At 41.9% G+C, this 54,065-nt stretch overlaps 3 protein-coding genes across 3 annotated transcripts; 2 read left to right on the top strand and 1 right to left on the bottom strand.

Moving 5' to 3' along the window:
- Positions 1-855: 855 nt before the first annotated feature.
- LOC128742315 (cyclin-dependent kinase 1) lies at positions 856-2,416 on the top strand. The gene is made up of 3 exons (XM_053838645.1): positions 856-1,029; positions 1,154-1,321; positions 1,382-2,416. Exons 2-3 carry the CDS (start codon positions 1,173-1,175, stop codon positions 2,127-2,129), a joined length of 897 nt encoding a protein of 298 aa, XP_053694620.1. The 5' UTR covers positions 856-1,029; positions 1,154-1,172; the 3' UTR covers positions 2,130-2,416.
- Positions 2,417-5,525: 3,109 nt separating this feature from the next.
- LOC128740971 (uncharacterized) lies at positions 5,526-11,777 on the bottom strand. Its single transcript, XM_053836547.1, has one exon. The coding sequence runs from the start codon at positions 11,775-11,777 to the stop codon at positions 5,526-5,528; it is 6,252 nt and encodes a 2,083-aa protein (XP_053692522.1).
- A 5,424-nt stretch (positions 11,778-17,201) lies between these two features.
- On the top strand, positions 17,202-53,654 carry LOC128743645 (ETV5-related protein Ets96B-like). Its single transcript, XM_053840263.1, has 5 exons — positions 17,202-17,255; positions 34,280-34,874; positions 34,952-35,149; positions 43,904-44,041; positions 52,717-53,654. The coding sequence occupies exons 1-5, from the start codon at positions 17,202-17,204 to the stop codon at positions 53,652-53,654; spliced, it is 1,923 nt and encodes a 640-aa protein (XP_053696238.1).
- The last annotated feature ends 411 nt before the right edge of the window (positions 53,655-54,065 follow it).

Genomic DNA, 54,065 nt, shown 5'->3' with positions numbered 1-54,065 from the left:
CGTGCGATGTATTAGGAAAATGTCAAAAATGCTGTTCAAATATTACGAACATTTCCGCCATTATGGCTCGTAAAAAGCTGGATATCCAGCTTTTTACGAAGCCATAATGGCGGACGTGTTCGTAATATTTGAACAGCATTTTTGACATTTCCCCAATACATCGCACGTTTTCTTTCCGCGCGTTCACGGTAAAACTAAAGGAATGTACGGAAAGAAAACGTGCGATGTATTAGGAAAATGTCAAAAATGCTGTTCAAATATTACGAACATTTCCGCCATTATGGCTCGTAAAAAGCTGGATACAGTGATACCTCGATATAATACAGCCTCGTTATAAAACAACCTCGATATAAGACAATTCGATATTATACAATTTTTGTCTTATATCGAATCAATCCCTTTTGTCGAATTTGTTTATTCAATCCGGATTGGAACTGGATGAACTTTTTGTGTTCATTTGCTCCTATCTGACAGATAAAATTCATCCAGTTTCAACCCGGATTGAATAAACAAATTCGACATTTGACATAGCTGGTAACGATACCAAGGCTAATTTTCCATTCCAATATCGCCGCCATGAAGATGTTCATTATTTCGAAATAACCCTAAAAATTGTAAAAAGTGAATAGTTCAAACAATAATAAATGGTTCAAAAAACGTAATCACACAACACAGAGCAAAATTGGCGACCGCTAATGCAATTTTTTTGAAAAAATCGTGTTTCGAAATGCGAAATGCGACTGTACTATTCTTCGCCGCTTTTCAGTGACGGCTGACGGGCGTGACGGTACATGTAACTACCGTTCGCGCTGTTATGTCATTATTTCAATCAGCATAAAACATCGCACAACATCGGAGGCGGCCTTGGTTCAAATTTCCGATTGTCCGCCTTCTTTCAAACGACTAGCAGAAGCATAACGAACTTCAAACCCCGCTCGAATTTGTTTACCCGTGCGTGAGCCAGAGGAAGACTGATTGTATTAAGTTTAATTTAGGCACCTTACGAAAGGCATTTTTCCGGCACAGTTGGTAAGTTTCATTATGTGAGATTATTGAAGTTAAATCTACGAAAAAAGTGGTATTTTGGTTTCGATAAGAGTGCATTTTGGCATCGAAAGCTAACAACGATCTAACCTACTTTTTTTTATTGCAGGACGAGAACTCACAAAACGATGGACAACTTCCAAAAAATAGAGAAAATCGGTGAAGGTACGTACGGTGTCGTGTACAAGGGCCGAAATAAACTTACCGGTGAAATAGTCGCTATGAAAAAGATTCGTTTGGAGTCGGAGGATGAAGGAATACCGTCAACTGCCATTCGGTAAGTGCCTGAGTTAGTTTATGTCAGTGTATTAGTTACTAACGACTTTCGTGTTTGCAGTGAAATTTCCCTGCTGAAGGAATTGCAGCATCCGAACATAGTCTCGCTGCAGGATGTCCTCATGGAAGAAAATAGGTTATATTTGATATTCGAGTTTTTGTCGATGGATTTGAAAAAGTACATGGACACCCTGCCAGCGGAGAAAATGATGGACGCAGATTTGGTAAAAAGTTACATGTACCAAATCACGGCCGCAATTCTGTTCTGTCATAAACGACGGGTGTTACATCGGGATTTGAAGCCGCAGAATCTCCTGATCAACAAAGAAGGTCTGATTAAGGTAGCTGACTTCGGTTTAGGTAGATCGTTTAACATTCCAGTTCGCAACTATACGCATGAAATTGTTACCCTCTGGTATCGAGCACCGGAGGTTCTGCTCGGTTCACAACGGTATGCCTGTCCGGTGGACGTTTGGTCAATAGGTTGCATTTTTGCTGAAATGGCTACCCGAAAACCACTGTTTCAAGGTGATTCTGAGATTGATCAGCTGTTCCGAATGTTTCGCATACTGAAAACACCGACCGAGGAGATCTGGCCAGGGGTCACTTCTCTCCCCGACTACAAACCGACATTCCCCTGCTGGGCGCAAAATAATCTAAATGCTCAAGTTAAAAATCTCGATTCGGCTGGGCTGGATCTACTGCAGAAGTGCCTGATTTACGATCCCGTTCATCGGATTTCGGCCAAAAAGATTCTGGAACATAAGTATTTCGATGGCTTCGATCGGCGTGTGGTGCCTACGGATTAATTTTCGGTTTTGTCAGAGATCGTTCTAACTTCTTATTCTTCTTCCTGGGATTTCGATGGGGTCTTTTGTTGTGTAAATAGCCCTCCCGATGCAGAATGGAAACACGTTTAGGATTTCTCCTCGAAATAGTAGCTCTTAAGATTGATCCGATAGGTTGTCATTCTCGTTTTAGGTTCGAATTTTTCGCTACGTGGCAGACCAAGAGAGCAGATTTTCTCAGCGCCTTATCTGAGGTCTTTGCAACGTAATTTTTAACGTGGTAAATACAAATCGATAATAAATGACGTAAGGACAATAGGTAATAATTTGTTCGGCTGTTTGACCAATAATGTGAGATATCACTTTCTGCAAAAATGTCACAGTCCGCCGTGGTGTTACAGCGTTTCTTTACACAGTATTTGTATTTTAGCATGGAAAATCGTTGAGGAGCCTCCAAATATTATTACATATTTGAAAATAGCATACAATTTTCTATTAAAAGTGAGTAGTTACCCAAATTGTTTTGGAAAGCAAATGTGTAGCGTGACGTTACAACGCGTCAGAAATACGCCTTTTGGTTTTTCTGTTAAAATATATGAAAATTTTATCTGAAGACTTTCTTCTATGATTTGATAAGAGATAAATACTGAACAGCTTGGCATGTTAAGAATTCCGATAATTGGTGAAGTTAATTTTAAAACAGTTTCTACTTTCCGTGACGTTACAATGTTATCGCTGAAATTCATTTACGCATTGCACGTGTCCAATGACGGGAGGAGAAAACTGGGTTCTCCGATTGGAGAATCCTTCCCGTTGCTCTATACTGCACTCAAAGTACTCTGTAAGGTAATTGTCAACCGGATCCAAGCGAAGATCGACGCTGTTTTGCAGCGGTAGCGAGCTCCGTGCTGGTCGATCATATCAAGTGTAGATCATATCACAACGCTTCGCATTACATTGGAGCAGATCAACGAATTCCAGGACTCTCTTCCGCCGGTGTTCGTTGACTTCGAAAAAGCGTTTGACCGACTCAATCACGAAAACAAGTGTGGCGCACTTAGGCGCTGAGAAGTTCCAGAGTCCATCTCATTGAAGCTCAGTACGAGGGTTCTCGTGAACGGGTTTGCACAACGCTGTCTTGTCCAAACCCTTATGGGTTACTGCTGGCGTGAAGGCTGCATCTTATCACTGCTTCTGTTTTTCATCGTTATGGATAAGATAGTTGAAACAGTTGACAGTAGACCAGATCGAGGATTGCCTTAGAATCCTCTAACCATTGAGTATCTAAATGACCTTTATCTAGCCGTCAACATTGCATTGCTCGCACAACGAACACCAAAACGATATGCAGAGCAAATTAGATTGTACCTCCAAGAGCTCCCAGGCAGTAGTTCTCAGTCAATGTAGCAAAAACTATGTCTATGGTAGTGAACACTGACAATCCCGTTGTGAGACAAAAAGCTGAGCAGGTGGACACCTCTCAATATCTTGGTAGCCAGACAACACTGGTGGTATGAACACTGGTATAACCACACATATCATTCGTGCCTGGTGGCCTGAAAACTGGATAGTCAATGAAAAACTCCATCGTCGATGTCATCAATGGCCGATAGCAACAGAAATTCGCGAAAGTAGGTGGAAGGGGATCGGATGCACCTCGAGAAACGAAGCGAACGAGATCTGTATGCGAGAACCTGTCCTGACCACACGTAAAAGCCTTGGCGGGCAACCGAGAACCATTTTGAAAGTAAGTGGTAATGCTTCCGTTCTGTGGCGCTCACATCACTGATAGTCAATGCTGATCAAAGCATCCGTCACATTTTTAGCAAAGCATTTAACAGTTGCTATAGCAACTAACATATTATTTACCCTATCTATCATGTCTAAAATAAAAGTAAACAACATTTATCACTATTGTTGATTGCTGAATGGTTGGATAATTATTTTTTAACACTGTCGAGAAAAAGTTTTCTGCATTTTCATAGTAGCGTAGTTGGTAGAGGCAGCAGAATTGCTTGCAGGCGATTCTCACCAATCTATCGAAATTTACTATCGAAAACATTTACTAGAAACCTTAGGACAGCGGAGGCGAGCTACGCTAGGCTAACCGGACGTCACGGATTATGCGGGACTGTCCCGGATTTGGATGGCTTGTCACGGATTACTAAGCAACCCGAAAAGTGTCCTGTATTGATTAATTTTTTAATTGAAACATAGGAAATTATATTACATTGCATGAAAAACCTACTACTGACACCGCTCGTCAACCGGTGCACACCCTCCCCAGTCACAGCCCCGGCCATCCGGCACCTCGAACTCCTCATCTGACCAATGTGGTCGCTGGTGACTGTTCTCTTCATCTTCTGATTTCGCTTCATTATCCCTCAGTATTTCAATACTGGACGAACCTGGGGACAATTTGGTGCGCTCAGCTCTTTTGAGATGAACTGAAGTCCATTATCCATTGTAGCATGCATGCTGAAACTGCGGCAGGCTATTATGGGACTTAATAAAGGGCCGCCGGTTGGGAACCTACCGCTGTGTATCTCCGAATTCTAATCCATCACAAAACACTGGCTTTCACACGGATGCCAATGAAACAGATCCTTTGCCAAGTCATGTCACCTTTTATCACGAATCCATCCCCAAAACCAATCTCGAATCTGCTACAAACCCTACCGCAAGGCAGAGCATGAAGAATTTGACCCCTGGGTTTGTCTGAAATTGGCCTTTTCTGAAGCTTATTCATCATCGAGTCAGACACATGCATCGCGTTTCGTCACTGTTGGGAGAGAAGCTGCGAAGTTCGCCAGAATTTACGAATCTATGAACTATATTTCATCAATATGAGTTACAAATTCCTGTTGGGAATAGTAAAATTAGTTTGCGAATATAACAATATAATTGTAACCATACTTTTAGCAATTCACTTCTCTTCTAACCCTACTTTTGATGACACGTTCCGTACACTTTACGTTCTCGCGTACCTGCACAGAACGACCAAAATTAAATATACTAATAGTAATTGATTTGCATTTAGTTTTACCGTTTTGATAGATAATTTTAAATAATTAGATTAATTGTGTTGCTTCGTAGTTCCTTGCATGTAATTTTACGAGAGAGCATGTGACTTATAGAGCTGGTAAGAATAAACTATGAAATTCACTTGAAATCATCAATTTGTGTCATTTAACTTACATACACTATAGCACTAGATTAAGTAAAGGTTTTAAGCAATAATTTTAAGCACTTTTGGCTGTGGGTAATATTAAATTTTAGGAAATAAGCTCAATGAATAACTTTTAGCTGCACGTAACGTGGTTTCGCTTATCATTCACGATGACAGTTTAAGACTTGCTACAGATGACAATGATGATGCGATCTAAATCAGCGATGACAGTGGGCGTTGTTCACTTGCTACGTCGTAGCGGTGAAACGAGGGGTTGACTGATCGACGGGCGAGCTTACACTCCCCCCCGAATGCGCAGAAGGTCTTCTGAAGGCGTGTTGATCTCTAACGCCTACGTCGAGCACGGCGAGTTTCACCGCAGGTCGTTCGTAGATGCCTTTGTTGGTTTGCACGGTAGCGCTTCTCACTTGTCCATCTCGTCCTGGTCTAGTTGCGATGACTCGTCCTAAGGGCCAGCTATTACGAGGAGCCTTAGGATCTGCGATTAGCACAATATCGTCTACCTCGATCGGTTTCACGTTCATGAACCATTTCGTGCGTCTGGTGATGACGGGCAGATAATCTCTCAGCCACCATCGCCAGAATTCGTTGGCCACAACTTGTGGCTGTTCCCAGCTGTTTCGAAGCGTCGTGGGAGTAGCATTGTAAGGTACCAGCGGTTTCAGTCCATTTGATGAACCCAGCAGAAAATGGTTAGGCGTGAGTACTGGTGATTCATCATTGTCCATGGGAATGGTGGTTAGTGGTCGTGAATTTATTATGTTCTCGATCTCCAAAAGCGTACTGTGTAGGACTTCGTCAGTTGGAAGCCTTCCCCATTTCAGTTTATCCAGGTTTAACTTCACGCTCTGGATCATGCGTTCCCATGCACCGCCCATGTGCGGGGAAGCCGGTGGGATGAAAGTCCATTCCGTGTCGGGTGTCGTGAACTCTTTGATGAGCTGTTCTTGGTTGATGCTCTTCAAAGCCTCCCGAAGCTCTTTGCTGCTCCCTTGGAAGTTGGTGCCTCGATCGCTGAAGATGACGGATGGCACGCCTCTCCTGGCCATGAATTTACGGATTGCTAGAATGCACGAATCGGTCGTCAGTGTGTGAGCTACTTCTATGTGGATAGCGCGTATTGTGAGGCATGTTGCTAAGACTCCCCACCGTTTTTCAGACCGTCTTCCTACGGTTACTGTCATAGGGCCGAAATAGTCCACCCCTACGTATGTGAACGGTCGTGTAAACGCAGCGAGTCTTTGTGATGGTAGATCACTCATTGCCGGAGGCTGGGGAACCGCGTGGTTGTTTTTGCATTCTTGACACTCTTTGCGGACATTGTTGTAAGTGGCTTTCAATTTGGGGATACGGAACCGCTGTCTTACTTCGTTCAGTATGGTTTGATGGTTCTGGTGTTTGAATCGTTTGTGAAAGTCGAGCAGAAGGAGCCGGGTGATTGTGTGTTCGCGAGGGAGCACTATTGGTTGAGCGGCGTCCCTGGTGACGAAAGGACAGGCACGTGTTCGGCCTCGTATTCTAAGCAGATTGCTGTTATCAAGGAAGACGCACTGGTGGTAAAGTGGACTGGTTTTGGGTATGTTCTTGTCAGGGTTCTCCGAATTTTGGTTTTTTGAGAGCATGGTGATTTCGTCAACGTAGACCGCCTGCGCTGTACGAAATAAATAGCACTCGGCATCGGCAAGTTCGTCTTTTCGTAGCGGGCCGTCCTTTCGCATCTTCTTTTGTGTGTAGAGCTTCAGATTACGCACGTAACGGAGGACGCGAGCAGTACAGCGTAGCAGCTTCCGCCAATCGGAAAAACGACTCAAATTTATTACCGTTTCTACAACTCTGGTGGTGTGGTACAAGAGATGAGGGCGAAGTTCTTCGGTTGTGTTTTCTATGTAAACCTTTGAGATGGGCCAAAGGTCTGGCGTTTTCCACAGGAACTCTGGTCCCCGAAACCAACGACTAGAAGGGGTCAAATCCGGGTGGCCTTTCCACTTGGTGCCTTCGTCCGCGACGTTCAGTTTGCTCGGAATCCAATTCCACTCCCGCATATCAGATCCTTCCAGAATCTCGCTAACTCTGAATGCGACGTACTGAGTGTATCGCCGATGGTCGGAGTTTAGCCAGCAGATTACGTCCTTCGAATCCGTCCAGAACATTCGTTGTTTCACCGGGAAGGACAGCGATTGGCAGATTGTGTCAGCGAGTCGGACACCGATAGTTGCAGCTTGAAGCTCGGAACGAGGGATGGAGAGGAACCTGAGTGGCGAAACTTTGGTCCTGGAACCTACTAGCGCACATTCGATGGTATTTCCTTCCTGGAATCGCAAATAAGCCACGGCAGCATAGCCAGTTTCGCTTGCGTCCACGAATATATGTAGCTGGATATCGTTATCGTCGCCTGTGGTGGTCAGCGTTCGATAGCAGCGAGGAATTTCGAGGGTAGTTATCGCTGGAAGTGCTGAGCACCATGTATTCCACTTTTCGAAGTGTGAATCTTCTATTGGATCATCCCAACCGATGGAGGTTCGCCAGATCGCCTGGAGTAGTGTTTTTAGAATCATCAGGAAATGTCCTATGAGCCCTAATGGATCGAAAACCATCATTAGAGTTCGAAGAACCTGCCGTTTGGTTGGTCGAAGTCGTCCGGACAGAAGAAGCTTGTCTATACGAGTGGAGATCTTGTAAGTGAAATGGTCTGAGGAGCTATCCCACCACATGCCGAGGATCTTCTCGACTGAATTCTCGCCGCTTAGATTCTTCTCCCCTGCCGTCGTCTCAAGCATCGCGTTCAGGACCGCCGGTGAATTCGATGTCCAATTGCGAATCTCGAAACCGGCTGATGCATGTATCATTCGCACTTCCTTAGATAGTTGGATTGCTTGTAATTCCCTTTCCACGCTCAATAACATGTCGTCGACGTAGTGTCGTTTGACTATCGTCTCAACGGCTGCGGGGTATTCCTGCTCGAATCTCTCCGCATGCGTGTTTTTCACATATTGTGCGGTACTCGGCGAACAGCAGGCTCCAAAGGTCATTACCTGTACTATATATGTGCTAGGGTTCACGTCGGACTCCTTGTCCTTCCAGAAAAAGCGCTGGCAGTGCTGATCTTCCTCTCGTATCTGAACTTGGTGATACATTTCCCGAATGTCACCGCAAACGGCAGTACGATATTCGCGAAACTGGATCAAGACGGACAGCAGAGACGTGAGTAGGTCTGGACCTTTTAGCAGTACAGAATTAAGTGAAACACCATGGACGGCTGCGGCTGCATCCCATACGAGCCTTGTCTTTCCAGGTTTGTTTGGGTTTACTACCGGGAATATGGGTAAATACCACACACGATGTTGTTCGGCCTGGATCTCCTCTTCAGTCAGCTTTCGAATGTATCCCTTTTGTACGTGATCTTCTATCTTTTCTCTCACTGCCTTTGCCAGCACCGTATCCTGTTTCATTCGTCGGTCTAGGCACTGCCATCTCTTCAGAGCCATTCCTTTACTGTCCGGAAGGCGGACATTGTCGTACTTCCACAGAAGTCCAGATTCATACCTCCCATCTTTCGCTTTCGTTAGCGTTTCAAGCAGCATCTCTGCACGGCGATCTTCTTGTGACTGGAGCAGTTTTTCTGGTTTACTGATTCCGAGACTGTCCAGCGAGAAAAAACCTTTTACGGCTTGGTGAAGGTCTTCATCGGAGTCTTTGTTGCACTGACAGACCTTAACGGAATGGTGGTTAACGGACTGTACCATTTCGCTTCCGGACCCACATCTTCCGAATACTGTCCATCCTATTCGCATCTTAACGGCAACTGGTTCGTCAGCTCGTCCTTCTCGAGCGTTCTGTATGTTTCCGACACTAAGGTTATCGACGCCTATCAGGATCTGAGGGCAGACGTTCTTGTACGACTCAACTGGTAGGCCAGCAAGGTATGGGTACCTAACTTGCATCTCGGAATACTGAAGTGACTGCGGACGTATTTTAAGACTTTCTACGGTATGTACGGATGTCAGTTTGTACAGCTTCCGATTTCTGCAGCTGGAGATTTGTAAATTCATACACTCTGATGAAGTCTCCATTCGGTGCGCACCTCCTGTCCAACCGAGACACAACGACTTCGATGAACCGGTTACTCCCAACTCTTCTGCCAGCTTCTGTTCCATCAACGAGATATCGGATCCATCGTCAATAAATGCGTATACTTTAACAGATTTCGACGGACCATAGAGAATGACCGGGAGTATCCGAAATAGGAGTTTTGAATTACCCTGATGGGTATTACAATTTTGATAAGAGGTCTTGCCGTTCGCTCTATCAGCAGTCGTGTCCGTTGCGAAGCCACGGGCTTGCTGTCGCTCATCGCTGTGAAGAAGGGGATGGTGCAGGAATGTGCAGCCGTTTGTACCACATGGTCTTTGTTGCCTACATGATCCGTTATGTTTCCTCAAACACTTTCGGCACAGTTTGCATTCTCTTACCGCTGCCCACCTCGCGTCGTAGCTTAATTCCGCGAAGCGCTTACATTTCGAAATGTTCGGGCAAGCACCTTTGCACACGGGACATTGTTTCTCGGATTCACTGACACTAGCAGACTTCGTTGTTGGCGGAACCGTGTACGACTTGGAGCTAGCTACCTCGATTTCTGAGTGAGCGTTCAGGAATCCATCCTTCTTACTGAAGCGTGACTTTGAATAATCGGTTGCCGAGGGCATTACCGCACTAGCATCTTCTGCCGTTGAGTACAACCACGAGCTGAAGTCGAGCAGATTAGGATTGGGTTTGTCCCTGGAGTACTTAGCCCAGTCTAATTTTAGTGTCGAAGGTAGTCGTTCTACTAATTCGTATCGTAACGAGGCGTTGTACACGAAGTCGTGTACTTCACAAGCTTGGATTGTTGCGACCAAGTTCTCTACTGTGAGCGCGAAATTGACGACAGTCTCTAGCCTATCGATGTTTGGTGACGGTAAAGCTCGAACCTTCTTGACGATTGCTTGCACGATTGCTTCCGGTCTCCCATACAGCATTCTTAATGTAGACATAACACCTCCGACGTTGGACGGGTGGAGCAGACGGCATTTGACAGCTTCCAGGGCCCTTCCCTTCAGGCACTTTCGGAGTCGCAGCATGTTTTCTTCATTCGAAAACCCGCACATATGAGTGGAGTTACTGAAAACAGAAAAGAAGAGCGGCCAATCTTCAGGATTACCGCTGAAGTCGGGAAGATCTTTAGACACTGCCTGTCTTGCAGCAAGCTGACTCCTGTTTAGGATGCATACCGTTTCATCAGCAACTGGTGGCGCAGGCGGAAGCATTGGGGCTCGTTGGCTCAAGCGCATTGGTGTTGACTTTTGTCCTGGGGCAAACATACGCGGATCACTCAACGTCGGATGATTACCCACGGCACGAGGAACAGTACAATTGCATTCGGTAACATCAGGATTCGCTCTGAGCTTTGGAGCGGGGGTAATCATACGCGGATCGCTCAACGTCGGATTATTATCCACGACACGAGAAACCGTACGATTGCATCCGATAACATCAGGATTCCCTCTGAGAACTGGAGCAGGGGCAGACATACGCGGATCACTTAACGTCGGATTATTATCCACGACACGAGGAACAGTACGATTGCACCCGGTAACATCGGGATTCCCTCTGAGATTTGGAGCAGTATGCTCTGCAGGTTCCAACAAGTTGCTTGGTACAAACCTTTCCCTCTCTTCAGGCTCTAAACCGGAATCCACTTCCCCACAACGTTCGGTATCCGCTACCCACTGTGCGATCTTCGACGCTTTACTCGCTCCGCAATCGCTTATGACGGAAGCAGTATCACTTCCGAACTCACGAAGCGCTTCAAACTTCTTATCCAAATACTTCTGCTCGAGCTTCTTTTCCTCCTCTATCTTCAACAACTCCAATTTCAATCTTCTCCTCGTCTCACTTTTCCCACTCCGTGCACTACCTTTACTTCGCTGGGATGGGGGTGGACCTGGCTGACATAAAGATCCTTTGCTTGGATTTTCTACAGGGGGAGCCACTTGCTTGTTACTTGCTGCAGCACACTTGAAACAATTCCAGTCAACGTATTGAACTTCCGCCGTCACATTCACGCATGCAAAATGGTACCACATATCACAGCTATCGCACTGAACCATATCTTCGTTATCTAGCTCATCACACAACTGACAGCTTGACACCCGATTCGCGCGACCGTTCCGCGGCGGATTACGTCTGACACTCGTAGCGCTACCCGGTTTATTTTTTACACCATCTCCAACAGCATGCCCTTTTGACATTGTTCCCGTTACGGGGCAATTCGTTTTATTGGTATTCTCTACAATTACCTGGGTGTTCGAAATAGCACCGGAAGTTTTCTCTCGACCGGGCGGGATTTGCATGACATCGTCATTGACTACCTGTTCACTTGAACCACCTTGCTCATCTGCAACCTTTCCGGATCCAGCCGTGGAATGCTTCGATGACGGCATCTCTTAGATCAAATAAAAGAATTTGTAAAATGTTGGGAGAGAAGCTGCGAAGTTCGCCAGAATTTACGAATCTATGAACTATATTTCATCAATATGAGTTACAAATTCCTGTTGGGAATAGTAAAATTAGTTTGCGAATATAACAATATAATTGTAACCATACTTTTAGCAATTCACTTCTCTTCTAACCCTACTTTTGATGACACGTTCCGTACACTTTACGTTCTCGCGTACCTGCACAGAACGACCAAAATTAAATATACTAATAGTAATTGATTTGCATTTAGTTTTACCGTTTTGATAGATAATTTTAAATAATTAGATTAATTGTGTTGCTTCGTAGTTCCTTGCATGTAATTTTACGAGAGAGCATGTGACTTATAGAGCTGGTAAGAATAAACTATGAAATTCACTTGAAATCATCAATTTGTGTCATTTAACTTACATACACTATAGCACTAGATTAAGTAAAGGTTTTAAGCAATAATTTTAAGCACTTTTGGCTGTGGGTAATATTAAATTTTAGGAAATAAGCTCAATGAATAATTTTTAGCTGCACGTAACGTGGTTTCGCTTATCATTCACGATGACAGTTTAAGACTTGCTACAGATGACAATGATGATGCGATCTAAATCAGCGATGACAGTGGGCGTTGTTCACTTGCTACGTCGTAGCGGTGAAACGAGGGGTTGACTGATCGACGGGCGAGCTTACAGTCACCACGCACCCGGCCGTACAACCCACGAGACCGGATTCTAGCCTTTGTTTATTATTTAAGGCTACTACTGGGCTCCTCACTTGTTCGGTAACACCTGTAGCCTGTGTTCGGTCAATATTCTTTTTTTTGCCAAAGCACAATCCGTGATGTTGAGATCAACCTTGACTTCCCGAATGACCCTCAACTGCAGTTGACGATCAAGAGTTCAGCTCCAACTTCTGGCCTGCGCCTTGCAGACAGCCCTGAGTTATTTTGCACCCCTCAATTACTCACACCACAGCTCTTTTAGGATAATCCGTAAGTCCCGCCAGCTCCCACGCCGATGCTAATGGATTCTGCTGGTGACCGCACACAATTACTTTAATTTCTCCTCCTGTATGATGAATATCTCGAAACCTCGTTACCTTTAAACTGCGAAAAAAATATACCGAGCCGAACTATTTACAAATAACCCAACGCTACCAAAAGCTAGCATCCACGGCCACTGGGAGCGCCGCTATCGCCAAAATGAAGTGCCCAATTTCTAAATGATCCCATCTTTAATACCGATCCGATTTAGTAAATAAACCATTCAAAAAATATGTCCCACATTCATGAAAAAAAAGTGGTCACTTTAATATTTTTTTTTTTTGAAACGATGGTTCTATAACGATGGTTGTAATCTCAGATTACAGCTTGGTTCGACTCATGCACCTTCCAGTATTGGACAAAAGGTAGGAGTCAAAATGACTACTTGTCAAGCATAGCTACCAATACCCCCCCCCCCTTCCTTTCCGCTCTTCCTCACCTTCACCAAAAAAAAATTTTCATTTCTTTCCCTACCGTCCCTTCATCAATTGTAGAACCATCGTTTCAAAAAAAAATATTAATATATATGTATGACCGCATTTCAAGGTCAAGACTAAAAACTTGAAATTAGTCTACTAGTCACTTTAACCTACGCCAAATTAAAAACGGAGGCGGGGGATTGGGTTACAAATCAATGCGTCGAAAACCAAACATATGGTATAGGAGAAGAATCCAGATAAATCAACGTTTGCCTCGCGCAAACTGTGACTATTGACGGCGATGAACTGGAAGTGGTTGATGAATTCGTATATTTGGAATCTCTGGTCACCGCCGACAATAATATGAGTAGGAGATCCAACGACAAGACGCTTCGATCAAGGAGCATACGTCGTCACACAACGCTGACGATGTACAAAACGCTGATCAAACCGGTAGTTCTCTACGGACTTGAGACAGTCACGCCTATTCTGTATTTCGAACGGATCTTCATTTCGTTCGACTAGTTACGAACACGTTGTTTTGCCCATTTAATTTTGCTGGTGGTGTGAAGAATACCAGCCACTTTCGTTCGAAAAACTAATCCGTTAGAAATGCAGAAAAGGGGTGAGTAACTTTGCTTGCGGAAGACATACGAGCATTTGTCGTGTTTGACCGAAAGATGTTGCCGACTGTTTTTGGCGGAGTACAAACGGATAGCGTAGAGTGGCACAGGCGTATGGACCACAAGTTACAGGCACTACTTATGTGTATATTTTTGTTCTGCTACATGTCTGCTCTACAAACGCTGTGAGCAAAGCACATTTTTTCGAACGCTTTTTCAAAGTCAACGAACACCAGCAGTAGAGAGTCCTGGAATGCTGAAATTCGTTGATCTGCAACGAGCAAAGAACAAGAAAATTCGGAGTGGAGCAATCGGAACAGGCTCACGCGATGGAAACGGACAATGGATTGGAGTCTCGGGACGTTAAATGGCCGATCTCTGTTGTAAGATTATTATCCAAGCGTTTACCAGTCACGATGACGATTTTTCGTTTGCCTAAATTTATACCGATTATTCCGTCGTGGTTAATTTCATAAATTGTTTGTAGTATGAATCTTTTAGGCGATGCCACTTTACTAGAGTAGGCGAGACACAGCGTTTCCCAGCGTTAAAGCAGCTGCCAGCTCCGGATCAGTCGCTGTTGTACACCGCTTCTAACCTGAGATCCATCCGCGTACGTGGTAAGGAAACCACGATCTGTGCAGTGAGAACATAAGCCGCCCCTAACCTGGAGACAACCGCTCACGGTTGGCAACGCTATTCCTTTTGCCAGCACACAGCGGAAGCCTGAGTGCCTCCTTCCTTGTCGGTGTACGACCTTAGTTTCTACCGGGGTTGGTTACCCGATTCGCAAAGGCTGCTCGCATTCCGGCTGATACTACGAGCAGGTAGGGATTGGAATTGTTGGATAAGAGGTTAAGGACCACCGTGGGGCCTATTTTATGCCTACCGTACCTACGGTACGCGTGGCACTTATGGTACGCGTTATGAAGCTATTTACCAGCTTATTGTAACCATTTTAGATCTAAAATACCTGGCAAAAGCTGTCCGACCGATGCAAATAATAAGTTGTTGACACCCTGCAGTAAGGAAATTGAGGAAACTGATTGATCTCTAGGCCTATTTTTAGAAATGAATTATTTTGTGTTGCAAAAACAAATACTTTTGTTGCCAAAATCGGGCCATGTCAGAATCGAAATCCCACGGTATTCCCTATTTTTAACAATAATTACTCCTAATTGACTACAACAAGAAAGACTTTAAGAAAACAAGACTGAAAAAAGTAGTTATTTTGTAAAAAGTAGTTATGTAAAAAAAGCCCATAGAGTCGACTAGGGTTTATGGTTTGGACCACGTGAATTTTTTTGGCTGAGTTCCCATTGATTAAAGTTTTTATGAACGTCAACATTAAAAGAAATTAACGTTTTTCCCGATTAAATTCCACTATTAATTACGTAAAGCTGGAACGTGTCTACAACTTGCAGGCTCCATCGGTGTCTCTTTTCGAACCTTTTGAAACAGAATTCAAACACATACACTGACGAAGCCTGCAAGTTGTAGGCAAAATGCGTATCTGTCATGAATAAAATTAATATACTGGAATTCTATAGCGTAAAAGTTTTCTTTCGTTTCCAGAAGTTAAAGAATATTCTGTAAGATTAAGAAATATTTTTTCCCAGATTATTTTCATATTCGTCTAAAAAATGTGTTATAGTAAAAACTAGCTGATAAACGAATAGGACAAACACTATAAATCCTCAATGACCAACCTATGATTCTTCATAACCAAGAACTTGGAGCATGATTTATTATTTTTCATTTCAAGTAGACTATTTCAATATGTTCTATAAAAAGATTATATTCGCGTTAATACTTCTAGATGAGAATTTTCAAAATAAATCCAAATGATGGTCTCTAATTGAATGGATTCTTGCTCGTACAGGCACAGTTAGAGATTAACTAATCCAAAACGCATTATCGGTTAGTAATAATGGCATCATGAATAACTAACAAGCCGCACTGGCAACCAAATTGAATTCCTGTGCGCTGAAAAACACCCCGCATTAAATTAGGTTTATAAATAATAGACAAACCTAATTTCATAAACCAGCGGAATCAAACCATTACAATACATGTCGCATAATTTAAATCCAGCCGGAACCACATTATTCTAACTCATCACTGTTTCAGGAAAACCATAGTACAGCTCCGCACATCGTCATAATCCGAAATTATTAAAATTTCATCACCACAGATGGGTAGTCGTTGATGCTGCTGCTGCTGCTAGGAAGCACTTCCACTCTGGTAATTCGTTGTTCCAGCACCATTTTCCAGCGTTTTGCATGCAGGTAAAAAAGAACAAATTACGGTTTATTAGTTAATTATTAAGCAGAGCAAATTGAAGCGAATTTCGCTGTTTTCAATCAATTATTAACCAATGAACAGCGAAAGTTAGCGCAACAACAAATTCGTAAACTCGTGAATTTACGACAGCTTCCGTGAAAATTTCGAAAGGATCTGCTTCATTTGAGCAAATTTATCGAGTGTTTAATTCGTTTGTAATGCAAACACAAGCACAAGAATTTGTTTAAATTTCTGGAAACCCTCGAATTGTTGAAAACAGTTTGACAGCCTGCGGCTGTTGAATTGTCACAGCCAGCTCATTGCTTTCTGGTAAGAACTTAAACTGGCGCTTCCACCTGCTTCACCACGGCAACAGCAATAACAACCTGCAGTGGCGCACCAGGTGAGAGTCGGCCGGCCAGCCAAGTGGGAAAACTCACAGCATAAAACCACTCACCAGCATAGCAGTGAGCACGATGGGGTGGTAACCGCCCGTTCGTTCGCCCGCTGCACAGTTGCGCAAAAACGGCCGCGGACCGAGCGAGAGTGCCGTTCGTTTGGCTCCGCCCCTTTATTTTAAGTCAACGATTACTGTGTGGGGTTTTTTATTCGCTTATCTTTTTTTTGCTCGTTTTGTTTACACTTTCACAGCCTCGCACACGGCACGGGCCAGGATCGTCGCGTCCTGCGAAGGAAAATGCTTTTCCTTCCTTCCCGAAATGTTTTCGCAAGGCAGCGCGCGCGGGGGGTGGGAAAATTTTTTCGGCATGCTTTTACATCACTCCGGAACAGACGGAACGGTGATTTATCTCGACCGTCAATCTCAGTTGACTGCGGGAATTTGAACGAATCGGACGGAAGGACGGACCAAACCGGATGAATTGTGACATTTTGGACTCTTTGCTGTGATTGTTGGGTGGATTTATTGGTGCAAACAAGTGACAAGCTATTGAGCGCTGGTGGTGGTTAATGATAGCAGTCGTTTACGGTTAAAAGGATTAATCACTGAGGATAAATATGATTTAACGCGAAATGAATTCGTTGGCACAGAATATAAGTCCGATTCATTCGAACCTAACGAGACTAGTAAGTTGGTTTTTAAACTATTTTACATTGCTTTAGGAAGTGAAATTCCAATCAAATGAAGTACTAAAAATACCCATGCAGAAATTTGCATGTGTTTGTATTCGTTTCGTGAATGCCATTTGTCCTCCAGAGTAGAAGCGTGCCGAACACATTGATTCCGATGGCAGCAATGGCGGAAATGCACAAATTGTTGCACTGCCGGCCTTACCCAGCAGGAGCAGATGCATTTCGATTTTCGATTTTCATTGCCATACTGCACCTCTCCGGATAATTCCTAGATGTGTTTTCCCGGTGACAGGATGTTACGATTGAATGAAATCAATTGGGGGTCACTTGAAAAGATTCGAAAGTGTTAATCGATTAGTGCGACTGTAAAATACTTAAAGTGGTTGGCCTCGAACTGTGCCACAAAGTGTATAGGAAAAATATGCTGGACAAAAACAAAGAGAGACTGTTCAAGACCGGCGGCCGTGCAAAATTATTACAGTGAAGAACTGTGTTATAAAATGTAAAAAAACATTATTATTGTGTTTTGTAATTTCTGATTAACCATAATTGAAATTATAGTGCAGCAACACAACGGTGCTTCCATTGTTCAACAAATATTACCTTGTAATCTATTGTAATTTTAACTAACATATCACAGAAATCATTTTTTCTTTGTGGAGTAGTAGAGGAATACCGCGTAAAATTAAAGCTCTTAAATTTATGTTTGTTATGATCAAGAACTGATAATAAACCTGCAGCTTGAACGTATTGCATAAGAAATGAGGAAACTAATTTTTAAACATTTAAGTATTGCATGCAGTAGCAGAATACCTGAGGATTTTGAACCAACTCTGATTTCCCTCAACTCCCACGTACTGTATTATAGATATTTTATTGACTGTAACGTGTCTCGATATCTGAGCACACTTCACAATGTGGTAGAATAAAACATTTATTTGCACTTTTTCATGATATTCAGCGGGTTTTTCTAAAATCGCATCGTTTTAAATTTTTACCTGATGTTCTATTATAGTCGATTTTTGAACATTTTCACTATTGCAATAATAATCGGTTGGTCAAAATCCAACCATGCTTCCAAAACTGTCACTTTCAGTTCACCAGCTCATATTACTTCTTATTCTTATTGTTGGAGAATTAGATTCGATTGGAATATGGGAGAATCCTACACAAAATGATTTCTCAAACGTTGTTTACTGAATATAGATCCAGACCGCAGACTGATCACCATTTATTTTCCAAGTTTTGTATCAGAATTTTGAACCGAAATGGTGTGATTTGACAGACACACGATTTTACTACGTCTTACTGCAAGGTTTGGCAAGATAGGGTGTTATTCCGAAAAATCGTTCTCGAAAAGTGGTCATGTTTTGAACGCTTAGCGGTTTCCCGATGGAGTTTTGATATTTTTGCACAAATCGATTACGCGTTGGCCCAAATGAAGACCGCTATTAATTCGTAAGGAAAGTTGCCATTGCCGTTGGAAAGTACGCTACGCCGGAGTGCAAAACCACCCCTTTCCTTCAACCGATTTTACCGTTTGAACATTTAACCTAGTTCAATTTGATATCCTGAAAGTAAACAATTTTGTTAAAGTATAAAACCACCCATTTTCTTCAACCGATTTTATCTTTAAACATTGAATCCAGTCCAATTTGATGTCCTAAAAGTGACACGTCATAGACAAGTAAGCGGTCATCCTTTCCGTTTGCCAGATTGTATCCACATTGGTACTGTTCGGAACTGCTGTCTTGCACGGAAACAGGGCTCAAGGGAATTCTCAAAGCGAGGAAAATCAGCGACACGCTTACTCGAGAATAGTTTTGAACGTTTCATTTGCTGCTTTGCGTCAGTTAGTTGCTTCCAATTCATTACATAGTTTCAATAGGCAAGCATTACATTTAGATTAACTTCGAAAATGATGAATAAAAGCAGAAGGGATCCGTGAACTCAGTATAAGGCAAAATTTTGCAAAAAATTTGATTTTGCAACCTGCAGCACAGCCAAACACTTTAAAACATAATAATTTTTTGATATCATCGAAATACATATCAGGGAGTTACGTAGCTTAGTGCGAATATTTAAGGAGATGATAAAGGATCACATTTGACATTTGACATCCTTCTACGCATAGGTCAAGTCTCAATCGTTACGGAGGTATTAAACATTTTCAATTTTCGGCTCTGTTTCCATTAAATTAGCTTTAGTACAAAAAGTATGCTAGCTAGCTCGATTCTGTTTCTTTAATTCGAAAGCTGAGAAAAGCCTAATATTAAAAATTCAGAAGCAAAAAGCTTTGAAATAAGTGTTTCCCAAGGCGCTTTCATCAAATTTCTTCTAAAAAAGTGTAATAAAGTTGATTGCTTTTATCTACCAATTTGAAGCTCTGGTACTTTGCTTCGACAATTCGTTCTTTGGCGTTAAACTCTTATCACTTTTTATTTCGTTGCAGTTCAATTTCAACCGTATCGTCTTGAGTGACGAATTAGTATCTGAAAATTGCACGAATTTATACATAGCACATTAGATCACCGCCTGCAACGGACACGGTCTGACACGTATGAAAAACAGCCATGTTTTCTATAAATTGAGGGTTCGCCTCCACTTTTGCTAGCATAATCCTGCAAAACTCAAGCCTCTTAAGTTTATCCACAGGCAGCAGCTCTTGAATCTGTAGTTTGGAAAGAAAGTATTTTTGCCCGGTTCAACCCGCTCCACACCTTCCAGTGTGACACGGAACTGTGCCGCATTTTACCTTGTGCGTGTCTTGGGATCATTTCCCACGATCCGCAAAATGTCATGTATCGGTGACGCCACTTACTGGTGCTGCTCTCCTCGAAGCCTCGTTGAAAACAAGGCTTCTTTTCTGAAGCGACGGTGCATTGTCATAAATGTCCTTGTACAGGACGTGTGTTTACTTGCATTAGGTAGCCGACAGTCGGAAAATCTAGAACCGTATTCCTTCTCGGCTTTCGGTGCTGCTACACAACAGGCGAAGTAATAGCAAAGGTGACTGTCCGCACATTCTTCTAGCAAATACATTTTCATGCTGCAATCGTTTTCTGAAACGTCCTAAAGAGACCCGAAAGTCTGTTTCGTCGTTGTTTTCCATGCGCTACAGACCGTGTCCGTCGCACGCGGTGATCTGGTGTACTATGCGTGATGTATGAGTTCGTGCAGTTTTTTAATATTAATTCATCACTTATTCATTACGTTGCGTTTAACATTAAATTGCGACGAAACTAAAAGAGATAGGCAATCTATGCGGCCGTGTCTTGTACACAACCCCTCTGATTGTTACCGATGGCACGATGAGAAAGATTCTTATTTTCGATGTACTCGTGTAGATTTTTTTCGCAAACGAGCTGTTCTTTCGATGCTATTTTTTAGATCGTTGCGCACTCGATGTAAAAACTCACTTGAACTGTACACTTTGAACTTTCTCCATGGACAATCGTAATTAATTTTACTCAACGGTTCAAAAGCTACAGCAATTTGAGTGTGTTGCAATTTTACCGTGCAAAAGCAGCGAATCAAAATGATGGACTTGTAGCTTGAAATATTTAGCTTTAAACGATAATTTTTAGCTTTTAACTAATTTTTTGTCCTGTCCAGGGAGCGGCAGTGGGTTCGAGTCTGGTTATAAAACCCCAATCACAGCTTGATTCGATCCATGCTTGGATAAACGATTTCGGTACACAACTTTTTAGGGATTGCTTCAAATGGCTCTTGCCTCCCTTACCCCGTCTTCTTCCACTTTTTCCCCTTCACGCCTGGTCTTAATCTATTAGATACTACCGACTCTTTGTTTCATTACTTTCTTCTACCGTTACCTCCGTAAATTGTGAAAACTACCGTCATAAAAACTTGATTTTTTTTGTATTGTTTTGAAACGGTGGTTCTACTAGTACTATTGATGAAGGGACGGTAGGGGAAAGTAATGAAAAGTTTTTGAAATGGAGGGGAAAGAGTGGAAAGGTAAGCGGGGGGGGGGGGGGAGGGGGTTATCGGTAGCTACTCTTAACAAGTTGTCGTTGTGACTCCTACCTTTTGTCCAATGCTAGAAGGTGCATGGGTCGAACCAAGCTATAATCTGAGATTATAACCGGATTTCAAGGTCAAGACGAAAAACACGAGGTGGGGTCAGTCCCGGCGTAGTGGTTAGCATTCACGCCTCTCACGCCGAGGACCTGGGTTCAAATCCCAACCCCGCAGAAGTCACGAATGACCCAAAGCTGGTTAAAGTGACTATAATCAAAACAAACAAACAAAAACACGAGGTTTGTTCTATTTATTTTTTGTGTCATTTCTGTATCAGTTATTTTGTTATTTTCGTGACTTATATTTTCATTTGTTTTGACGTAGGACTACGTCTTACGGCAAGTTTTGAGATAGGGTGTCATTCCAAAAAATCGAAAAATGCGAGCGTCACGAAAAATGAAAGGTTTTGAGCGCTAATAGCTCAGCCCGCCCTAGAAAAATTAAGCTGGACTTTTAAATTTAAGAAAAGACTATAGTTGGATAACTTTACATGGTATCAGGTATCAACATCTTTGGCTCGAGCAGCACGTTCCTCACAATCATGTGGAAGATTTGTGCCTTGCCCATCTTGCCCGTGTCATCATTTACCTGATGAGGACGGGAAGGAAAACAGGAGGAATAGGAAGGGGTGGATGAGGAATTTGGACAAACACAAACATATATATACCGAGAGATTTTTGTACCCCCGAAGGGATACTGCAATCCTTGGTAGTTAACTTATCAAAAGTACACCCCCTGGGGGGTATACTCATGATAAATAAGAGCTTATAGCTCAATACCGCTTTCGGTAAGGAACATCAAAATGTCTCGTAATTTTAGTTTCCTAAAATCCGATTCATTTAAGACGTAGGATCCAAAGATCCTATGACGCAATTGTGCTACTGCAGGACAGTTGCAAATTACGTGATATGGTGTACCGTATTCGGATTCACATAAATTACTATGAAACGATTCAGCTCGCTGAATCGTAGCCATATGATAATTTAGCCTGCAGTGACCAGTCAGTGATCTGACAAGAATACTGCAATTTACCTTTGAGTGTTGCAAAAGAAATTTCGCAACCTTCTCACAAGGCTTAACAATGAAACTTTTCGTTTGACGACAAGTTTCAAGATTTTCCCAATAACGTACATGTTCAGATGAAAACCAAGATCGAATCTTTTGTTTTATCCAACATGCCGCAATTGGTAAAGCAGGTTCCGGTCCGAAAACCGACTTTTCTGCTCCAGATCTTGCTAGTTCATCAGCCCATTCATTTCCGGTTATACCAGAATGGCCAGGAACCCAAACCAGATGAACGGCATTTAGAATGCTTAGTTCTTCTAATTGGGTGTGGCAGGCGATGACTGTTTTAGATTTAGAATTAGCCGCACAAAGGGCTTTTATAGCGGCTTGACTGTCAGAACAGAAGTAGATAATCTTGCCTATCAGTTCTTTCTGAAGTGCAAACTGAGCTCCGCACATAATTGCAAAGATTTCAGCTTGAAAAACGGTGCAGTAACTACCCAACGAATAGGATTCCTCCAATTCTAGCTCACGGCAGTAAACACCAGCACCCGCGCGACCTTCGTACAAGGAACCATCGGTATAACAGACCACATAGTCGGAAATTTTCCTTTCCATGTAGCCTGACATCCAATCCTCTCTAGGAGGAAAGTCACTTGAGAAAGTCCTATACGGGAAAGTACGCATGAGCGTTACATCGCTAGGAGCAAGGGCAAACTTGTCCTCAGCAACAATTTGCGACCACAATCGAGTATGACCAGTGGAACCGTCCACAGACTGCCAAAGGCCAATCGCGTGTAGTCGATAAGCACATATTAGTGCCTCTTGCTTCAGGTGGAAGTGTAGAGGTTTAATATTGAAAATAGCTTCTAGGGCGGCAGTAGGAGTTGTAGTAAATGCACCAGACATTGCCATTAAACACATCCTTTGAAGATGGTTTAGCTTTGTCTGGACAGTCACAACTTCCCCTCTCTGCCACCATACAAGACAACCATACGCCAGTATTGGTCTGACAACGACCGTGTATAACCAGTGTATGTATTTGGGTTTAAGCCCCCAAGAGTTGCCAATTGCTCGTCTACATTGCCCAAAGACCATGCACGCTTTTTTAATTCGGAAGTCAATATTTGTGGACCAGTCAAGCTTGGAGTTGAGAATCAACCCCACGTACTTCACTTCGTTCACAACATCAACATCCGAATCGTAAAAGCGCAGAGCGCGAGCTCCATTGGTATTTCTACGTCTTGAAAATAAGACGATAGATGTTTTGCTCGGATTTACCGAAAGTGCAGTTTCTCGGCACCACGTTTCCACGACGCGTAGTGCCTGCTGCATTAAGTCAAATAATGTGCTTATGCACTTTCCAACTACTAGGATGAGATAGTCATCCGCAAAACCATATGACGGATAGCCTAGACCATTGAGTTTCCTCAATAGGCCGTCCGCCACAAGGTTCCATAAAAGAGGCGAGAGAACGCCACCTTGTGGACATCCACAAACACTTTGCTTCCAAATGCTTGCTTGCCGTAAGGACGAAAAAAGCAATCGGTTACTAAGCATTTGTTCTATCCACTTTATGATTATTGAAGGCACATTATGATAACGAGCAGCCTCCAAAATGGAAGCGAAAGATACGTTATCAAACGCGCCTTCAATATCCAAAAAAGTTCCTAAGCAAGATTCCTTTTGTGAAAAAGCAACCTCAATTTTATCCACCACATCATGTAATAAAGTGGTTGTAGATTTGCCACTTTGATAAGCATGTTGTGCTGAATGAAGAGGAACTTCTACTAAGCTTGTTTCGCGGATGTGGTGATCAACAATCCGCTCAAGTGATTTAAGCAAGAATGACGTTAGACTGATTGGTCTAAAACTTTTTGCTTGCTCGTATGTCGCGCGTCCACCTTTAGGAATGAACTTAATGGTTATTTCACGCCACTGAGTTGGGATGTACCCAATAGCAATACTACACACAAACATCCTTCTCAGAATGTGTTTGAAGTACTTGAATCCTTTCTGCAGTAGAATAGGGTATATTCCATCTGTTCCAGGAGATTTGTATGGAGAGAAGCTGTTCACGGCCCACTCAATCGCTTCAGTTGTGACAAGTCTCCGAGCAAAAGCCCATGAGTCTAAGCCACCTAAAACGATTTCTGGATCGTTTCGAACTTCAGGTTCCACACAGCCCGGAAAGTGACTATAAAAGAGACATTCCAGGATTTCATTGTCATTCGAACAGTATTCACCGTTCGAACTTCGAATGTTATTAACCTGATAATCTTTCGATTTTGACAGTATTTTATTAAGTCGACTTGCCTCGCCGAAACTGGAAACGTTGCTACAGAACCTGTGCCAGCTCGTGCGTGCTGAAGATCGTAAAGCCTTTGCATAGGCTTTCCGGGCCTGCTTGAAAGGCTCCACGCCATCCCTCCGACGTCTATTCCAGGCTCTCCTGCATCGTTTCTTTAGTTCCGCGAGATGAGAGTTCCACCATGGTGTTCCTCTAGTCGTTTTAATAGTTTTTAGCGGGCAAGCTACTTCAAAAGCTTCCGCAATAAAAGATGTTGTGACATCTACAGCCACATCCAAGTCGATCGATGACTCAATCGTCGGTTCGAATCCTTGAAATTTCGTCGCCAGTTCCTCCTCAAAGAGTTCCCAGTCAGAAAATCTCGGATTGCGAAAGGTTGCAGCGTTCAAGGAGACACCCAAATGATCAAAATATATAAAGCAATGATCAGATATTGGTGTCTCATTTGAAACATGCCATTGTGCCAACTCATGACTGATCCTGTTAGAGCAGAGTGTTATATCTAACACTTCCTCTCTACCAGCTCGTATGAAAGTTGGACAATTGCCAATGTTGAGTATTCCAAGGTTGGTACTACTCAAATATTCCATCAAATCAGAGCCTCTCGGATTGATATCCGAGCTGCCCCAAATGATGTGATGGGCATTGGCATCACTGCCTACAATGAGCGGAAGCCCATTAGATTGGCAGTATCTCACCACATTTCTGAAATCGTCGCTGGGAGACGGTTCATCGTGTGGTAAGTATGCAGAACAGTAGACATAGCGCCTATGGACATCATCCACGACGAGTTCTACTGTGACTGCACAAATATCTCGAGTAGTCAACTCAGAGATAAGGCATGCACTTATTGACCTATGCAACAATATGCATGCCCTGGGCATCAAACGAGGATTTGTCATACCAGTTTTGCTGAAAGCAGCAAAGTTCTGGTTTCCAATATCCGTCGAATGAAAGTACCCCTTGCGAAAATATGGCTCCTGAACCAATGCGATGGTGACAGAGCCATTAAAAAGTTTTTCGCATAAATACAAATTTGCTGCCCGTTTGTGTTGAAGATTTATTTGTGCGACCCTAACTATTTGACTAGCGGAGTATATGCACAAACAATCTCCAACACAGATCAGACAGCAAATTGTAAGCGAAGCCAATTATATTGGCCAGAACGCACTTGGCGTAAAACCCATAAGGGAAATTGGGCAGGACTACTATGCTGTTCCCACGAAACGCAAGGGACAACAAAGATCGACCGTACCAGAGCCCCGCATGGCACAGTAGGGGCAAGATGCCCAAAGCACTCCGTTCGCGACTGGCATGTTTTCACCCCTCCAGCCATTCAGTCATCGGCACGGAGGTAGACCTTGACTTAGGGGCTCCTGATTTGCCGACTCCCGGCAGGATCAGGTCCCGTGGCTCAATTTTTGCCCAAACGTACAATTCGGCACCAACCGCCAAAGGGCCTAACTGCAGATTGTGTAACACAGACCGATTTAGAGTCTCTCTCTCTCTGTGCTAAGCCAGCTGAGAAAACAACTCTCTCCCGGTGTGCCCAGACCCCGCAGCCGCGCCCTCCGAAAAACCTGCGCCGAACTGCATGATTAGGTAGCCGGAAACCACACGGCGAGTGTTCCACCTTCTCTGTCTGCATACGACAACCAAGGTTGCGTACCACCAGGTGCGCAACTTTGGCTACCGTACCCCAGCCGGCACCTCGTGGAGGTAGAGATAGGAGTTAGAAAACAGAGGTGATATATTTGCACATGTTCACTCATTTGCCAGCCAAAAATGAAAGGTTTTGAGCGCTAATAGCTCAGCCCGCCCTAGAAAAATTAAGCTGGACTTTTAAATTTAAGAAAAGACTATAGTTGGATAACTTTACATGATAAAAACTTGAAAGTAATTTTTATATGCATCACAACTTAAAGTTCCTATGCATCAATGTACATTTAATTTTAATATGCCAAGGAAATAAAATGGTCGAAGCCTCCCCCTAGAAATGAGCGCTAGTTCCGCCAATGGCGTTAGTGCAAGTTTATTGCAAGCTGGAGTTATAATAATCAAACAATCGGTCCTTTCAAGGGACACACAACGATTGAAGAGTTTATTATATTTTCTTGCCCAGTTAATACCATAATAACACAGGCACCGAGGGTAAAGTTGAACAGGCACCGAGGGAAAAGCTATTGCGGACGAGACGACCAACAAATGACGGAAATAAGTTTTCTGGTCACGGGCGACATTTTCTGCGACTTCCAAAACGTCTGCAGGTTGTAAATTCTTTATCAGTGTTCTTTTGTAAGCCGCAGAAAAGTTGCGCAAAATTTTCAACTTCTTGAAAACTCACGCGTACCGTCTACCGATTATCAGAGGAAAAGCACTATTCAACGTAGAAACATATAAAAAATTATTTACTGTTTGGTTTAGTTACTGACTTGGTTTCGTTTTAATAAAATATATTCAATTAATTCATGGATGTAACTCCAAAATCGGTTGAGGATTGAATGTATACAATGTTTCTACTTTGATAAACGTTACGTATGTAGCTTGTATACATCAAGAATCGTATTATTACATACATGGATACATCCTACTATCGCTACAAAGAGACTTACGTGGTCCTACGTCACCTATGCGGTCGTGTCTTGTGCACAACCCCTCTGATTTTTTTGCTTCTTTATTGTGTTATTTATTGTTGTATTTCTTTGTTGAATTTTTAAATCATTTATCATTTTTGTATTGTTTTGTTCCAATATTGCATCATCTATATATCACTGCTACTTATGTGTAATTTTTGTGTCACCTCTTTGTTATTTTGGTTTCGCTAATGTATAGTATAATTTTAGAATTATTTTTATTTTGTCTAACGTTTTATTTATCTCTGACGCTTTTATTAGGAATCGTGAAATGAGAAAGATGAAACTTTTTTTCGAATCTGCTATTTACAGGGTAAGTAGGGATAACTGGCAGTGTTTTTAACGTGTTATTTTAATTAAAAATGGGTTAATCACATGTGTGTCTGGATATTTTTCGTTTAGAGTGCTTTTAAAGCACTCAGCATATGGATACAATCAACACAGCTTGCAAGTTTGGTTTGAATTTTCATTCGTTTGAGAATCGTGATAATTATGGACGCAAAAAGGGAACTTGTGCTAAGATATTTACGCGCTTTACACGAGCAGAGCTAAATTTCTTGACAAGAGATGTTTATCTCCTAGTAAAATTTGGCCTGCCAATCCCGGGAAGGTTATCGGTTTCATAAACCATATTACCATATTTTACGCGAATTTCGAAATTTACGCGGTTTTTACCCGATTTTCGAAATTTTTGAGAATGTGCTCAATTAGCTCAATTGGAATATACGCGGCTTTTCGAATTCACGCGGTTTTTTTACACGAATTTCGGAATTTACGGTTTTTTAAGCGATTTTGATTTACGCGGAACGTGTTTTTCGCGTATAAAGCGACTTACGTGTACGTTTATAAATCACGGCAAACTGTAAAATTATTTTCCTTTCTGTTTGATTCCTCACTGAGAAAGTCGCCGCATTTAAATTCATGTAACCTTGCATTCTGTTACTGGTGTCAGTTTCGAATATATTTTAACAGCATATGGATACAATTGATTGAAAGATGAAAGGAAAGATTTTTTTTCTAAAATGGAAACACACGCAAATCACATCAAAAAGTTGTTGTATAAATTTGTCTTCACATGCCTGGGAAGCAAAAGGTGCGCTTACATGTGACTAATTGATTTATTAGGTTTACCAATGCTTGATATTTATGTGTTTTTCAATAGTGCATTTCCAAAAGTTTAGATATTACCTTCATTATATTATGCATATCGTATGAAAATTTCTGATGAATTTACCAGGCTGATTCTAACTTCGGACACTTAAGCTATGCTGCAACTTTGTCCCAAGTAAAATGTTCAAAGGTATCATTATTTCATCGTATTATACAGTTCAGCAGCATGAAAATTTACTTATTTTTTCTGAATAATGTTGAGAATGACGATAAAATCCTGTTTTATATGAAAAAAATACTAATAAAGTACAGTTCGATTGTGATTCAAACTTCGGACACTTTTATAGTCTTCATTCAAACTACGAACATTTCTGTCTCAGACTTCAAACACGCGTATTTTGATAAAAATTAACGTTTATCGTGTAAATTAACTGAGTTTATATATATATTTTTACTGAGCATTTGCCTTTCCTATCCGCCTAGTAGTATGATTTGGCTTTTCACGCGTAAAACCATTTCAATGGAAACTTACATATAGCGAATTCATAAATTAACCTGGCTCAGGTCGATTAGCACTCAGTTTTAATCGAAGTGCTGTCAAAGCGTTCATAAATTAACCGAGATTGCATTTCGGTTAAACTGACAGCATTCAGTTTGAAGCGCAGGTTAAAACTGTCTAGCATTACGGTTTACGGGTCGATCTGTCAAACTGCCCGTATCGTTCATAAATTTCGGGTTTGAGTTAGCACGAACCCAGGTTAATTTATGAATTCGCTAATAGTTAGTTGGCAAGCATTTTGAGACTGCGCGAACGGCATTTAAAGCAGGTTCAATTTGCACAGCTTTATAAGCAGGATAACTCAAGGGTAAGTCGCTTAGAACATTGTTGCAGGCTCAATTTAGGAAACAGTTTACCTCATTGATTACAATTGCGGTACATTCATTTCACTAAAGAATCTGACTAAAGAAAAGACATTGGAGCTCAGTCACTCGCGGTCTCCTGTCATCATTAAACCTGATTTGCTCAACGATGATTGTTGTGCGTGACTCTGTTCAAAGTTGCTAGGAAAAGTTCGAACAATATTTTTTCGAGTTCAACATTTAGGCGATTTTATGAACTGTACGATACAAATTTGATTGCCTGGTGTTTTCGTTAGGCAGCACGGATCGATTTCGTGATGTTACGATGATATTTGTTGCCGTTTGCTTGCAGTCATTATTTTCAGTCGCGTTCATCGACTGATACTCCGCAAGTTTTCGAGCAAAAGATTCAGAAGGTTTCATCGAGATTCATGCGCACTTGGTTTCGACGAACTGAAAATGAGTTACCTGTCACTTCTTTAGTCAGATTCTTTACATTTCACAGTTCATGGCACACTGTGGCCCGCATTTTTGGCATTTAAATTTTGAAATGTTAGAAGTTAGCGGCCCTGCCGATTTTGTTATTGTCTATAAGGTCTAAACGATCAAAACAGTCTGGCTGGGCGCAGGTGAGTTTGACAGGTTTCACACGATCAGCACCTCAGCGGCACAGTAAAGCACAGACTGAACAAAATTTCTATGAATGAGGTGAACGAAATGTTCTCAGCGACTTACCCTTGGGATAACTTATTTTTGTAAGATAAGAACCTGAAAATCAGATATTATTCGTGACTGTCCGAAGTTTGAATCGCTCGTGTAAAATGTGATTCAAATTTCGGTCACTTAAATTTTCCTGATATCCTTAACATAAAGCATTTGTTACTGTATTTCAACTTTGGTTTATATGATACATCATACCTTTCACGTATCTAATAATCCTAACAAGCAAAGAAAATCGCTTTAAAATTAATAAAATAATGAAAATAAAAAAAACAGCGACTATTACGCAAAACGCTAAGAGTACCGTGAACGTACCATATTCTGCGCAGTTAAGACATTTTTGTGATTCTTCCGCTATTCTAAGTGTTCTAGATTTAAATTAACAACGTGGATAGCAGCAACATGTAGTGCTACGGTCTATAATATCTAGTAAAAAATGTGGGAATTATAAGTCGACCAACAATTGAGCATATTTTTCGTTTTGTAAACTTATCCACGGTGCCTAATTCTGCGCACTTTCTTGCCCATGTTCCTAATTCTGCGCATGTTTGCTCCTAATTCTGCGCACCCAAAAAGTGAAAATAAATACTCCTGCCATGCTGTTTATGTCTTTATACGCTGAAAGCACACCAAAAAATCCCGCTTTAGCCATTACCATAATTAGATCCATGATCCGGCCTTCTAGTGCTGTCCGAGTGGCAAAGGAATATTGTTTTCATTTGGATTGCATCATTTTAAATATTTTATTCTCGATAACGTGAAGGGCGATTTGGCTCGGGTTTTCTGCATACTGAACATTACACGTTAATACTAAAAATTGTGTTTTCATAAAGAAACCACTTCCCCACTCTCTGACAGTCCCGTGAGGTTGGACATTAAAAAAATAGAAAACATCCATATTTTAGTGCTTGTAGGTTCGGATCCAGAGGCGCAACACAGGATTTCAATCAATGCAAGTTAAAGGTTCTACTTGAATTTTCATGCCTCTACACCTCAGCCATTTAGGTGAGGTTGCGTATTCTTTCGCGATATGTTCGAAGAATGCATTACTGCGCAGAATTTGGAACATGAATAAAAAATTTGTGCCTAAATCTGCGCATTATTGCATCGCATTGTTCTAAGGAAAGCAGTGAATGCAATCACTCTTTTTGTCTAAAACATGACCAAAACTAATTATTCTTTCTAATTATGCTGGGTAATTTGATCATAGCAAAGAATTTCGATCATAAATTTGTTAATTTTCTAGAAGGACAATCTTAGTGTTGGTGCGAACGACAATGTTTTCTGCCATATAAAATACTTTCAGTTTTACGTTAAATTATTTCGCTCTCAAATATTATAGCCCGTTTGTGAATAATGGCGTAATATTCAACAGACATTTATAAAAAAAATAACGCAATGATAATAGTTATGCACAATTTTCAAAAATACTTATATAAAGAAAAATGCGCATAATTAGGAGCTGCGTAGAATAAGGAGCGGTCACGGTAAGCTAATCATGTAAAAATCTGAGTTTTCCCTTTTCTTCAGCGCCTACTGATTCCCAACAAGGAGTTTTACAGCTTGTCGTTATACCTCCCCGGATTGGGGACACGCTAATGAACACCATGGTGTATAATAAGCGCATGATTTTGTCTTATTAGCAATTTTAATGTGCATTTCATGCTAAAGTGTCCGAAGTGTTTGAAGTCGTCCGAAATTAGAATCGGAACGGTATCTTATCTATAGGTATCGAGGTTTCCATGAGCGACAATGACGGTCGATTTTCTGTATGAAATGTCAAACTCGAATAAATTCCATCTGCATAAAATGACAAAAACAACGATCGCTTTGTTGTTTTTTGCTTTGCTCTTTCCCATATTTTTTCGTAAGTCGTATATCAAAAATGGCCATTAAATTTTAACTTAACAAATTTTATGAAAAATCAAAACACACCTTATTTCTTACATGGAATTTATAGTTATTACAATATTTAAGGATAGTGTACAAGTGTACACACTTTTCTACCAACCATGCAGAACTCAAAAAAGCCCTTTCGTGAAATTTTTATCACTAAATGATTAGAATTTGATAAATAGGAAATAATTTTTGAATGATTTGCGAACATATGGATTATATACATGGTGCGAAACTAAATCCCGTCAGTTTTCTGCAACGAGTTATAATCATTATCTGTTGTGTTTGAGCCTTTAAATGTTGAGGCTGATGTCTCATTCTCGTTCAATAACAATAAATTTTAACCATTACTGTAGGACGCACGGATCAGACTGAACACTCCGTAATATACGTTAGCGCTGCTACTCGGACCCAAAATTGGTCTTTTTGCTCTCTTGCCTCTTGTTATGGATTAATGGATAAATCTTGAGCCTAATCTGGCTCGTTTGGAATATACGCAACAGATTCTATACCATAAAATTTGACTCATATTTTTGGACGATCTAATTTTATTCTTCAAATAACTTAAACTACCTATCTTAAATGTGCAGATGAATCACATTAAACACCTATAGCCCGCAGCTGAGAACCACGAGTCGTGCGCGTTGAAAAATCAATCTCACGACGGAAATCGCGAACTCACCTCCGGTGGCGGAAATTACGTTTAACCTTTGGTTACGCTACACTCCTCTCGATGTCGGAGGCTTTTCCGCGGTGACAAAAGTGTGATCGATAACGACACCTTCGGCTTCAATTGGGGGGGGACACCACCCGCATTAAAGAGAACGTAAATATAGATGTCATTCAGGAGCGACAGCCAGCCTGGAGGACATTTCGTCTTCAATGGTTCATCAAGGTGTTGCTGGAATCAGCAGGGCAATTACCTAATGAGTTTGCGTCAACAATGGCTGTATTGTTTTACACACATGTTTGTCGACTGGCATCCTGCCACCCGTAGTCGGTGGTTGAGCAAACATTCATCAAAGAATAGATGTGACATGAGCGATGACCCGGAACCGTAGCCAATTATGTTTACCGGAACAATTACATACTTTTCGCGGGGTAAGAGATGAATAGACGGACGAAGGGTGGGAAATGTCCTTTGAGAGAGACTGTGTCGCCCCCGCGTCATCGTCGTGGGGTGTGAACTCGATGTCTTCAATGTGTCCTGCCTGCCTTCACTTCACACTTGCCGATGGGGCCTCCCTGCTGATTTGCTCCTGATGGTATGTGCTAAATATTATGTCATTCACTTGATGACACTGACTGCGGATGAATGGTTTGGCTCAACCGAAAGTGTATGTTCCCTCCGGGGACTGACCAGACCGTCCATCCGTAGTGGGGTGTTCCTGCAGAAACTGTTGCTTTCTTCAAGAGTAATTCCATTAGACGAAAATGTTTTCGGTTAAGACGATTACACGATTAGCTTTGAGAAGCTAATTCGGAATCTTTCAACAAACAAGGTAATGGATTACATTTGAAGTGAGCAGAGCTTACATATTCGCAGGAAAAAAATGGAGAGCTCATTTAAAATTGTTGTAGGTATCGATTAAAATAGCTTGACTTTACTTTAATGTTTCTTTAGCACCTACCTTCTACCGATTCTACCGTCAATTGGGCGTATCTTCAACCAGAGAAAACTGCTGAATGCAATTGAACTCGAGCAAAATCAGTACAGTTTTCTTTATAATAGCTTCTCAAACTTACCTTATAATTAGCGCAACCTGTTTTGGTTCATAGCTATATTTGTTTTAAACAACACAAAGCTACACTTTGCTTTATCTCACATTGAACTCTTAAACAATATTCTTGGCGATAGTTTTCCAACGGTTTTTTTAACAAAGTTTCGCACTTCCGAAGATATTAGGCCATATGAATAAAAGAGCTAGAGCAAATGCTCCCATAAGATTTACACGGGAAAAGTAAAGCAAACTGTTTTATTCATACGGCCTATTATCATAAAATAAACAAAACCAATATCATGACTTCAATATTGGTTCACATATTGAGAATAAGTAATTATGTAAACTTTAGACACGAAGCATGTATCTCCACTCCAAAAAATGAAAGGAACTCCCTTACAATGTGTATCATGTAAAATTAAGCGTTTTACAATTTTTAAACACAGGTTGATCTTTTTGCAGACTCCCCTCTATATCAATTTATACGGCACATCAGAGCTTGTCAAACGTTAGAATGTCAGCGTAAAATTAATAGACTAGTCACTAATAGAAATATTAAATGCAATAACCCCTCGCTGTGATTCTACCTTGGACTGGATACAACCCACAGTGGAAACCATCTTTTGATAAATGATGAACTTGATTGAACTCAAAAGCAATTCCTTTCTTTCTGTCTCTTCTTTTTTGCTTCGGGGTTTTCCTTGAAAAATCTGTTCACAGCAGGAAAGCTCAACCGCATCTTCCCTGATGCTAGACGCATCGCCAACCTCTTCGAAGTCTTCCCCAACGACGGTAGTGCTCGCTGTCAGCGGGGGTGACAATCGAACAAACGTCAGCTCGCTACTAGTCAGAAGCAACCACAACAGCAGCAACAGCGGCGATGAAGCACAAGCAAATGATTTTCTCTCCACCTCACTGTCCTCGCCAGCATCGGCAGTCTATCTGCTTCAGCATCACCATAACCACCATCACCATCATCACCATCCGGTCGGTCAGCAACAGCAGCAGCAACAGCAGCAGCAACAGCAGCAACAATTGCAGCAGGACAATGGCCACAATCATCCACTAAGTGGTAGTGATCATCACTCCCAGCAACAACAGCAACATCAGCAGCAGCACCTCCCTCACCATAACAGTAGCATAGCCACCAATGGGAGCACCACCAGCAGCACTAGCAGTAGCAGCAGTAGTAGTAAACGAAGCATACCGTCGCCCCCACCACCCAGTTCCGGAGGAAATGGCACAGCAACGTCACTCACGACGCTGCCCCAGATGAACCCGTTCCATCACAATACACCGTCGGCTTTGCACAATGGTAAATCACACTTAGCTATGACCTTCCCAATTATCGCCGACGGGATAATCAAATTCCACGTTCATCCTTTCCCGTAGACTACTACTCGGAGTATCGTCTGGGCAGTGAATATCGGTTGAATTCCCACCCGCACCATCATCACCACCACCATCATCATCCGCACTCGCATCCTCATCCACGGGACCTGTGGACGGCGGCTGCAGCAGCGGCGGCTGTCACACACGAGGGTATCGGCCTGGACGAAAACTGCGACAGCTATGGCTTGAGGCATGCCGGTAAGTCAGTTCTTTTCCTGTTCTGTGAACATACGGCCTAGAGCTCAGAATCAGGAAACAAATTTAACAATATGAAACAATAGGAGCGCCGTCGGTAGCGAAATTGTAAAATATTTGGATCTTTTTCTACTGCTCCACTGTCAGTCAATGTTTACCATCCAAGCATGCACATTGTCGAAGCAGGCTGCGCGTTGTGATGTGAAAGATACCTCTGCCAGTGCATTGCTGCTGGGATAAAGTAAATATTGTTGTTAAACATTAACGTTTGCCAGCCCAGCTCGATGCCCGGCGGGCGTAATAATGTGAATTTAAGCGTGGAAGCAAGTTCCAGTAAAAATATCCAATGTTTGCCGAAGTGTTCGAGCCATGTTCTCTAGAATCATGATGATGATTGGGAACGCAATTTCATTTCCAATTTATGACCACTTTCTGAGCGATAGGTATAAAATATAATGATAAAGAATAAACATTGTGTATTATACATTCATTTATAATTTCAAAGATAAATATTTCATAGTTTATGGGTTTGATTTTTAACGTAGAACTACGTTTTTGTTTTCTATATATGGTGTGCACTTTAGAAGTACGAGAAATGAACATGTAACAAAAAGTGGTTACGTTTTGTTCAGCAATTTTTCAACGAATTTTGGAGACATTTGCATCAATCGGCTAGAAACATTTCTAACCCTAGCCATTGATATACATTGATACATTTCGATTGAACCTAGACTAAGTCGATGTCCTTAAAGTAAACACTTTTGAGTAAATGTAAAATTACCCCTTCTATTTAATCAATTTTATCACTTGTTTATTAAAGTTAGACCAAATTAATGTCTTGAACGTAGAGAGTTCGTAGAGCAGCCATCCTTCCTCTCAACCAATTACATCGATAATTGTAAGAATATACTTGAAACTGCAGTCTTGTATGAAGACTAGGCAGAAAACGAGGAATATTCATCCATACCAAGTAACATTTCTAAGTTTTATTACGTTTCTACAGTAGTTTTCATGACCAATTTCATAAAACCGCTAATAAAACTATGAGCTCCACAGGAACTTTCTGATGACCGCTATAAAACTGCCTTCTGACCAAGTGGTCTACTCCTCAGAATGTTTTTATAACCTCTATAAGAATCAGGTTATAAGCTCAAGTAGTTGCTTCATGCTTTGCTGAAAGCAGTAAGAAAACCACTGAAGCTTTCGCTGCATGACACCACCATAATTTAATGAAAAGTTTTATAAACTTTATAAACTATAAACTTTATAAACAACTTGGAAATACATCCGTGAGCAGAAAAGTTAAAGTTTTACTATCAGATCATTCTGATCGGCTTGGTTTATAGCGACCATAATAAAATGTCCCATAGAATAATTGATAAGTTTTGAACAATCTTAGTTCGTTTGCAGCATATGCGCATTAAAATTTATCGTCAGATGAATAAAATCAACGCGCCATTGATATTTTGCAATTTTCAAGAACTTGTTGTTTTAACAAAATAAATATATTCAGTTAGTCAATCTCAATTTCTAGCAAAATCATTTTAGTTGTTTCCGACGCAGTGCAGCCAACTAGTTTTATCGTGGGAATACAAGCAACCACAAAAAGTTTGCTCAATTAACAGTTTTATTATGGTTTTTTAGCTAGCTATAAGTGTGTTTTGACTGGTATCCTCTTGGTATTGCGTAATACCACAATAAAACCAGAGGTAATGATTAATACCGCATTGAAACCTTTATAAAATTCAAGTGCCCTTTAAGTAACCTTTATAAAATTCAAGTAAAACAACTGGCTTTAGATGGTCTTTTAACTGGCATAATTTTTGACTGGCATATGTTAGTTTATGAAAGGTGATTTTAGCCGTTTTCGAAGAAATTGACGAATGCGAATCAGTGTTGTAAATGAGAAGAAAACAAGGCAAAAACAGAAGACTGGACAAAAACAGAGGGAGTTCGGAAGAGAAACAAAATATCAGAGGGGTTGTGCACAAGAAACGACCGCGTAGGTGACGTAGGACCACGTAAGTCTCTTTGTAGCGATAGTAGGATCTATCCATGTATGTAATAATACGATTCTTCAAGTCTACAACCTACATACGTAACGTTTATCAAAGTAGTAACATTGTATACGTTCTATCCTCAACCGATTTTGGAGTTATATCCATGAATTGATTGAATCTATTTTATTAAAACGAAACCAATTCAGTAACTAAACCAAACAGTAAATAAATTTTTATAATCTGTTTCCATGTTGAATAATGCTTTTCCTCAGTTAATCGGTAGACGGTACACGACACTTTTCAAAAAGTTGAAAATTTTGCGCAACTTTTCCGCGGCTTACAAAAGATCACTGATAATAAAGCATTAACAAGCTGCAGACGTTTTGGAAGTCGCAGAAAATGTCGCCCGTGACCAGAAAACTTATTTCCGTCATTTTTTGGTCGTCCGTTTCGGCGAAAAATTCAACTTTTTCCTCGTTGCCTGTGTTATTCTAGTATTAAGTAGAAAATATAATAAACTCTTCAATCGTTGTGTGGCCCTTGAAAGGACCGATTGTTTGATTATCATAACTCCAGCTTGGAATAAACTTGCACTAACGCACTTAACGTAATTATCTGTTCGGTAAATTGAAGTACCGATAACCGCTCACCAGTCACGGCTTGTTGCAAAAGACCAGACTGAAAGCTTCAGCAGCTATGCGATTAACGAAGCCATTCGTGTATGGTCCTGAATCACGATGAAATACCACTTCAAGTGGCCAGCTGCAAGTGACGTGGGATGCTTCTGGTCGTTTTTTTGTCGCGTGCAGCTTATTTCCTGCCAATTCCAGAACTTCAGCAGCCAGATATTTCATCACGGCAGCCAAACGAGTGCTCCAGCTCCAGCTCCAACACACTGCACTGCACACACACTGCAAAAGTGCACGAGTCGAGCGTGACGTTCGTTTGCCCTGGCAAACGATGTTGGCAGTAGCTCAGCTAGCGTTTGAGTAATGCTGTTCGCCGGCTTACCACTTGTTATGTACCAGAGCAAGCGACAAGAATCAGTCACACCTATTTTTCATGGTCCTTCATTCTATCATGTACGTTAAATAAAATGGAGCATTTCAATTTCAGTCTGAACAAAAGAGCAAAGTTACCAAGGAGCCATTCGCCTTATGCTGCCAAAGAAAAATTACGCTGCGTATTATTACGGTAGCATTGGTGATGAATAAATTTGTGTTGCTAAAGAAAACAGAGTGAAAAGCCCTAAGTTCTAAGTTTCCTAGGTTTCATCAATTACCGAAAACCGTTCTTTCAAGAACGAACAAATTCTTATATGAAGATGCAAAAAATGTTACTAAAACTATTTCATTTTATTACCCATGGTTTTATGCATTTTGACGCTTGACCGAACTCATTTACTTGGAGCTGGTATATTTATTGGCTGCTTTGGTACCTTACGAGATGGGCAACTCAACCGGCAGCAACAAGCGAACAGAAGCGCGAGAGGTGATCGGTTAAAATTATTTGATAAGAAGCGAACAATTAGAATCAATCGAATTAAATAGAATTAAAATCAGTGAGCGAAAATTCCCCAAATCATCATGAACATTATGTTTCGTCCTTAAAAGAACATTTTGTCGGCGTGATATGTTGGAAATTTAAGCCTTCTTTTCCGTCTTCTTGGGCAACAACAAAACAGTTTGGATGTTCGGAAAAACACTTCTCTGATCAGTGGTGACACCGGACAGCAATTTGTTCAACTCTTCGTTGTTACGGATGCCAGCTGCAAGTGACGATAATTCTGGTAGTTTCGTTGTCGCGAGCAGCATATTTCCTGCCAATTTCAGAACTTCGGCAGCCAGATATTTCATTACGGCAGTGAAACGTGCGCTCCAGCTCCAACACACGCTCAGCATACTTTCCTTTCCTCAACAACCGATGAATACGACCGACCGGGAACTGCAGACGTGCACGACTGCGTCACCGCTCGTATTACCGTTGGTGATTCATCTCAATTTTCAAGCCAATTAGCAATCAACGAGAAAGGGTAGGATTCCATTTAATTCTCTTGTAAGTTTGTTATAGTAGAATTAAATGGAACTTACCAGCAACTTTCTCGGTGCATCCTGAATTGTACCAAGACTTGTTCGATAATAATTGGAAATTATTTCAACCAATCGCAAAGCGACAATTTCTAGTACGACCGAGTTAGTTATTTTCAATTTTTCAATGACGCGCATTGAAAATCAATAGTTTTCTATATTTTCAATATCTTCCAAATCGATTTTCCGATCTATTGGTGTAAATATCTTGGAAATCTATTGAAAATTGACTGAATTATAAGCCGACGCGTGAAAACGCGTTTTTACTTTGATGGCGTCATTTCCAACAGAATGAATTCTGGTAAAACATAAGTTTATTATTTTCAATTTTTCAATAGTTCAGCATCAAGAATCCATACTTTTCTTCATTTGGGCCAATTCTTAGAAGATTTTCCGGTCGATTGGTGTAAGAATATTGAATATCGATTGGAAAACCGCTGAGCTATTAGCACTCAAAACCTATCATTTTTCGTGACGCTCGCATTTTTCGATTTTTTGGAATAACACCCTATCTCAAAACTTGCCGTAAGACGTAGTCCTACGTCAAAAATGAGATAAAAGAAGGAAAAACGAGAGAGGACATAACGACAAACTTGACCGAAAAGTAGAAAAAACGGAACAAAAAAGGAAAAAATGAAATTTTTTTACCCCTGGAAGGAAAAAATACGGGAGCAGAAACGAGAATACAAGACAAACCGAATAAAACAACAAACAGATGGCGACAGAAAAGGAGGAAAAGCAGTACACAATGAGAGGAAGAACGGAAAAGATGAGAACAAAAAATAGAAAAAGACTTAACGGGACAGAAAACAAAAAATGAACTGAAAATTACGAAAAACACGACAGAAAATGAAGAGAAAGAGGACGACAACAACGGGTAGAAAAAAGGAAACCCGAGAGAATAAAGGAGGGAAACGAGTGAAGACTAGTCAGGGAAAAACGATACATAAAAAGAGGGAATACGGGAAAAAAGAGGGAAAACGAGACAAGAAAGGAAAAACGGAAAAATCAAAATGGAAAATAAGAGTAGCAAGAGATAAAAAACCGATAAAAGAAACGAGGGAAACGGGAAAAGAAAGGAAAAAAGTAAAAGGAAAATTATAAAAAATGAGTGAAAAACAAGAGGAAAAACAGAGGTGAAAATAAGAAAAAATGGGACAGGAAACGAAGAAAAACGAAACAAAGAATCAGGAAACAGGTAACAAAAAAAGGAAAGACGAGAGAAAAGTAGAAAAGACGGAAAGAAAAGAAGAAAGGTGCGAACAAAAACCATGAAAACAGTACAGAAAAGAAGATGAAATGCAACTAAAAGTCAGCAAACGGGACTAAAAAAAAAAGAAACAGAAAAGAGGTTAAACGAGTCAGATGGTAAGATGAATTATGTCAATCGTAATTTCAAATAAAGGTCGTGTCTACGTCCAAATTCAAGCCTCGTTTTATGCCCAATGTCCAGTTCAATTACATGTCCGATTTTAAGCCCAATTTCCAATCTAATTCAACTCCAATTTAAACTCTGATATCAAGCCCAAAACAGAAAGCCTGGATGCTAATTCCGTTATCGAAATTTGACCTTCTGTTTTTATACGACAGACTTCGCAACCGGCTGTTAGAATACAGGACAGTGCGGGGTCAGTGCTACGATCCTATTGACTCCCAGCCTTCCCAGCCGAGATTCGAACATACGACGACTGGCTTATTCGACCAGCATCTTACCTCGAGGCCAACTTCTAGCAAAATTTGAGCTCCAATTTCAAGTCTTTTTCAAATGTAATTCCAAGTCTAATCTCAAGTTCAATTTAAATCCAAATTACGTCCAATTTCAACTCCAATTTCAAGTCCCATTTCGAAATAATAACTTCAAATTTTCTTTTAAGCTCGAAATAAAACTTTCAGATTACTCAAAATTTAAGTCGAATTTCAAATCTAATTTAATGCCCTATTACAAATGTTAAGTTCAATTTCAACTGGTCTGGTCTAATACCAACTTTGATTTTAAATCCAATTGCAGCCGAAAGTCCGGAGTTTTCAATCTGGTCGTTCAGTATATTTGTGATCATAGATAATAATAGATTCGACATTCAACGATTAGTCGATTTGCCTGGCCAAAACATTCTACGGAAAGGTCGGATGCCTCAACTTTTGTGTATGTCTGGGCACGCTAGTGTAGACAGTTACTATATTAGACAAAGTCTCTATATTACTGTATCTCTATATCCAGCTTTTTACGAGCCATAATGGCGGACGTGTTCGTAATATTTGAACAGCATTTTTGACATTTCCCTAATACATCGCACGTTTTCTGTCCGCACGTTCCTTTAGTTTTATCGTGAACGCGCGGAAAGAAAACGTGCGATGTATTAAGAAAATGTCAAAAATGCTGTTCAAATATTACGAACACGTCCGCCATTATGGCTCGTAAAAAGCTGGATAGACTATATTAGAAACAGCCTCTGATTAGGATGCACAAACCGCTGCTTCATACGTTCCAGCTGATTTGGTCGACTTGAATGTGTTTGAGATTACTACTGACATGGTAATTACCGCTGCAAAAAAAACTGAAGCGTTCCTTCTCTGCGGGGCCTGATGGCATCACAGCTGTAGTTTTGAATCGCTGTATTGTACCGTTGGCCGTTCCTTTACGCAATATTTTTAACAAATCATTCGAACAGGTTAAATTCCCGAATATTTGAAATGAGTCGTTTATGTTCCCACCCAGTGTATAAAACAGGTGACCGCCGGAACGTTAGACACAATCGCGGAATTACTAATTTATCAGCCGCGTCAAAATTGTTCGAAATAATTGTTAGCAGTATGATGTTGTCTCGTACAAAAAACTACATATCTTCAGCTCAGCCCGGCTTCATACCTGGTCTTTCCGTTTGTACGAATTTAATGGAGTTTACCTCTATCTGCATTTCGCAAATAGAGAATAAGAAGCAAGTGGACGCAATCTACACGGACTTGAAGGCAGCTCTTGATCGGATTGACCATTCAATATTATTGCGTAAACTTTTTCGACTCGGTGCAACCCAACAACTAGTGCAATGGCTCAGCTCGTACTTGCTTGACAGGGTATTGCGCGTGAAGCTTGGCTCATGTATTTCTGCGCAATTTACCAACACGTCAGGCGTTCCGCAAGGTAGTAATATGGGACCACTGATTTTTCCACTGTTTTTCAACGACGTCACATTGCTATTGGACATCGGATGCAGACTTGTGTATGCTGATGACTTGAAACTGTTTCTACCTGTTGGAAAAACTGATGATTGTCGCCGCCTGCAAGAATTACTTGATACATTTGTTAATTGGTGTAAACGAAACTGACTCGCACTAAGTGTGGCAAAATGTGAGGTGATAAGTTTTTACCGCATTAAAAGTCCGATTCTATTCAACTGTTGGTGTGTTACTTGATACTAAGCTAACATTCGACCTACACCATGAATCGATTATTTCGAAGGCAATGCGTCAACTGGGATTCATTTCTAAAATTGGACGAAATTTCAATGATCCGCATTGCCTCAAATCCTTGTATTGTGCTCTGGTTCGACCACTGCTTGAAAACTGTAGTATTGTATGGTGTCCTCAGCAGTTAACATGGAACCTGCGCATCGAACGAGTACAAAGGAAATTCATTCTGCTTGGTCTGCGACATCTACCATGGCGTCATCCAGAGAGCCTTCCACCGTATTCTGATCGCTGCCGGCTACTTGATCTAGACTCGCTAGATTATCGACGAAAAACGCACCTGGCAGTATTCGTGGCCAAAGTCATCAACGGTGAAATCGATTCCCCCAGACTTTTATCTCTATTGGACTTTCGTACTTCACAGCATTGGACTTCTATACGTTCCACCGGCTTACTGCAAACTTCATTCCACCGTACCGTCTTTGGATGTAATGACCCCGTTACTGCATGTGTTAGAACATTTTCGAAAGTGGAAGAGTTGTTTAATTTCGATGAGCCATCGCATAAATTTGTACAAAGGTTAAGAAGCACCAATGTTTTATAGAAATCATTCATGTAGACTCTCAGAGTCAGATGAAGTAATAATAAATAAATAAATAAATAAATAAATGAACTAACAAAATATTTTGGGAGCCTTTAAAAAATAAAGGTTTATATCACTTTAGTAGGTGGATTCACTGTCACTCTAAAGGCCCAGACACAATGCATACGGATTTTATTACTAAACTTTTCGGCATTTTTCACATTTTCCGTTATAGAAAGGTCTACTTCTTACGCTTTCAGTGTTGTTTTGAAACAGCTCAATGTGCAGCTTCCAAAACTTATTCTGAAACTAAGTACAACATAATTACGGTTCACTACATGCTGCCTGTTACAAACTTTGGTGCTTGCTAGAAGACACACTATCTCCTCAAACTGCTACTGACTTAAAGACATTCTTCAGCAAACAGTTCAGTTTACACCAGTCAAAACAGTGCGGACATGATCTTCAAAGAACCATGCTTAACAAGTCTGCACAGCAGGAATTCTTCGGTTAACCTCCTTTTCTCATGCCAAGAACATATACAATATTTCTTTTATCTAAAAAATATGAAGCTTCTCGGTGAACTCGCCGCAGAACTTCTTAACGGATGTTTAATTTTTGCGTAGATTGCTGGCAATTTATTTCCTACCAAATCATACCAACTCCCGTCTTCTGTTCACAGGTAAACCCCTCCGCAACGAGCGTTCGGCATTCTTCGATTTCGCGACAACTCCTTCGACCCACCCAGCAGCGGCAGCCGCCGCCTACTGCTACCGCCTATCTACGCCACCCCAGCTAGTGAAGCGAGAACCAAGCGACGGTAAGTATGAGCAAACCAAAACGGCAAGTCACACTCGCTGGCAAAAAATCCAAATTTTCGCGATTTACCGGATGCTTCCCGTCGGAAAGCGCAAATTGACTTTCGCATTCAAACTACAAAATTCCCACACTCAGTCCGAGTCAGACCAAACCAGATGAATAATCTCGAATCAAAATTGCCGCATAATTTAATTTTACACCCCCTCTGGGAAAAAAAACACGACCGACGATGACATCCTGTGCCAATTTACAGCGCCCCTCGAGGAAGGGATCGCACGAAGGGCAAAATGCCGACGGTGACTTCCGTTGGTTTGCTTTCGGCACAAGGAACCTGCCGAATAGAAGAAATAATGCTCCACTCCACCCACCTGTTTGATTTTCCACTTGACACTCGTGTTCGAAGGGACTTTCTTTGTGTGGGGTTTTTGTGTCGAAATCCTATATTCATACACTCGTCTTGACTGTACCGCAGAAGTCGGCAAAGAATCACCGAAAGTGACAAATTCAATTTCGATTAATGAAAATAAAATTGTCACCCAGTCTTCAAGGGTCGGTAGCTGCTGTGTCACTTTCCCTCGCTCCTTGTCGGTGATGGAAACATGTTTTCCTTCTTTACATCGTAGCGAGGGGTGAGGGACATGATCTTTTTAGTGTGCAAGTCACCCGTAATAGCAAACATTTTGAGTTCTATATTCTTGCACCCCCACCCACGGTGAAAAAAATATGGAAATGCAGTTCCGTGGAAATGACAAACAATGAACAACGACGCTGCTGGCTTGGGCTGCCTGCTGCGGGAATTGGTATTCAAGCTTCGTTTGGAATCAATCGAAGGCTACAAACTGCACAAAAACGATGCTTTTTTCTGAGCTGCCCTAAAGTGAAAACCGCGATCCGTCACGCGCTATCAGCACACACTTTTATTAATCTGATTGGCGGTGGATTAGCGGGTATTGAAAGATAACAATCCACCGCGAAATTGACAATCTCCTATCAGGTGCCCATTGTGTTCCTAGCTTAGGACCGTGAACGGCAGATTTTTTTTTATCAAATTATAATCGCAAATTTTCCTCCGAATGACGTGAAAAGTGGCTGAAATATTTCTCAGTCATTGTGCAGTACAACTAATTGTTCTACCAAAAACGAATCGAGATATTGAAAGCCGTCTGACTTTCTAGACTTGCTAGTTCTAGTTTTCAAATGCAGTCTATGCCAGACCCGTTATCTATTCAAAATTTCAAAAATTATTCTGAAAGTAATTTGTTTATTTTCAGAAAAAACGCAGAATGGGCGGTTGTGAATTTAAATTGTTTATGAACGGACATAACCTGCTAAACCAAATTCCGTTAGGTTGAGCATCATTCCTCACCTAGCAAAATAAACGCAACCCTCCAAAATGGTACATGAACTTGAAGCTATTGTTTTCTCCTTCCATGCTGAAAGGCACCATCAATATCATCAACGATTAGGTATTAATGTTGCAAAGGGTCAGCAAATGTCTTCATTCAGTCATTCACAATCGGCTAGCAATGCTAATAGAATATTCATTAGCATTATCAACCCTCACCTTTTTCGGGGAAAATATCCACCGTCCTTCCCCCTATTAGGTCGTGTTTTTTGACTTCCACTGCTGGTACTTAGCAAAGGGAAAATTCTGCTCTGTTTACATATTTCAGGCTTTAATGCCGAATACTTCCATCATCCACCATTGAACAACAGCAAAATCATTTAAAAATGATGCTTTATTAAAATTTTAGACAACCGAAAATATTTATTTTGAAGCGTATAGCCGGGCCCGAACGGGGGTTTAACCCCTTTCATTAAACCTGAATGCCGCCGCACGTGATGATGACACAAGGATTAGAATTCTAGCGTTCCACTTGGATTACATTACAGTTCTCACCCCCGATTCACAATGGGAGATTACGTTTCTTTTTCAAGGCGAAAATTTTTTTGCGGCTGAACATTGGTGGTAAAGTTGGGAAGTGAATTCTACGGTTTTGGCCAGGGCGTCGCCCCATAGTGCGACTATTTTTTGCGGGACGGGTGAAGCGGGTAAAACAGGAAGAAAGGCAAGGGTGCGCATTCGGGAGTCGACCGTGAAATGAGTAACTAATTGTTCGTACTTAATAATTGATATAAATGAAATGATGCTTTTAATTAACATTTCGTGGTTGTCTGATTGTTTTCCCCCCTAGCTAATGTGGCTGGAAACCGTCAATGCTAATAACTGGCTGTGTAGTGGAGTTTTTATTCCATGCAATTTTGATTTTACATTTCCAGTTAGATACATTAGTATCTGGAGTAAATACAGTATTTATTATGGCATTCTGAATTCGAAAACTACTTCGAAACTTCGTCTTTCGAAAATTCCAAGCACTCGCAGGTCATACCCGTAACGAACAACCGGTCTAATGTGCGTCTAGTATAGTGTACACTGTGTATGGGGGCTTATTGTGCTCGACCGCAATTGCTTGTGAAGCCCATAGTAAGCCCGACTTCCGCTGACAATACGCGAATCTCACGGTGAGCCATTGTAGACAATTTCGTCGACTACCTCGTACTCATCACCGTCGATCATTTCACTACTACCCAAGCTGCGTCGGTCGGCATCGGTTCCGTCGGCCAGCGTATATTTTGTCTTAGATATATTTACCTTGAACCCAATCTTTTCTGTTTCGCGCTTTAATCTGGAGTACTGTTCAGCCACCTCCACAGATGTTCTGCCGATAATATTCATGTCATCAGCAAAGCAGACGAATTGACTAGATTTGTTGAAGATCGTGCCCCGTGTGTTGATATCCACTCGGTTCATAACACGATGTAGCGCTATGTTGAACAGCAGGCATGAGAGACCATCACATTGACGAAGCCCTCTGTGTGATTCGAATGAACTTTAAAATCCACCCGAAATCCGTCCACAACACTGTGTTTGATGAGCTTCCCGGGAAAGCTGTTCTCGTCCATGATTTTCCGTAGCTCTTTCCGATCGATGGTATCGTATGCGGCTTTGAAGTCAACGAACAAATGGTGCGTTGGAACTCTGTATTCACGGACCTTTTGGAGGAACTGCCGCAGTGTAAATATGTGATTCGTTGTAGACCGACCTTCGACGAAGCTGGCTTGATAAGTTCTCACAAATCTGTTCGCAATTGGTGATAGTCGGCGGAAAATGTTTTGGGACAGCACTTTATTGGTGGCATTGAGAACGGTGATCGCTCGATGTCTCTCGCAGTCCAACTCGTCGCCCTTTTTATAGATCGGGCAGATAATCCCATCTTTCCACTCCTCTGGTAGCTGTTCCGCATCTCAAATTCTAACAATTAGCCGGTGCATACAAACGGCCAGCATCGGTACCGAATATTGTTCTCAACGGAAAGTTTAGGGGGCTTCTTAATCATCACTAGGCAGTGGTCCGAGTCAACGGTAACGCTTTGATAGGAACTGACGTCGATAATGTCTGAGATGTGGTCGATCTGTGATTCTGTCTGATTTGGCTTGTGTAAGACCGTACTTGTGTAAGACCGTACTTGTGTAAGAGTCTGTGCTGGAAGAAGATACTACGTACGGCCAAGTTCACAGGAGGCGGCAAAGTCTTAGGCCCATTTCATTGGTCAGCTGATGTGAACTGAACCTTCCAATCACCGGTTTGCGTTTCTCCTCCTGGCCGGTCTGAGCATTAAAATCCCCGATGGCGATCTTGATATCATATATTGCGCAGCGGTCGTATTCACTCTCCAACTGCGCGTAGAATCCATCCTTGTCGTCATCGTTACTTCGGAGGTGAAGGCTGTGCACGTTGAGGATGCTTATGTTGAAGAACCGGCCGTTGATTCTCAACCTGCACATCCGAGGACTGATTAGCTACCACCCAATCAGTCGTTTCCGCATCTCGCCCATCACTATGAAGCTGTACCCAGCTCGTGTGTGTTGCCGCAGCGCTGGCAGATGATATATCCATCTCTCTCTGAACGTACGTACCATTAAGCCTTTCCAGCACACCTTCTGCAGCGCTTCGAAGTCGGACTTCCGGCTCTTCAATACGTCGGAGAGCACTTGAATGCTCCTTTGGCCGTTGAGAGATCGGCAGTCCCACATCCGGAGTTTCCAATTCATAGTCCTTATTCGTCGCATGAGTCTATATCGATTGTTCCAGTCCGAATTTCCTTGTTAGTTCGATTCCTCCAGTGCATTAGTGTTTCTCATAGTGGCTCTTAAAGCCTGCAACAGGCCCGTGGTGACGCCGGAAGACCATCGAAGCCTACAGGTGCGCAAGGCACCGACGGTACGCATTATTCAGCAATTTACCAGCCGAAAATGGCACGAAGTCGGACATAAAATTGCACTCGAAACTGGATCAATTGACTCCGATGATATCGACGCTGGCCGCAAAACCAAGGAGCTTGTGAGAGGAGAAACAATGATCTCTAGAGCCGCCTCAACGTTAAAATCCTCGAGTAAAGCCGGCCCAGATGGTATCGCGTCTATGTTTTTGAAGAAGCACATCGCTGACCTACTTATCCCCCTTCGGCTGGTGGTCAGCCTGTCCGTCTCAAGCGGGGTATTTCCGACCGTATGGAAAACTGCCCATATTATGTTTCCTGTTCATAAATAAAAAAGAGGATCGGAAAGAAATTAATAGCTACCGTGGAATCCCATCATTGTGTGCCGCTTCGAAGTTATTCGAGCTTGTAATCATGACTCCGCTGCTGTCCCACTGCAAACAAACATGCAGCCTAAGTGATAATCAACATGGATTCATCGCAGGTAGATCAACCACTACAAATCTCCTATGTTTCACATCATATATTGCGGAAAGCTTAGCGGATCGTGCTCAAACGGCCGTCATCTATACTGTTTATCTGTGGCTTTCGACAAAGTCAATTATGCTATTGCAATTGCCAAATTGGAAAGACTCGCGTTTTCGGCCTCGTCTGGAATCCCATAAGGCAGTCATTTGGGACCGTTAATCTTCCTGCTGTACTTCAATGATGTCAGCCACGTTCTTAAAGGCCCTCGTTTATCATACAACGATGATCTGAAGATTTACTTGAGAATTCACGCCAAGGTCGATGCAATCCCTCTTCAACGAGAGCTTGACACCTTTATGGATTGGTGAACGTGAACTGTATGATCATAAATCCTGAAAAATGCTCCATTATTTCTTTCGCCCGAATCCGTCAACCTGTGATTTTCAACTACAAGTTCGATGGTCCTGAAACCCAGCGTGTCGTCCAAGTGAAGGATCTCGACGTTATCTTGGACAGTCAGTTATCGTTTAGACGACACATTTCCTACATTGTGGACAAAGCATCCAGAAATCTAGGATCATCATCTTCCGCATCGCTAGAGGCTTCACCAACATGTATTGTCTCAAGGCATTATACTGCACGCTCAGCCGTTCGTTTTAACACGGTTTTCGTATTACCAAAACGGAATGGCCAGGATTGAGTCGCTCCAACGCCGCTTCAAGTTTTGCGCTCCGTCATCTATCTTGGCGAGATCCGTTCGGATTGCCGAGCTACGAGAGACGATGCCGATTAATCCATTTGGAGATACTTCAGGTACGAAAGAACGTCGCAAGAGCCTTATTTGCTGCTAATATGTTGCAGGGGAATATCGACTGTCCTGCTATTTTGGAAATGATCGATCTACACGTACGTTCCAGGGTACTGCGAAATGACGCAATGTAGCGAATACGAATACCATTTCAACGCACCAACTGCGGACAAAACAGTTCTATGACCGGAGTACAGCACGTAAAACTAGCCGCCGAAGTTTGTCTGTGTTTTTCTCTAACAATGATGTTTAAGAAAATTTTGTATTTTTTTACTGTGTGCGGCTGAGGTTTCACTCAGCATTCTAATAGTTTTGATCCATCCAGCGTCGCATGAATTAGCGTGACTAGTTTTGCCGCAAAACCATGTTCTTGTATTATCTGCTACAGCTCATACGCCGTCCTGCAAGTTGTACTCCCGGAACTTGTTTAGTAACTGAGGCAGGGTAGACTATTGGTGTCCCTCACAAAATTCGTCAAGCAAGAAGGACTCCGCTAACGGTCTCAGTATACAGAACAGGACACGAGAGTGCTCTTTATAGGCAGAATTAAGCAATGGAATGCCTCGATAGTTTTTATACTCGAGACGATTTAAAACTCCTCCGGCATTTATTATTTCGTACAGCCGCTCGCTCCCCGCTTTTAGAAGTTCAGCCGAGATACCGTGCTTCCTTCCCAGCAGCCTTACCGTTTTCCAGCTGACTGATTCCCTTCTTAACCTCGTCCTACTCTAGTCTCTCTATACCATTCTCTGTTCTGACGAGTAGCCTCATTGAGCATGCGACTCCTGGCCTGGCTCTTCTAATTTGTTACTCCCTGGCATTCAGCTTCAAACCAACTGTTACGCTGTCTTCCACGCGTCATGCCTATCACCTTTCTTGCAGTTGGTTGTTTCAATGGCACTATGGAGCTTTCCTTTTAAACCAAACTTTCTGGCAAATTTCGCTGCAAAGCCATTTGTCTTCAACCGCTAAATTTTGAAACGTAGTATCCTCTCAGTGCGAGCCTTCGCCGCGATCTACAGCTCTGCACAAATCTTACACACGACGAATTGTAATTTGATCCCCGAAAAGAATGTACATCGATGACATCCAAAAAGTTTTTTTTTTTTTTGAAACGATGATTTTACAATTGATGAAGGGACGGTAAGGGAAAGTAATGAAGAAGGATTTTTTCGGGAATGAAGGGGAAGGGTGGAAAGGAAGGGGGGGGGTAATAGGTAGCTATGGTTAACAAGTTGTCGTTGTGACTCCAATCTTTTGTCCAATGCTGGAAGGTGCATGGGTCGAACCAAGCTGTAATCAGAGATTATAACCGGATTTGAACCCTATAATAGCTACCTATTACCACCCCCCCTTCCTTTCCACCCTTCCCCTTCATTCCCGAAAAAATCCTTCTTCATTACTTTCCCTTACCGTCCCTTCATCAATTGTAGAATCATCGTTTCAAAAAAAAAAAATATTAATATATGCCTGACCGCATTTCAAGGTCATGACTAAGTAGGTCACGAGTTTGGTCAATCCAAAAAGTGTCGACCGTCAATCGAGACATGATCGATCTGAGAACTAGATTGTCCATTAGGATGCCTCCTGGTCTGTTTCAAAATATTCTAACATGAAAAGTTACTGTAGGTGCTACAAATGGTCATTCCTTTGCCCACGGCAAAATTTATGAGCCTTCGACCATTATCATTGGTCGACAGATGAAGGCTGTCTTCCAAGGACAGGGCGGAAGAATTCCTTCTACCCGATCTGCGCATTTACGTTTCCGATCATTATTTTCACGTCATGTTTTGGTCGCTCTCCATAGGTCCTGTCATAAAGCTCGCCCTTGGCATCATCGAATTTATTATTCGTTGGAGCTCAGACGTTGATTAAGTTGTAGTTTAAGAATTTGCCTTCAATGCTCAAAACACATAAATATACGGTCATCTACGGGGCTCCACCGGTTAAATGATATATCTTGGTTGATCGACATGGCCCCGAAAGAACTGAAGAACATGCCGTCATCCATCTCTTCATCGACCATGCCTAAGGTTCCGGCCTATTGCCGTAAGTCCGTCCGGCAGGAGGTCGAAACATTTCTGTAGAAGGCTTAATAAACGTTGGATTTAAGGAAAATTTATTCCGTCAAATTATCTTTTGTAGTTTTTCTTATCGCCATCCGAAATTAGTCCATTTCTTTAATGCATACGTTAAAATGTGTTTTGATATTTTTTTTTCATGATGCCGTCGGCTCACAACACGCAGAAATCACGCGTCTGAGTTTGCTCAACAAGTCAGGAAAAGTAAAACCTGGAAAGTCATTTTCATATTGTAGAATCATCGAAAAACTTCAGCAAAAATATTTGAGCATTGGGGATTGGGAATTTTTGAAAAGAAAAACTGGTTTGTTTTCATCATATCTCTCATAAAAAAATTTTTTAGGGAAATTGTTCTCAAATTACTTTTTTCCCCAATTCCTGAGAAAAGCTGTTTTATGTTTAGGTAGGTAATCGCCTAATAAGTCTTAACGTTTTGTTTGTTAAGTCGAGCATTTTTTATGGCTTGAAATTTGTTTTAAATTTGTTTTAGACATACATCAACTTACTTATTCAACTTTCTTAAAATTCGTTCAATTTGGCTGACAAAAAGACAGGTAGATCTTTTCCAAACAGTAAGGATTGTACTTCTCACAGGTGGTTGTTCAACCTCTCGGAATCCAACGGGGACAAAACACAATTGATTAAATTTTCATACGCATTGTTTTGCCTCGTTTGCAACGTAAACTCCCATCGGGATTTTGCACTTTTCCCACCCCCGACTACACCTACATTAGCCGGCACAAGGTTCGTTCAAGTTTCCACGGTGAAGCTGATGATCTGCTAAATGCTCCACCCTCTCTATCATGGTTTGCTTCGATGGCACGCAAAATCCGATTACAACGCAAAACACATCAGCGAGCAGGGGAAGTATTAGACGCTGCAAACAAACACGGCACTGAGATTTTCCTGTGGCGTTGGCTTGCCGAGTCCCAAATAATACGCCTCGAAATTAGCGAGATTAATTATGCAAAATGAGCGCATACTTTCGGGGATGTTCGTAACTCATGCAAAATTTACGTCTGCTCTTTTCCCTTCGCAGTAGCGGCCTGGCATACCTACTCGGAGCGAATGTTCACCGATCCATTATACACCTCGCTGAAGCTGCAAAGCCAGCAACAATCGGCCGGTTCCTCGCCGCAACTTAGCCAACATTCCATCTTTCCGGATTCCACCTCGCACTTGACGTCGGCATTGGACCACTCGCACAGCATTGCCGCCCATCAGCAAGACGCAGCCGAGTCCTTTCTGCATCATCAAACGGGCTACGCTAGCTATCGGCAACCGTCGGATGTTGTGACCTCCTCGGAGCCTGATTACTGTAACCCCGGAACGGGTGGCGCATCAACACTCACCACAATCTCTACCACCAACCCATCTCCATTAAATTCGCTTTCTGTTCCAAGTGGGCCTCTCCATCAGCGCCGCGGTTCTCTTCAACTATGGCAATTCTTGGTAGCCCTGCTAGATGAACCGGCATCCAGTGCTGGTTGCATCGCGTGGACCGGCCGTGGCATGGAGTTCAAACTTGTTGAACCGGAGGAGGTGGCCCGACGCTGGGGAATCCAGAAAAATCGACCCGCCATGAACTACGACAAACTGTCCCGCAGTCTTCGGTACTACTACGAGAAAGGAATCATGCAAAAGGTGGCCGGTGAACGGTATGTTTACAAGTTCGTCTGCGATCCGGAGGCTCTATTCAACATGGCCTATGGAGCAACAACCACTGTAAGCGGTACTACGACCGGAACTAGCTGCAGTTCAGCACTGGGGGATGGGACACTTCATTCCCATCACCATCAACATCACCACCATCAGCAGCAACAACAACAACCACACCAGCAGCAGCAACAACAAGGAAGTTCCTCACCTCCCACCTGCCACGGAGGACAAGCCAGCATGCCCGATGGGGTATCGGATGACACGGAACGAAGCTCATACTTCAACACCGGCTCATCCGCGTACACTCATGGAAATTAGAGCAGTGGTAAAATTCCTCTTTGGCATCGCTCACTCAACGGCCAAGACGAGTGCGCTTTCCGTTGTATAACTAGAATTGTAATAATGGCAAGAAAAAAAATGCCGAAGGTTACCGAACTCGCCGCCCGGGCAGAGCTGTTCCGGAGGGGCTTAAAAATTAAAGCAATAAACTATGGATTATGTGTATACCTAGTTGATGATGTTCACAATCGCACGATGTGTTTTAATGTTGTATCCGAAATGTACGCTACTTTAGACAGTTTGGCTCAATTCTGCTTTCCGATGAAACTTTTTCTGATCAGAAATTCGTTCAGAATCAAACCGCAACGCATGTCGATCAAAATTCAAAGTACGACGTGAAAAATTGGAACAAAAACAATTGCGTGTGTTTCAGTTATTTATTATTTAATT

The sequence above is a fragment of the Sabethes cyaneus genome, chromosome 3, assembly GCF_943734655.1.
Source record: "Sabethes cyaneus chromosome 3, idSabCyanKW18_F2, whole genome shotgun sequence".
Classification (NCBI taxonomy): domain Eukaryota; kingdom Metazoa; phylum Arthropoda; class Insecta; order Diptera; family Culicidae; genus Sabethes; species Sabethes cyaneus.
Note: the sequence above shows the minus strand (reverse complement) of the source record. Positions and strands in the feature narration are given on the sequence as shown.

Coding starts and splice junctions, on each gene's coding strand:
- LOC128742315 (XM_053838645.1), top strand. CDS start 1,173: ATGGACAACTTCCAAAAAATAGAGAAAATCGGTGAAGGTACGTACGGT. Junction 1,322..1,381: donor ATACCGTCAACTGCCATTCG/GTAAGTGCCTGA, acceptor TCGTGTTTGCAG/TGAAATTTCCCTGCTGAAGG.
- LOC128740971 (XM_053836547.1), bottom strand. CDS start 11,777: ATGCCGTCATCGAAGCATTCCACGGCTGGATCCGGAAAGGTTGCAGAT.
- LOC128743645 (XM_053840263.1), top strand. CDS start 17,202: ATGAATTCGTTGGCACAGAATATAAGTCCGATTCATTCGAACCTAACG. Junction 34,875..34,951: donor ACCGTCGGCTTTGCACAATG/GTAAATCACACT, acceptor CCTTTCCCGTAG/ACTACTACTCGGAGTATCGT. Junction 35,150..43,903: donor CTATGGCTTGAGGCATGCCG/GTAAGTCAGTTC, acceptor TTCTGTTCACAG/GTAAACCCCTCCGCAACGAG.